Here is a 72089-nt window from a genome sequence, read left to right as displayed (position 1 = left end):
GACAGACCCACGTGGGAAGAGAGCTCTGCCAGGAAAGTCTCAAAAACACACACACAAACACATCCGAGTGGATTCGTAGTAAATAAATATTCGTACATTCAGACACTCGTACATTTTAAACATTCAAAGGTTTTTGTGCACAGTGGTATATCTACAAATTTGTTTTTTTTTTTGCATTTGTGAAATGTATTTTAGAAATATATAATTTTATTTTGCGCTTGTGAATTGCTTTTTGTGAATATATATATTTTTTTTCACGCACGTGGATTTTTTTTTGTGTGTATGTGAACTAGGTTTCAAGCATGTGAAATTGTCTACGCATGTGTGAATCGTGTTTTTTGTGTGAATTATATTTGATACTAATCTGCTTCTATACTGTTCTGTCTCGCGGAGGAGCTCATTTGTGTGCATCTGTGTGAAACACGCATAGGAAAAAAAGAACGACAGAAAGAACGGCTCCCCTTCAGCCGCGACTCGGCTCCCATCGTTCATGTTTATGAGCCGTTCAAAAGAATCGGTTCGTTCGCAAACATCACAACTCTATTTGCCATTTCATCCAAGTTAACATGGGTGGGGAAAGGAGTATTGTCTGTCTCGTTCTTTTATGACGTTGTGTTTCCAAGCAATAACATTGCCAAATGTGTTAAATCAGAAGGGTGTATTAAAGATTACAAAGAAATGGCAGGACATCGTATGACAAAAGGTGGTTACATAAAATAAAAACCATACAGATGGATAACGTTACCTCTAAATTCTCATTTCGTGTCAAACTGAATATGTAGCACAATTTGGTAAAATAGTTCTTATCTTAAATAGTACAATCTTAAATCCTGTCGCGAAGCACGCCAGTGTGTTCACAAACGCGTCACCAACACCGACACTTTCAACACACGCTATTGGATGAAGGCAACAAATACGTCATGCAGGCCAGACCCCGCACGTAGCTGCTTGCTCTATTCGCCAGGAAAATAACCGGAAAAAAGTTACAGATATTATAGTAATGGACAAAGTGTGAGAGTGGCAACAATTTTTAATTGCTTTGTTGAAAAGCGTAGCGGTTACATATAAAAAAAACTGGGTTATCCCTCAACACAGATGGTTTGAAAACACGAAATCTACCCTCGGCCCACCGTCTATTTGGATGCAGTTGCCTAATTGTTACTGGTTAGGTAGCCGGCCGTTGTTCCAATCCTGACTCTGTTCCTGTTCCACTCTCTCCACCCAACACTTTTCTGTCCTGTCCACTTCAGCGCAAAAAAAATAAAAATAAAAATAAAAATAAAATAAAATAAAGCTTGTGTTGTACAAAACCTGAAGATCCATTCACAATGTAGACCTTGTTCAGGAAAAGTTTGTAATAAAATATGCGAAAAATGCAGGGGCAAATGACATAACCTTTGCAGTATTGCCTATGCCTATTTAATTTAAAATAAGATAGTGTTGTGTTCTTTTGTGCATATTGGCCAGTAGGTGGAAATAGAGGTTCATGATATACGTTCAGTTGAATAAAGAAGAAGGAGAGAGTCCGAAGCATCTCCACCTGCTACTGCGTGTGCTGTACCACTCTGCTATTTAATTTGGTTAAATAAAGGATCTTGATGTTCGAATGCCTCCTCATTGCTTCTTACAAAGGATATAACAATTGGCGACGAGGTATTTTTTTTACTTGAGGATGGCAGCTGTTTCTACTTTTCCCACGCCATTTTTACCATGTCCCGGAGAACCAACTATTCCGTTTGACACGTGGCTGCGGATGTTCCAGAACTATTTGCTCGTTGTTGGTGCTTCTGGAGATGCATGGCCGGTCGAACGAAAATGCGCACTGCTTCTACATTGTCTCGGGACTGAAGGCCAGAGGTTGTTCTATACTTTGCTGAATCAAGGTGATTCGATGGAGGATGCAATCGCGACCTTGAAAGCGCACTTTGCTCCTCGACGGAACATAGTGGCTGAGAGTCATGCTTTCAGGAAACGTATTCAGGTACCTGGAGAAACCATACTTCAGTACGTAGCTGCTCTAAGGGAGTTAGCGGCTACTTGTGACTTTGCAGCTACTCTGGATGACATGTTGCGTGATCAGCTGGTGGAGAACGTGTCCAGTCATCGCATTCGTGAGAGATTGCTTTTGGAATCTGAATTGACTCTTGAAAAGGCCATTACAATTGCAACTCAAACAGAAGCTGCGGGTGAACAAGCCAAATTATTATCGAGTAATCGCTCAGTTCCTGTGCAAGTGATAAATGCAAAGTCTCCACCTGCAGCTGCACCTCACCGTCGGAGACCACCTTCAAAGCCAGCGTCTACAGTGCGTTCTTCAAAGCCATCATTTACGGCACCTGTTTCGTCGTCCCGTGAATGTTATCGGTGTGGCTCTAGGAAACACCTCGCGAATGACCGTAGTTGCCCTGCTGCATCGGCACAGTGTAATAACTGTCAAAAAATGGGACATTATTCACGAGTCTGTCGCTCGGGACAAGCTCGCTCAGTGCGTGAAATTGACTTACCTGAGATTCAGATCCTTTATATGCATGACTCGTTAACTGATAAAATTCAGTGCACGGCTGTCATAGCGACCGCAACTACATCTGTGCCTATCGAGCTGACCGTGGATTCTGGATCATCTGTTTCGATTTTGCCGAAAATTGTGTATGATACACACTTCAGGAAAGACGCTTTGCAGCCTCCTTCTGTCAGACTGGTGACATATTCTCGTGCTCCGATTCCTGTACTTGGATGCTTACCTGTGACTGTCTCTAAGGATGACATTACCTGCTCCACATCGTTCTTCGTGGTTGAATCTGGCACAGCTCTGCTTGGAATGGATCTGATCAATGGGCTACATCTTCGTTTCGAAGGCAATTCAATATTGCCAGAGCGCACGTCAGCTCCGGTCTTGCGATTGTCTGCTTCGATATCTTCACCTGTTTTGGGTTGCGCAAAAGGTTTTGTGCACAAGGTAAAAATTTTGTCTGCTGTGACTCCTGTGCGCCAGAAACTCCGCCGCTTACCTTTGTCTGTTAGAGATACAGTCAGTGAAGAAATTAATCGCCTTCTTAAGTTGGGCGTAATTGAGAGAGTGGATGCTTCGCCATGGGTCTCCCTGATAGTAGTAACACAGAAAAAGTCGGGTGCTATTCGTATGTTGCGTGGACCTGCGAGAACCCAACAAGGCTGTAGTTACGGATAGCTACCCTCTACCACACATCGAAGAAATGTTGTCTGTGTTAAGAGGTGCGACTGTATTTTCCACTATCGATTTGGAGAGTGCTTACTTTCAGTTACCGTTACATGAGGAGAGCCGCGATCTGACCGCCTTCATTACTCACAAAGGACTTTTCAGATTTTGTCGGGTCCCGTTTGGCCTTGCTTCAGCACCCTCCGCTTTTCAAAAAATGTTGGCAACAGTTTTACGAGGACTTCCGAATGTGGCCAATTACCTGGATGATATTATTCTTTGGGGACGTACACAAAAAGAACATGATCACACGCTCAAAGCTGTCGTTCAGCGTTTACAGGATGCTGGGCTGAAGTTGAATCATTCAAAGTGCCAGTTCAACAAAACCAGTCTGCGCTTCCTGGGACATACAGTGAACGCGCAAGGAATTCAACCAGATGAGGATCATCTTTCCGCTATTCTTCATGCACCTGCTCCGGAAGATGTGACCCAACTTCGATCGTTCATTGGGCTACTGTCGTGGTACAACAAGTTTATTCCTAATTTTGCCACGGTAGTTGAACCTTTGCGTGCTTGTATCAGAAAGGGCTCAGATTTAGTCTGGTCTGAAGACGCACAGCAGTGCTTTAATGAGGTAAAAGAATTGCTCATCCATAGCCCTGTACTTTCATTATTCGATCCAAATTTGCCTACAGTGGTATCTACAGATGCCTCTAACTACGGGCTGGGCGCTGTTCTTGCTCAAGTTCACGAGGATAAAGCGGAACGCATTGTCGCTTTTGCATCGCGGACCTTGTCAGCGGCTGAACGCAAGTACTCGACCATTGAAAAGGAAGCGCTGGCTTGTGTCTGGGCCATTGAAAAGTGGCGAACGTACTTGTGGGGTCGCAAATTCTTCCTGCGCACGGACCACCAAGCCCTAACTGTGCTTCTTTCATCCAGAGGAACTGATCGCGCCGGGATGCGCATTGCGCGCTGGGCAGCGCGGTTACTGTGCTTCAATTATGACATGATTTACAGGCCTGGGGCTCTGAATAAAACAGCCGACTGTCTTTCTCGCCTGCCATTGCCTGTTCCGGAAGAAGACTGTTTGGAAGCTGAACCTGAGTTTGTAGCGTTTCTGTCTCCTGCAATGTCAGCTTTGTCGCCAGCTGAGTTTGCCTCTGCCTCCGCGTCATGCTCGGAACTGAATGCATTACGCGCACAAATAGCTCGCGGTTGGCCTTCTTCTTCAACTTCTTTGGATATTATTCTACGTCCCTACTTTCAACTACGTAACGAACTGAGTGTGCAGCAAGATTTTGTGTTCAGAGGGTCACGTCTTGTTGTACCTGTTGTGCTACGGCACACATTGGTGAAGTTAGCTCACGAAGGTCATCAGGGAATTGTGCGCACAAAACAGCGGCTTCGCGAACTGTACTGGTGGCCTGGCATTGATGGTTTGGTTAAAGAGCACATCCAAACCTGTCAAATGTGTCTGTCTTCTGACAAAACTGCTAACACCTTCGCTGCGCCACTGCAGCCAGTGCTTTTTCCATCTGTGCCGTGGGAAAAGGTAGCTATTGATGTGGTGGGCCCATTTGAAACCGCTGAGTGGGACTGCCGTTATGCGCTGACATTGATCGACTATCACAGTAAATGGCCTGAAGTCGCTTTCACTGCTTCCATCACTACTCAAAGTGTGATCACCTTCTTGTCATCTGTGTTTAGCAGATATGGAAATCCACGTACGGTCGTGTCTGATAACGGGGCTCAATTCACATCAGTAGAGTTTTCAAAATTTCTGGAAAAGAGAGACATTCAACACATACGTACTTCGTTGTACCACCCTGCTGCGAATGGAGCTGTAGAACGTTTCCATCGTGTGTTGAAAAGCTGTATTCAGTCTGCTGTTCTGGAAGCGAAGCCGTGGAAATCTGCTGTCAGGGAATTTCTCCAAGTGTATCGTGCGACTCCCCATTCTGCTACTGGACTTTCCCCGTTTGAGCTGCTTCATGGCAGAAAGATGCGAACGCGTCTCAATATTCTTCCTCCTCCCACCACAAGTCAGGATGCTCCGGCACTTCTCCAGCGAGTTTCTTTGAAGCAAAAGAAAATGAAAGCATACACTGATTCCAGACGTGCAGCTCGCACCCCGGATTTTAAAGTGGGGGATTGGGTGCGTGTGCGTATTCCGACTCATGTTCCGAAAGCACATCCAAAGTTTAGCAATCCTCGTCAAATTGTGCGTAAATTGGGTGCGTGTACTTATCTGTTATCTGACGGGAAGAACTGGCATGCTTCTCACCTGGCTCGTTCTGTTGCACCTGTTTCGGAGGCAATTGACACAGGGGCTATGGACTTGTCATTTCAGCATATTGCTTCGTCTCCTCCTCCAGAGAACCAAACTCCTGAAGCTCTTCAAAGGGTGTCTTCCCGGTTGAGACGACCTCCTCGTTGGCTGGAAGACTATGTCACTTAGTCACCTTGCATTGCGTGATTATCACGGATGAGTAATTCATTACGTTAGTTTACGATTGATTTAAATGAATGCTACGTCTTTAAAAAAAAAAAAAAAAAAATCTTGTAAAGGTTAATTTTGTTCTTTGATCTGGTTACAAGTAAGTGTTATATAACAAGTGAATGCTTTAGTAACTTGTGGTAGTGTTTTTTTTGTTCGTAAATATAGGGGTAAGTAGGTTGCTTTAAGTGATGGGGGAATATGTTGTGTTCTTTTGTGCATATTGGCCAGTAGGTGGAAATAGAGGTTCATGATATACGTTCAGTTGAATAAAGAAGAAGGAGAGAGTCCGAAGCATCTCCACCTGCTACTGCGTGTGCTGTACCACTCTGCTATTTAATTTGGTGAAATAAAGGATCTTGATGTTCGAATGCCTCCTCATTGCTTCTTACAAAGGATATAACAGATAGGCTATATGTTTTGTCATATTCTGTTCTAAAAAAATCCATTTTGTTCATCAAGGACATGATGATTTATTGCAAAGGTATATTATAATATAAAACAATTGTAACCAGAGAACAAATAGGAAAAATAGAAACAAAGATCAGAAATGTGGTATATAGCCTAGTCTACTATACTTGTCACACTTGTAATTTCTGTTGCCATCACTTAGAAAATGAAGCCATTCCAATAATGGTGTTTTAAGAATGTATTTGTTCAACATTATGAAATAACACCATACATACATTACAAGAACCTTGTTACGAGAACATCAGTCAAGTACAAAAATAAACACCATCAAGACGTTGCAAGAACGTTGTTATGGGAACGTTTTCCCTCAACATTATGAGAACATCAGTCAATTAAAAATAACATCATAAAGACGTAACAAGTACGTTGTTATGGGAATGTTTTCGCTCAACATTATGAGAACATCAGTCAATTAAAAAGACATTACAAGAACGTTGTTATGAAAACTTTTTCCCTCAACGTTACGACAATGTATTTTAACTATGAAAACATTATAAGACTGTTCCAGAAACATTATGTCAGGAACGTTTTTTTCTAACATTTACATAACTTTTACATAATGTTAGTGAAAGTTATGGGAACGTTCCCTGTTAGCTGGGCACTGTATAAACTCTGGCCACCCCTTGGATGATTTCCAGTGGGCACTATTAATTTAAATGCAGAATGTAAATTCACAATAGTTTAAGAAGTGAAAAAAATAAATAAATAAATGCAACACAGGCTGCAGCCACCAGAGTAGCTGCCCTTTTCCATCCCCTATCCAAACAAATAACAGAGTGCACGCATACATTATGTGATGGTCTAGTCTAGTGCGAACATATGCATTCATAGTGCGTTCTTTCACTGGAAATTTAGAATTATCAAATTTTACAAGATATGGGCAGAACATTTTTAGATCTATATAATTTATTTAATTTCATATAGTTATTATCACACAAAGAGTGACTTTTTTCTCCAAAAGTCAGCATATAATTACAAATGTCATTTTGATTTTATACAACAGCTCAATAAACAAGAAGTTAATATCAAGAGACTTACGTTTTAGACAACATATTACCTGTTTTTGCTCTATTTCTACAAACAAAAATCATTCCAAACACAGCACTATTTTGCATGTCTGAGCATGTTGATAGTGTTTAGTTCCTGAATGAATCAACCATTTAAATGATTTGGTTCAATCTCAATGACTCACTTATATAATGACGCAGATGGGAGCGCCACTGCTCCCATCTGCACCGAATGAATTGTGAAGGCAGGCAGGTCAATGAGTTACAGGGCGCTCCGTGTCTCTGTCCAGTTTAGGCTATATAGTTTATATAGAATTATAATCTTCAATAAGCATTAATCCACAAATGACTTAAGCTGTTAACTTTTTTAATGTGGCTGACACTCCCTCTGAGTTAGAAACAACCGGCTGGGTAATTTAGGCAGGTGCCACGCACGTATCAGACCGAAACCGTCTTAATACTGGTTTTAAATTTTAAGTTTCTAACTGAGACAAGAAGAGGGACCTAACACCTTTTGTAACCTTCTGATGTCTAATGTCATCACTGCAGGATGTGTAGGCGAAATCAGTGATGGCTCCATACGTGATGGCTCGATGTCATGTCTTGACTCGTGTATTAAGTTCATTTACAGGTAAATAATCCTAGTTCATATTTTAGGTATGTAATCCATGATGTTAACAGTCTTTATGCATAAATTAATTTATGTAAACCATGAACAATATTAAATATCTGTACTCAATCTAAAATTATGTAAAAAAAAAAAAAAAATTGAAAAATTGATTTTGTAAAAGATTTCGTAAATCTGTGATCTGTGCTGTTGTAAAAAAAGAAAATATTGTCGTATTATTGTTACATTTTATTTTATTGCATCTGTTCATATGTACAGTACGACTGCACAAATTTACTTAACAACCATATGCCATATACAAGTACATATACAAGTACATGATAAAGTGCAGGATGAGTCTTCTATTTTATTTATGTTTTTATTTACTTATTTGTTTGTTTTATTCATTTACCATAAAAAAAGATGTTAAAATGTAAATCTTGCTTTGGTTCATAATGTTGAGAATGCCGAAATAATAATAAATATATACACACCAAACATGCACGGGTTGATCCAAAATGAGCGGGTGCCTGCGGTCACCCGCGGTTGCGAGTCATCCAAAAATATTTTTAATGATATTTGGGTCGCGGTCAGTCAGGTCATTTGAAATAAAGATGCCAATTAAACCTTTGCAATTTATATAGTACTAGACACAATTTTTAAACACATAGGCCTACACATTATTGGCTGAATAACTGGTGCGATAGAGTGACCACCCATCCCACTTTACGTTGTACTCTACAGCATTTTTACCTTTTGTCTCGCCTCACGCAAATTGAGCATCTGTCCTGCTTTTTCATTCGACCCTGCCTAATAAATACACAGATACGTCCATAGGCGTACTGTTAACTCATGTGAAATAGTTCAGACGACAGCAATAAAAGCGTTAGTCGATAGGCTGAGTCGTACGTCAATCAAACTGTTGACCTGCGCACGAATGCCTCTTCAACATTGTCAACAATTTCAAATTGGAGAGCACACGCACTGTTCGGTCAGGTTAGGGGCTGTTCACATATCGTGCCTAAAACGGCTATGATCAGCTGTTTCTTCATCTTGGCTGAACTTTCAACGTTGTTACGGAAAAGGTGAAGAAGCTACATTACCTGCGGTGCGCTTGCGGCATTCGGAAAGTTGAGATGTTTTTAACTTGATGCGGACGAGCCTGGAAAAAACGAGAGTGTCACCGCGTCGCTTCCATTATGAGCACGCATACCGCGCAACTACATTTGAAATAAATAACTTGAGCGCGCAAAAGACGCGATATGTGAACGGACCCTTAAGCAGCCATGGCGACGAAAAAGAGAAGATGCACTTTTAATAGCGAATGGACCGCAACATACTCTTGGTTATCTGCTGATTGGCTTCATCACTCTGTGTCTCCTCTTCACCAGTAAGCTGGTGTGTGGTGGGCATTCTGGTGCACTATGGCTTTTTTTTACTTTCTTCAAATAGTTTATTATTATGATAATTAATAATGTTGTTATTATTACTATTATAATATGTATTATATACTATTGTTATAATTTATCACATTTAATAAAATTATTAACAATTTGTGTTTTATAATCATCATCATCATCATCATCATCATCATTATTATTATTACAACCATGCAAGTCAAATTTAACTGCACTCTCACAATTGTCTGACATTTCTAGCTTGGTAGCAATTGCTGCTAACCCTCTTATGTATCAGTCACGAGGACATCCACTTAACTCTGAATAAATGAGTGACACTAACAGCCCAAGTCGGAATGTCGTCCACGTAGCTCTGAGCAAAATGTTCATTAATGCTCACCATTTAGTAAGTCGAGAAAGGAGGCGGTTGGGCACGTATTGCGACACCGATGATTACTTTGTTTCTGGTGAGGCATTTTAATCCTAATTTCATGCGATGATCAAAGTCACCGTGAAGCCCAGTGTCATCTTTTTAGGAGTATCTCAAATGAACTTTAATGGTCAAGAGTGGCTCAGGTCCCTCAGCACATACGCTCAGAATACACAAGCATCAATATTTATGACAGCCCTAAAACAGTTTGTCACTCTGCAACACGTGATTTCTGCTGAAAAATAATCATCTCTATATCGTCAACCTAGCGCTGATTATATTATGTTTCGCTAATGAAAGAGAGTGTATTTAGGCAACATAAAAGTAGTCTGGGAGCGTTGTAACATGAGTTGAGTTGTAATTAGCAATTTAGAAATTAGCTAGGGGATCCTACATGACCACCATCCTCCTGGTGTGAATGCAAAATAAGTCTTGGTGTAGAAATATGAAAATGATATTAGTAATATGTGTGTATGTCTATATATAGCGCAGTGTATATATTTATTCCTTGTTGTATTGATATTATTAAAATTTAATGGATGATTGAAAATGGCATAACATTTATTTTGAAGTAGTATCTAAATTATATTTATCAGATTAAATGAAACTTCCATTTTAGGATGCGTGGAAAAGGAAACAGGAAGTATCAAGTTGCTATAGCAACACATTTACTGTATAGCGTTGATGCGCTTTCATCCAAGTAAAATTTACAATACCAGAGGCATTTAACAAATTAACAATATCACTTTGCTAATAAAGAACTGTTCTTAACAATTAAAAATCATTAAACACTTGTAATCCTGTTTACCACATCTACCAAGTGAGATAATACAATTCAAAAAATAACTTGAAAATATTTAAAATATTTAAACACCTTACATCTGCCAGCGCCACCCTTTTTTTTTCAAATAAATGATGGTTGTTTATGGTGACAAAAAGATTTGTGGGTTATCTGTAGAAGCGAATGATACACCTCATGCATCCTTCAAATTCCTGTGAAAGAAGGTCGCAATTGAAGGTTGCATTGGGAGTGTCCTACGTGCTTTTCTGAAATGAGACAGCCTGGATGAAGTATGCAGTCTTAGAATGTGATGCAGCCTTTCGAAATGACAGACAGCTTCAATCGCCATTTACAGAGACCATAAGAATGTTTGAAAAAAAAGGAATGATTGAGAAGTGGCATGAGCTGAATCCCACCTGCTGCAAAAAGTCAGTGTCTTATTTTATAAAACTAACAAAAAATGTTTTGTTGTAAATATTTAAATCCAAAAGTATTTTTCTGTGTTAAACATGTTGAAGATTAGCAAATAGGGTGTAGATTCATTAAATGATAAGCTGTGTCCACTAAAATACTATTTCTTCAGGGTGATGAAGCCTCTCTTCCATTGACATCCATTCAACAACAAAAAAAGGGCCTCTGATCTCCTTTCCATGTACTGGCAAAGCGGAAGCATTAACATTAGTCGTTGCACTTTTTTGGCTAAAGGTTACAAGTTTGCCTTCTTGTTCATTGTTCCTGTTCCTGTGTTGGTTCTTTGTTTATCTTCTTAATAAATCTTACTGCAACTGGATCCTTCGCCTTTTGCATCTGCACCTACAACGTTAAAATAGAGCCATACTATTACAGGAAATACTAATCAGGTGCACCATCAAAAATTTATTAAACATGGCCTAATAGAGGCATTTCAGCTCAGTAAATAGAATTCAGATTGTTCTATACCTTGTTTTTTGGTTTGATCTTTCAGAAGTCTTCTGTAACATAATTTCTTGTCATGTTTTTTTATGGTTCCTACATTCCTTGGGACATTTCAAAGAAATTTTGGAGTTTTGGAATTTTGGACTCTTCCCTGACTTTTGCCATTCACCCTGGACTACATTTCCTATTATCCTTTGCCATACTCATCATCTATTTCATCCACTGTCTCTCATTTAGATATCATCATAAGTTCACAGCTGTCTCACATTAGAAGGACTTTAAAGATTCAATATTTTATATGTCATGTACAAGTTATATGATATACACCAAGCAGTGAAATGTAGGTCTGGCATACTCTTTTTAGACTGTGCAAGAAATAAGAAAAATTAAATACAAATAATGAAATATACACAATATATTAAACTACTACACATATGATGTGTAGAGATGCTACACAGAAACTGCTACACAGATGATGTGCATACTGTAGCCTATCTTAAAAAAGTGCAGTTTGCAGAGAGTTGTGGGTTACTGTACACTAACAGAGTGTCTAAAATGTAGTGTGTTTAATGTCCATGTTTAGTAGTCTGATAGTGTGAGGGAAAACACTCCTTTTGCCATCAGACAAAAACAGAAGTGTGTGAATGTAGCAGATTAAACAGTGGATTTCCAGGGTGGGCTGATTCTTTGAGGATCTTAACAGCCCTAGATTTACATATGTTGTGGATGTCTTGCAGAGAGGGGAGATCAGTTCTGGAGATGCGCTCAGCTGAGTGCACTACTCTTTGCAGGGCTTTACGTCAATACACTTTCTATGGCTCCAATATAGAAAGCTTTCAGGATTCCAGGGGGAACTTTGAATTTTGAACCTTAAAGCAGCGGGCTGAAAACACATCCCTGTGGGGCTCTTGTGCTCAGGGTGATGATGTTGGAGGTGGTCTGACCCTTACTGCCTGAGGCCTGCATGATAGAAAATCAAGAACCCAGTCACAGAATGGGGCATTCAGTCCGAGGTTTCTGAGTTTGGAGACCAGATTGTGGGGGACTTTAGTGTTGAAGGCTGAGCTATAATCTATAAACAGCAGCCTCTCATAATTTCCTTTATTGCTGTCAAGGTGGGTGAGAGTGGCGTGCAGGAGATGGGTGACAGCATCCTCAGTAGACGTATTAGGGCAATAGGTAAACTGGAGTGGGTCAATGCTGTTAGGGATAGAGGAGCAGATGGTGTTCTTGATAAGCCTCTCAAAAACCTTCATAATTAGTGATGTGAAAGCCACTGGTCGATAGTCATTTAGGCAAGATGGTTGTTGTTTTTTGGTACAGGAATGATGAATGCTGATCTCAATACACGACCGGAAATTCCATCTGGGCCAGCTGCTTTCCTGATGTTCAAACGCTTCAAAGCTCGATGGACCTCATCCTCTGATACGGTGATTGTGCATGCATCACTGACACAGCTGTTCTTTTCCTCTGTGCATGTCAGCAGACTGATGTTAGCGCCTGAGCAGTTTGCTTCAAAATGTGCATAAAAGGTGTTCAGCTCATTGGCTAGTGATAGTTCTCAGTCCCTGCCACATGTGCCTGGAGTCATTCAGTTGGAAATGAGATTCCACTTGTTCTTTGTACTGTTGTTTGGTGGTTCTCCTGTCATGAGCCCCCCACTATATGCGGCCGTGCGTGCATTCATCGCTGCCCGGATTGATTTATCGGACCATGGCTTCTGGTTCGAGACATTTTTTATGGTTATGGTTTGTGTTATCTCCTCAACCAGCATGCCCACAAAGCGGACCACTTCATCCGCAAATTCAGTGACGTCACTGGAACTAGACCGAAATTGGTTGGGCAGACCAGCGTTTCACCACCAGCCTCTCTGGAGCTGCCTGCACAAGCTTTTGTTTATATTTTGGTATGAGAAAGATGGTGGTATGGTCAGATTTTCCAAAAGCAGGTGTCAAGTTAGCTTTATGGCCATTCATGAATTGAGAATACCAGTGGTCCAGTGTAATCCTCCCTCTAATTGGACAGGAAATGTGCTGGTAAAAGTTTGGCATGAGACGTCTAAGACTTTACCTAAGCTTTATTAAAGTCCCCACTCATAATGATGTCAGCGACTGGGTGATTGTTTAAGCAGACATTAAGCACATCATGGAGCTTAGACAGGGCCATCTCAGTGTCCGCTTGAGGTGGAATGTAAACAGCCATGGCGACAACCGCTCTATAGAAGACAAATAGAATCGGCGGCACATGGTTTCTGCCTGAGCCTGACAAGTACATTTTGATTGACAGCTTTTTAAAAGCCGAACCTGTTTACAGCCCGACATTATTCAAATGTGCGCACACACACAGCTCTTTTGCCAAGAATGTGTCATTTATACATGTTTTAATATAATTTATTCATAACTAACGTAGACTAGACCACTTTATTTAAAGAAATAAAATAAGTCCTCTGTGACATTGTAACATCTCAGCAATCTAAGGCTCATTTAGCCTATAAATAGACCAATGCACCAATAAAAATAGACTTTTGTAAGAAATTAAATTAAGATAAATTTTTAAATTAAGATTTTGCAATAACGAAGTTAAGATAAAGGCTCCGTCGGATTTGGTTCGCCACTAGCAGCCGACATTTAATAAAACAATAATGCCAACATTAGCATAAATACTCTGTCCACATTATGCATTTAAGACTCAATGAATATTTATTTATCATTTGAAAAACCTTTACTCACAGAGATTAGGCTAAGCCTATGTTTTAGTGGAGGAAAATGATTGAATCCACTTTAGATGTCTTCAGCGCGTTCCTGCGCTCACTGATGATGCGTCATTATTCATTCATTATTCTCATTATAAACATGGTCAAAACTTTTCCACACCTCAGACTTTGCTTTAGTGGCTGGTTCAACCAAAACGTAATCTTTCTCACGCTAATTGAAACACATCACATGACCGCTCATTTACTTCACAATAGTGATGGCCGATTCGTGAACGAATCGTTCAATTTAACCGGTTCTTCTTAGTGAACCGGTTGAACCAGTTCACCAAATCGAACTGAATCGTTTGAAACGGTTCACGTCTCCAATAAGCATTAATCCACAAATTACTTAAACTGTTAACTTTTTTAACGTGACTGACACTCCCTCTGAGTCAGAATAAACCAATATCCCGGGGTAATCCATTTACTCAAACAGTACACTGAATGAAATGCTATGAAGACCGAACTGAAGATGAACACCGAGCCGAGCCAGATAATGAACAAACATGCCCACTGCTGGAGCAGTTCTCGTTCTCGAGTCAAGAGCTGGTGCTTCGGTTTTCGGATCACCAGTACACTCAACCGAGAATCGTTTCTGTCGGACGCGTCCGAATTGAGAACCGATGAGCTGACTCTCGTTCTCGAGTCAAGAACCGGTTGCTTCGGTTTTCGGATCACCAGTACACTAAACCGAGAATATTTTCTGTCGGACTCCTCTGAATTGAGAACCGATGAACTGATGATACTGCGCATGCGTGTAATTTTGTAAGTATTTTGTTAAACATAGGAAAGTGTGATAAAATAACTATATTTTATTATTTATTTATTTATTTATTTATTATTTATTATATATTTTTTAGATGAATGTTTCCAATCTGTATATTGTATATAATGTATTGGCCAAATGGGTTTTCAGGGAAGTTGGACAATAATTAAGACTCTAAGACTCTTATGTTTAATAGGAATAAGGGATGATTTATGAGATATCTGTACTGTATTTATAGTTAATGATGACACATTCACAAATTGAGTTTGTAGTAAACAGAAAATGAACACGAGTAGAGCAGCTGATGAAACTGAACTGCAGCACGTGCTGGTTAGAGCAATTCTCGTTCTCGAGTCAAGAACCGGTTGCATCGGTTCTCGGATGATCAGTACACTCAACCGAGAATCGTTTCTGTCGGACGCGTCCGAATTCTGATTCTGTACTAATGTTATGAGCGCGGGTATTTCGAGGGCTTGGATGAAGGGGAATCTGGCGAAACTTAAGTTCATTTAATAACAAATGTAGCTGCACTGGTCTAATGAAATGAGCCACGCTTCATACAGATGTCCTTCTTTTGCTGTTTATTTGTCTCTATGTCTCTGTCTCTTTTCAGCAGACACCGTGAAAACTACAAGAAATAAAGCATATAATGTTCAAAATATGCATTTAGTCTGGTTCTTTTCAAGTCTCTCATGTAAATGTCCGCTGATACGCAAATGAATACATGCGACAATCCGAATCTGATTACATCACGATTTACACATAACATCGTTTACATAAACTGATATAAAACAACATTATAAAAATACAACAACAGATTTAAAGATTAATTACCGTGTGTGCCCTCTTAGACCATGCAGATAAAGGTTACTCTTTTCCAGGCTCTGTATACCATTAACATTACTCTGCATCCATGTTTCTTCAACCCATAATGCAGCGGTCCCGCATTCAACTCAACCTGGTCATATGACCTGTTACGCTTCGATATTAACTCTTTCTTAAAGAACCCATGACATTAAACATTCTAAGGGAGCACATTCTCTACTTTTAAACAAAAAATGAACTCAAATTGATTAGACTGTTTAAACAAACATAAATAATACACATATCTTTGAAAAACATGTCTTTTGACAGTTACAACAAATACATCGCAATGCACCTCGCAATGCAAGTGGCTTGTGAGCTCGTTCACAACTCTGCAGTGTAGTGATGTTCCGTTCGCGAACGAATCGTTCGATTTAACCGGTTCGTCTTGAACCAGTTCAAACAAATCGGATCACCAGTAGTGATGGGAAGTTCAGTTCTTTTCCGCAAACCGGTTCTTTCGGACAGTTCAATTCGATAAACCAGTTGAAAAAAAAAAAATAGTTAACCGGTTATTTTGTGTTCGATGTAATGACGTCATTGGCGATGATTGCCCTTCATTTAAGCCTGCGGTTTACCCGCGCTCATAGAATCAGTTCAGAATCAATCACCAAAAGAACCAGTTCGGTTCAGACAGTCAGTCTGCTTCAGGCTGCATCACGCATGCGCAGTTTCATCAGCTCCTTGGTTCTCAAATCGGACGCGTCCGACAGAAACAGTTCTCGGTTCAGTGCACTGGTGATCCGAAAACCGATGCAACTGGTTCTTGACTCGAGAAAGAGTCAATCTTTCATTCGTTATCTGGCTCTGCTCGATGTTCATCTTCAGGTCTCTCTTCAAGTCAGTGTACTGTTTGAGAAAATGAATTACTTTGGGATATTGGTTTATTTTAACTCAGAGGGAGTGTCAGCCAAGTAAAAAAAGTCATTTGTGGATTAATGCTTATTGGAGACAAGAACCATTTCAAACAGTTAGGTGAACTGGTTCCAGAAGAACCAGTTAAATTGAATGATTCGTTCGTGAACTGGACATTACTTCACTGCAGTGTTGTGAATGCACTCACAACAGACCCAGAAAAGAGGATAATGATGAATAAAGTCTTAGTTTTTGTTATTTTTGGACCAAAATCTATTTTCGATGCTTCAACAAATTCTAACTGACCCTCCAATGTCACATGGACTACTTTATGGTTTTATTACCTTTCTAGACATGGAAAATATATCATACATCCGTTTTAAATGGAGGGACAGAAAACTCTCGGACTAAATCTAAAATATCTTAAACTGTATTCCGAAGATTAACGGAGGTCTTACGGGTTTGGAACGACATTTCATTTTTGAAACAGCCAGTTGCGAGTGTGGGAACGAATGTCCCCAGCAGTACTGAAAAGTCTTTCACTGGGCACAGAGGTTGATGGCACAAAGAAGTAGATCTTTGCCATTTTTGCCAGCAGTGGAAATCACTGCTGGTTTGTTTTCCACCACTGAAGAAGATCCTCTCTAAGAGGAATCAAACGCTCACCAAAAAAAAAAAAAATATCTCCACGTTAGCACTCGATGTGACTGACTCTGTATTGCTACGGTGCAGATCGTCCCATCCACTCCAGATTCCTGAACAGTGTTGTTTTGTGCAAACTGTCAGGCCGTGTTCCTTAGGCAGCTCAGTTGAAGTAATAGGCCTAGCAGATGTGTCTTGATCATGTCACTCCCCCAAAATGTTGCCTTGTATCTGGGCTATTCTGCTCGCTTCCCTCAATTCTATCCAGCAGAGATTTCAGCAAGCGTGTTTTCATCTGCTGGATTCCATGATCGTCTGTTTCATTGTGGACATGATGCTTCAACATCATCACAATTGGCAGGACAGCGTATATGCATGCATTTTCGCCACTTATTTCTCTAGTCAAATAATTATAACTCCTGGAAGAGTCTGAGCACCTTGAGAACATCCTCCATCAGAGTCCAACTCTGTGCATGAATATGCTGAATACCATCTGTTTTGGACACGTTGATGTTTATGGCACATTTTTGTTCTGTTAAACGATTGAACATCCTATATGTCTAATTCCATTTTGTTGACACGTCTTGGATTAAATGGTGATTTGGTCGCCCCAACTTCTGCTGTAGAGCAGAGAGTCTTGAACAGTTTTCCTGGACAGTGCGATCAGGTCAGAGACAATTTGTTGTGGATGCACAACTGGAGCGTGTGTGCAAAACAGCCAACACTTGGAACCCCTGCCTTGGACATGGCTTTCCGCATGTTTGCAGCATTGTCCCTCAAGACCAGGTGACACTTTGTTAACAGGTATGTCCCACGCTTTGATAATTTCTTGCAGTGCATCAGCAATGTTTAATGCGGTGTGCCTTCCATCGAATGCTAAACATTGAAGAATAGCACGTGTGCGCTTAAAATCAGCATCAATCCAATGTGAGGTAACACTGATGTAGGACTGTGTAGTGTACTCAAAAGTCCATACGTTTCATGTAAATGCTAAAGTATATGCTTTGGCAATGTGTTCGATTATGTGGGAAATGATGGACTCGTGCATTTCATGGATGATTTTGTCAGCAAAAAAGCGTCTGAAGGGGATTTTGTAACGTGGCTCAAGCAGATGGAGTAGCTAGTTGAATCCAGTGTCTTCCACTATGCTATAAGGCTGCAAGTCAATGGCTATAATTTTCCCAATTGCTGCATGAATGGCTTTAGCTCATGTGTGATATGAGGGCCACTGTTTGTTCGGTGTAGGCTAGCAAAGCTAGTAATGGTTATCACATGTTTTTTGGCTGTGTCTGTCTTTCCTCTGCCGTACCTGAAGTTGCCGCATTTTGACTGCTGTCTGTAGATAAATTGTTCCACCAGCTTCCATTCACTCACTCACTCACAAACACACACACACACACACATATATATGTATAATAAGGAATAACAATATACAAATTGACAATTGTAAGTATAGGTACATTACAGTAGACAGTTTTGTACTTACAGGTATACTATGTGCAAATTTGAAGTATAAACTAAGTATGTGTGTTAGATAAATAAGTGTATGAGTGGATACATAGTGTCGTGTGTTCCACAATTGTTGTCAAGTGTTCATGAGATGGATTGCCTGAGGAAAGAAACTGTTCCTATGAATGTCCGTTCTGGTGCTCATATCTCTGTAGTGTCGACCAGAAGTCAACAGTTCAAAGAGAGAGTGTGCTGGATGTGAGGGGTGCAGAGTGATTTTGCCAGCCCTTTTGCTCACTCTGGATAACTACAGTTCTTGGAGCGAAGGGAGGGTTGTACCAGTGATTCGCTCAGCAGTCCGGACTATACTCCATTGTCTTCTGAGGACAGATTTGTTAGCAGAGCTTAACTAGACAGTTATTGATGTCCAGAGGATGGATTCAGTGATGGTAGAGTATAACTGTTTCTGCAGCTCCTGTGGCAGTTTAAACAACTTATAAACAACTTGAAGTCATAGTCATGTCAGTATATGTAGGTTATCCCAGTTTTTAACTGTTGTATTAGCTTGGTACATTTAACAGTATCAGAAATAATGAAAATTGCAGTCAACTTCATACAAATGATTACATTTGTTCTTCAAAACTGAAAACTGATTGTGGTATGCTGAAAACAGTGTATAATATTATAATTTTAGTAAGTTTAAATTGTATTTACTGTAAAATTACACAAATGAATGGAAACAAACAAAACCGTTATAACATAATCACTTTATTTACAAATTAGTCTGTTAAAACAATTTAGGTTTAGCCTTTCTAATGCAATAAATTATCCATTATTCATAAGGGTATTTGTAAGCTTTTCATTCAAGTCTGTATACAAGTTTTTATGCCGTCTTATTGTTTTTATATTGCTGATGATAGCAAAGCAAGATAAATATTATTCTTTGGGGCTGTGTAATTGTAAATGATTAATCAGATAGGACAGACATATGACAGAAACAGATTGACCTCATTAGCAACGATAACAGGTCCTGGGTGAATATTTTCATGTAGATAGTGACAGGAAGTCATCTGCCATACATCTAAGTAGATTACTCCATGAACATCTCTAAACATCTCTCGCATCACTGTGTTCAGCTGCATGGTTAACCAATCACTTTGAAAAATATTCTGTAAGAACACAAATCAGAATAAAAAAACAGAACGTTTCTAGTAAATGAAGCTTCCATAAAATAAAATATAAAAGTGTATAAAGACATAGTTTGGTTGAGGTAGAATAAACATATTTAGCCTACAAATGTAAAGATCAGTAGCAAATGATACTTTCAGACCTGGAATAAGCAATGCTGGTTTGGACAAACTACATAAAGTCTGTTGTTTATACTGTATGTATTGCTACTTTGAAAATGACATCCCACTGATCAACCACATTAAAACCACTGACAGGTAAAGTGAATAACATTGACTATATTCAGGGTGTGATTTGTGAAAAAAAAAAAAAAAAAAAAAACAGGGGGGTGTTTTGAAACATTTTAATTCATAAAAATAAATCATGAGAACATGAACTAGATTACGTCATGCGCTAATTAGAATATTTATGACGTTAGTGCGTCGTATTGTATTGCCTCCCTATGCTCACATACTGCATTTTAATTCAGCCATTTAATGTAATTCTCAATAAAACTGCTTTTATTACTATATTTTAATGTTTCTGTTGTCAGACAACGGAATGAATATAAAAATGACTGAAACACAGTCCATAAGACTAACCAGCTCTCAAACATTAATCTGCACTAATGAAATTAAATACATATATGATATAGTCAGTTGTTGTGCTGTGACTGATGTCGCCTATACTTGTTTGTAAAACAGAGTTAGAAGCAACAGAATATTCTTTTTTTTTAACTGAAAGTGCTGCTCCTGTCTGCACTCGCTGAACACAGCAGATGCAGAGAGAGAGGCTCGCGCTGGGAAAGAGAGTAGTGGTGGGCGATACTGCAAAATTTGGTATCAATCCGATACCAAATACATATAGGGTCAGTATTGCTGATACCGATATCAATATGATACTTTTTACTTAAAAAAAAAAAAAAAAAAAAAAAAAAAAAACATTTGTGTAGGGGAGAGCAGTAGGTCTATGTATGTCATTATTTCTGAGGTGAATGAATGATCAATTATTTAGGCAATAGTTTTATTAATGTATTGAAGTCCACAAAATTATTAGTTATTAGGCACTGTAGAATGAATTCTTTACACCAGGGGTGCCCAACCCTGTTCCTGGTGATCGACTATCCTGCAAAGTTTGGCTCCAACCCTAATCAAACACACCTGCCTTTTAATTTTTAAGTGAGCCCGAAGACCTTGATTAGTTGCTTCAGGTGTGTTTGATTAGGATTGGAGCTAAACTTTGCAGGACAGTCGATCGCCAGGAGCAGGGTTGAGCACACCTGCTTTACAGACTTTTAAAAATAAATAAATAAAGAATAATAAACATCTCTCAATTTTTTCTGGTTTTAAAAGCAAATGAAATAAAGTTCACACAATTATTACTGAAGAACAAACAAAGAACAAATATACCTTTGCGGACTTCAATGTGCTATTAGCTTCACTCACTCTGTTCGCTGATCTTCGCCGCGTTGTGTCAGTGAGTCACATGATGAGACAACAACGAATCACGGCAGAGAAGCAGGAGGGGAGGCGTAGCAAAGTGGGCCAGGATGGGAAGCACTGCAACGTTTGCTCAGGATTGTAGAGTTAGAAGACATGAGCAAAGTATATTGAACGTAGATTAGAGATATTTAAATTCAAATATCGATTCAATTACTATTTTATCGATCCGATAACACTACCAGTGTTGCCATCGATACCATCGATATTTAGATCGATCCGCCCACCCCTAAAAGAGAGACATCGCGCTCGTGCAGCAGCACCAGAGAGTCTCAGAGACTGAATAATGATTGTCCAAAAAGTTGCTAGTCGCGGAGATATCCTCACCGGGGATAAAAATAATTAAACAGAGGCAGGGATACATTGACCAGAAAAGATCTGAGTGACTCTGAAAGGATCAGATACTGATAGACAACCGAGTCAGAGTATCTCAAAAAGTTCTTGTGGGGAGTTTGTGGTATGCATATGTCACTACCTAACATAAGTGTTTCAAGGAAGGACAAACAGTGAACTGACATCAGGGTCATGGGCACCCAAGACTCATTTCACCTTCAGCCTCTATCTGCTGAAGGTGAACCAAAAACTACTGAGAGCAGCTCTCAGTGATACAGTATGTGTAGGGTCCCCACTATAATAGCAGTGACATTCACAAATGTTTACAGAAAAAGCGGGAACCCAGTGTGCCTTTCTCTATTTCAGTTTTATAACGTGATAGAAAGTCTTAGGCCTTTTCAAGCCGAAGGGCAAACTCATCTAATCTGCGGCCTATTATGCATCAAACTAAGATCGATGTAAAGACACAAAGCACTGCCATCAAGTTAGCATTTTTTAAACATTCGCTCACTAAAAAAAATAAAATAATTTCTAATCAAGGACTTTATAACAACTAACAATCTGGATTTTATGTTTCTAAACAGAACATGGGTGGAAGACAGCTGCACTGCAACTATGGCGTTATTTTTGTGCCCTGAATCCTGAGCGAGTAATTGTACGTTTTGAGCACAGAGAACTATATTTTGCAAGCACATTACATTATATTTTGAACAGAAATTAACAATTGCAAAAAAAAAATCGTTTGAGCAAAGAAAAAACAGTGCAATAAATGTATTTGTATTTGCTATTATCCATATTAACGTGCAGTAATAACCCTTCTCACGCAGTTTACTCAGGTGCTCTCTCACAAACTTATTCTCTGCGCTCCTATCAAGTCCCTTTCTCTCTCTCTCTCTCAGCCTCTTAATTCTGTGCGCGCTCAACTCTTGACACACGACTCGCTCAATTTCCAACAGCATGCCACAATATCAACCAATCGGAAAATTAAAGGTCAATTGTGATTGACTGTTGGTCTCCAATCAAATCGCTAGTAGAATCAAAGCCCTATAATTTCCTATTTAGAATTCAATAACGAGAAATGGAAAAATGGCTTGTTTATTCGTTTTTCTGTTTAGGTTAACAAATGGAAAATGAGTTTTTGGCATTATATCTCATTTTGTCTTTTGTGGTTTACAAAATCGGTTTATGGCTTCAATATTTAATACGCACTTGTGGGCGGCGCTGAAACACTGCTTTCATCTGATTGGTCAAATCGATCATGCTTCAGCACATCTTTTCATTCTTTCAGCAGAATAAGAGTCTGAAATGTCTGAAACCACCACTCACTGTTAATTAGAATAATATTTGAAACAGATGTGGCTGGGCACATATTTCGTGCTGCTGTGACTTGCAAGTGACCCCTTTAAATTATTTCTAGGTTATAGTATTGTATGAAAATTGTCCCACTGTAAATACAGTGCAAATTGTTCTGTTTTGGCAAATCAAAATCAATAACTTGCACTATCCGCTACTTGCAACACTTGCAATCAACACAAATAGTGCGTGTTGCCAATGGAGACAAGACGCTGTGGTGGTGATTAAATTATTAAAACTAATTTATTACTATAATGTACAGGGTCCTGCAAGAAAAAGACAAGACTGGCAAATCCGTGGCCAGAACATCAGAATATGAACGCTTGCGCAAAGTCTCTCATTAAGTGTTTTCCTCCCATAGAAAAACATAAACACTTAACATGGCTTAATGTATTAAGATGCTATTAAAATATCAAATTAAATACAGTTCATTATGTTAATATATATATATATATATATATATATATATATATATATATATATATATATATATATATATATATATATATATTGTATTTGTCCTACATACCGCAAAATGTGGTATAATGGACTAAGATGATAAAAGCCAAACTCTATATGCTTCTCTACATTATTAAAATACCTAACTCATATGTAAAGGAAAGCAGGTGAGCCCAGAATAAACGCAACATGCAAAGTTTAGTTTTAAAGGGGGGGTAAAATGCTATTTCATGCATACTGAGTTTTTTACACTGTTAAAGAGTTGGATTCCCATGCTAAACATGGACAAAGTTTCAAAAATTAAGTTGTACGTTTGAAGGAGTATTTCTGTTCCAAAAATACTCCTTCTGGTTTGTCACAAGTTTCAGAAAGTTTTTTCCGAGTATGGCTCTGTGTGACGTTAGATGGAGCAGAATTTCCTTATATGGGTCCTGAGGGCACTTCTCCCGGAAGAGCGCACGCTCCCGTATAGCACAGCACTGAGAGCACAACAGACTTCACTGATCAGAGCGAGAGCGTCGCGAAATGTCACAAAAGGAGTGTGTTTTTGGTTGCCAGGGCAAGACAACCCTGCACAGATTACCTAAAGAGAAACAACATTAAGGGACCAGTGGATGGAGTTTATTTTTACAGAGCATCAACGGAGTTGTGCAAGTGTTTGTGTTTGTTCCCCTGCATTTCGAAGATGCTTGTTTTACATACAAGGCACAGTTTGACGCCGGATTTGCACATCGTTTATTTCTTAAGGATAATGCAGTCCCAACGAAAAAGGGTCACGATCGTGTGTTGGAACCGCATGCGGTGTGTAAAACGGCTTCAAATATCTCTGTGTTGTTAACTTAGCTGTCGGCGTGTAAGCACATCAAGTAAACAACATGTGATGTTGTCATCAAACTGCACGAGTAAAACTGCTTCAAATATCTCTGTGTTGTTAACTTAGCTGTCGGCGTGTAAACACATCAAGTAAACAACTGCACTTTCCACATGTACAGCTTAAAAAAAAAAAAAAAAAAAAAAAGACGACAAAGTGGAACTTAGTCATTTTCCAAAACCGCTAAGCAAATTAGTTGCTGCTGCTCTTGTTAAATTTCAGCCTCTGGATCTGATTCTGGATCATAAATATACGCTGAATCTGACTGTTAGCCATGGTTTGTTTTGGTTGGTTTTGTCCTAACGTAATGTCACAGCTTCTTCTTCTTCTTTATTGTTTATTGGCGGTTGGCAAACCAGCTTTGCACTTCTCCCGGAAGAGCGCACGCTCCCGTATAGCACAGCACTGAGAGCACAACAGACTTCACTGATCAGAGCGAGAGCGTCGCGAAATGTCACAAAAGGAGTGTGTTTTTGGTTGCCAGGGCAAGACAACCCTGCACAGATTACCTAAAGAGAAACAACATTAAGGGACCAGTGGATGGAGTTTATTTTTACAGAGCATCAACGGAGTTGTGCAAGTGTTTGTGTTTGTTCCCCTGCATTTCGAAGATGCTTGTTTTACATACAAGGCACAGTTTGACGCCGGATTTGCACATCGTTTATTTCTTAAGGATAATGCAGTCCCAACGAAAAAGGGTCACGATCGTGTGTTGGAACCGCATGCGGTGTGTAAAACGGCTTCAAATATCTCTGTGTTGTTAACTTAGCTGTCGGCGTGTAAGCACATCAAGTAAACAACATGTGATGTTGTCATCAAACTGCACGAGTAAAACTGCTTCAAATATCTCTGTGTTGTTAACTTAGCTGTCGGCGTGTAAACACATCAAGTAAACAACTGCACTTTCCACATGTACAGCTTAAAAAAAAAAAAAAAAAAAAAAAGACGACAAAGTGGAACTTAGTCATTTTCCAAAACCGCTAAGCAAATTAGTTGCTGCTGCTCTTGTTAAATTTCAGCCTCTGGATCTGATTCTGGATCATAAATATACGCTGAATCTGACTGTTAGCCATGGTTTGTTTTGGTTGGTTTTGTCCTAACGTAATGTCACAGCTTCTTCTTCTTCTTTATTGTTTATTGGCGGTTGGCAAACCAGCTTTTGGTGCATTTCCGCCACCTACTGGGATGGAGTGTGAATACCTAGGGTAATGTCACAGCTTCCAAACGCTATCAAAGCAAAAGCCTACTCGCGCTCGTGATTCTTTAGCTCCGCCCACACATCACGCCTACAGACGCTCGTGTTTTTCTGGGAAAAATCGGTACAGACTATCTTTCTCTTATGAATAAAATAAAACTAAAGACTTTTTGGAGTTATGAAGGATGCAGTACTACTCTATAGGTACTCAAGATTAACAGGATATTGAGTGAAAATGAGCATTTCACCCCCCCTTTAAGAATTTTTCCATATTGAATAAACTGTCTACGACTCGTTTATACCACTGTCTTTGTCCATTAAAGTACATTATGTGTTTTATTTATAATGATTTTCGTAAGGTTGATGCACAGGAAACTGGGGTTTTCTGTGCAGAATGACAGCTGATGAGCTAATATGATTTAAGTCTGGCTCATCAGCTTCTCTGTATATTGTTGCTGTGTTTTGTCTGTCTGTCGGATCATTGTGGTGCTCATGTCCTTTAGTTTTTTTCATGCTGTGTCTTCTGTCTCCTGTTTTCCTGTTTCGTTGTCTGTGTTGGATTAATTCTCTTGACTGTTTTCTTGGACTCTACTATTCCTCACCCATTGTAGTCCCTGTTCTGCCAAGTTTTATGTGTCTGCACCCATGACATCCTTACTCTCTTGCATTGTGTTTTGATTTTTCCTCAATAAACTGTTTAACTGTACTTTCGAATGAATCTCAAGTTGTTTTGCCTGACAGTTATATGGCACATGTAGGACTCGTAAGATACAGAACATATCCCTTTAACATAAAGTAGAATCCTCCCCCATTGTTGAATGTTTTAAAGTAGGGTCCTCTGCTTCCCAGTAACTTTACCTATCTCCCAGAACCCATTCGCGTAATATTTCGACTTTATAAGCCGTGACTTCTGGCACCAGAGAGCTACTCCAGTGAGCCTAACTTTTGCAATACTTTCCTTAACAAATGTTCCATGCATTTTGCATTGCAGCCCCGGACCTTCGTGACAGAAGAGTCCAAGGTTTCGTTTGCTCTTACCCTACTCTCTGGCGGGGCTGCCTTATGGGGGACGGCGTTTTGTGGGAGAATCAACATCCGTGTTGTGCCTCATTCCACACCCTCTCGGAAGAAATGAAACCAGTATTCGATCGAGCCGCGGCTGGCAGGGAGGCCGCTCACCAGCTCTCGGACCTCCAGCAAGGGAAAACATCGGTGGCGGATTATTCCATTCAGTTCCGCACCCTGGTGGCCGCGTGCCAGTGGAACGAGGCGGCGCAGTGGGATCGATTCCTGCATGGGCTGGCCGACCATGTTCAGAAGGAGATCTACCTCCTCAAGCTGCCTGCAACGCTTAATGGCCTTATCGACCTGGCCCTCCTTGTGGACACTCGGATTAATCGCCTGGGTAGACAAGCCAGTCCTATAAGCCATTACGTCTCTCTGGAAAGGGGCCGCACGGGTTGAGAGAACATGGTTGGTCCCGTCTACGATCACGAACCCATGCAGGTGGGTAGAGCTCGGCTTTCACGGAGGGAGAGAGACCGGCGGAGGTCCCAAGGACTATGTTTATATTGCGGTGGCTCGGAGCATTCCATCCATTCATGCCTGGTAAAAGAGCCAGCCCGGTAGTAAGTTTGAGGCTACTATCGGGTGGGATCTCCGCCGTGAAGTCCTCAACCACATCTTCGAATCTCCTTCCGGTGAAACTACGCTGGGAGAACCACACTCACGACTGTCACGCCCTTCTGGACTCTGGGGCCGAAGGTAATTTCATTGACTCTCTCCTTGCACATCACTTGAACATTCCTGTCCTTCCTGTGTCTCATCCCATCCATGTCACCGCACTCAATGGCCAGTAACTGCCACACGTCACTCACTACACTAATCCCATAACTCTGCTCACCTCAGGCAACAACAGTGAAACCATATCCTTTTACCTCATGGACCCCCCTGTCGCTCCCATTGTTTTAGGTCACCCCTGGTTAATCAAACATAATCCACGAGTGGATTGGGGTTCCAACACAGTCACCTTGTGGAGTGAAAGTTGTCATGAGTCTTGTCTGGTTTCTGCTTGTCCTGTTGTGCCTGTTTCTGTCTTTCAGAAGGAGACCATGGTGTTATCAAACGTGCCCGTAGAATACTTGGACCTGAAGGGGGTGTTCATTAAGTCCCATGCTGCTTATCTTCCTCCACATCGACCCTTTGACTGTCCTATAGATTTAGTTCCAGGTAAGTCTCCGCCTAAAAGCAAGCTTTACTCTCTATTCTGGAGAGAATACATATATATATATATATTTTTTGTGGGTAAGAAGGATGGTTCTCTGCGACCTTGTATTGACTACCGAGAGCTGAACAACATCATGATAAAGAACACCTCACCATTACCGTTGATGTCTTCAGCTTTCGAGAGGTTACAGGGAGCATCCATATTCATAAATTTGGATTTACGTAAAACTTATTATTTGGTCCGCATCAGAAAGGGGGATGAATGGATAACCGCCTTTAACACCCCTAGAGAGAAATTTGAATATTTGGTGATGCCGTTCGGGCTCACCAACTCGCCAGGGGTTTTCCAAGCACTTGTTAATGACGTGTTGAGAGACATCGTAGATCAGTTTATATATGTTTACCAGGATGACATACTGATTTTTTCTTCATATCTCCAGGAACATGTGCAACATGTCAGACGAGTGCTCCAGAGATTACTTGAGAATGGGCTTTTTGTCAAGGTGGAGAAATGCGTATTCCATGCACAGTCTGTTCCCTTCCTAGGGTATATCGTCTCGTCCGAGGGAATACGTATGGATTCTGACAAAGTTAAGGCTGTGATAGATTGGCCATCTCCAGATTCCCGTAAGGCCCCTTCAGCGGTTTCTGGGATTCGCCAATTTTTATCGACGTTTCATTCGTAATTTCAGCAACTAGTCTCACCTCTGAAGGCCTTGACCTCCCCCAGTACTCCGTTCATTTGGTCGGATGCAGCCGAGACTGCATTTACCAACCTCAAGAGCCGCTTAATTTCGGCTCCCATCCTTGTAGCCCCTGATCCAACATGGCCGTTCGTGGTGGAGGTCGACGCATCAGAGGTGGGGGTAGGAGCAGTTCTTTCCCAACGTGCTTCCTAGGACGATAAGATGCATCCCTGCACGATTTTCTCACATCATTTATCTCCTGCTGAACACAATTATGACATTGGTAACAGAGAATTGTTGGCTGTCAAATAAGATTTATAGGAGTGGCATCACAGTTTGGAAGGGTCAGGGGTACCTTTCATTGTTTGGATCAATCACAAGAATCTAGAGTACATTAGAACTGCCAAAAGACTCAATTCCAGGCAGGCTCGGTGGACACTTTTTTCCGGTCATTTTGATTTTACTCTGTCGTACCGCCCGGGTTCCAAAAATGTCAAACCCGATTCTTTGTCACGTCTCTTTGATCCTTCCGCCCGCCCGGTGACTTCAGAGTGTATTTTACCTGAGAAAATAGTCATCTCAGCATTCGTATGGGAAGGTCAAGACGGCCTTAGAAGGGGTAACGCCTCCACCCGATTGCCCACCGAATCGTTTATTTGTGCCGGAGGAGTAATGAGGTTATTCAGTGGGGTCACTGCTCTAACGTTGCTTGTCATCCAGGGATAAGCCGAACCAAGGGTTTAGTTAAACAAAGATTCTGGTGGACACTTATGGCTTGCAGCGTCCACAATTTTGTTTTGGCTTGCTCAGTTTGCGCCAGTTTGACCCTGGTCACATATCACGCTAGCCGGTAGACGTAGTTTCTGACAGGGGATCCCAATTCATATTCAAATTTTGGAAGGAATTTTGTAAATTGCTAGGAGCGATGGTTAGTCTGTCTATGGGCAGTTTGAGCGAGCCAACCAAGATTTAGAGAAAACGTTGCGATGTTTAGTCTCCAAAAATCCTTCTTCCTGGAGACAACAACTCTCTATGGTGGAATACGCTCACAATTGTGTCAGCCACGGGCCTCTCTCCATTTCAGTGCAGCTTAGGTTACCAGCCACCAGCTTTTCCTAGTCTGGAGTCTGAAGTCGCGGTCCCCTCCGCTCACGCATTTGTCCAGAAGTGCCACCGCACCTGGACCAGAGCCTGCGAGACTCTGCTCCAGATAAGGGAGTGCACTAAGGCCAAGGCCGATCGCCACCGGTCAAAGTCTACCGTTTACGTCGTGGGTCAAAAAGTGTGGCTTTCTACTAACAATATTCCTATCCGTTCCATTTCTAACAAATTAGCTCCCAAATTCATTGGCCTGTGTACTTTCACCAAGATCTTTAGTCCGGTGACAATCCGCCTGATTCTACCTCCAGCGTACAGGATAATACATCCTGCCTTCCATGTGTCCAAAATTAAACCTGTGATTTATTCACATATTAATCCGCCTACCCCCGGTTCCCCCGCCGCAGTGTCTCATAGATGGGGAACCGACTTATTCAGTGAATCGTATTCTGGACTCGAGACGGAGGGGACGAGGATTCAAGTACTTGGTGGACTGGGAAGGTTACGGTCCGTAGGAGAGGAGTTGGGTACATACTGTATCACTCCCTTATTGATGATTACAATCAGCAGGTAGGCCCTTCAGGGAACTCCAGGAGGCGTTCTTGGGGGGGTGGTACTTTCCGTGATCTCTGGGTTTTGCACTTTGTGGGTGAAGTCTGTGTGTTACGCGTCAGCATTGATTAGTTTGTGGGCGTCTCCGTTAATTGTCATCAGCAACAGCTATCACTCATACTTCACACATCGCCACCATCCTGGACTGTGTATTCCTCCCTTCATCATATTTGTGTCTCAGTATTGTCATGTTTCATTGTCTCCGTTAAATTGTGTTTACCTTGAACTTGTTTCATGCCACTCCTTCACCCAGTCATTACAGTAACGAGTATAGCCATGGTTCTCTAAGAAGGTGAACGAAACACTGCGTCTCATTGCCATGCTTCAGGCCAGCCTGCAAACATCTACTTCAGACAAAAAAAGTTGATGATGTTTACTATATATGCCCTCTATTACTCACGAATGCAACAGAAGTGATGTCATGGACTGTCATCGGCCAATAAGATTATTGCACTTAAGTCATGTGCTCTGGACACCAGTCACACTGATAGTGTTCCCAAAAGCATCAGCAACAAAGTCTTGTTCCCTTTCTCAGCAGACCTTGGTTGCAGACGTAACCAAATATATTTGGTAGCATGAGCAGGACCTACACTAGGCAGATAGTTTTAGGATCTGGTTTCACAGACAGGGCTTAAGCCAGGACCAAGCCTTAGTTAAAAGTTAGTTAAAAACTTCAAATTTGTGCATCTTGAGACAGAACAATGGACATTACATATTTTAAGACATGTCAGAGCAAGATATTTTCAGACGAGACAGCTCAAACACACATTTTAGTCGGGGACTAGCTTTAAGCCATGTCTGTGAAACTGGGTTTTAATACTAATAGTTGATCAGTGTGGATCTCAGTACACATCACATGATATACCTCTCCTATCACAAAAGAACCAATAACTATTTTACTTATATCAGAATGGTCAAGGAAATAATTGGTAATCATTATTCATGATTTATACTTCATTGTTTTGCTTCAGAAGACCTGTAAAATAGCACTTGAGTCATATGGACTACTTTGAATATGATTTTATGGCCCTTTTATGATCCCTTTCCATGATCACTAGCAACAGTGTTCCTAGACTTTTAGTATACACTTAAAGACAGAAGACCAAATTTGCCATATTTTCTTGTTAACCATAAATATTATCATAAGGAAACAAGGTAGAAAATGATTTGGAAACAAAGTAGGATGGGAAGTGACCAAGTATACCTTTCGTCCTGCAGTGTTTCCAGACTTGATGATGACAGTAGTCTGTGGTGCACGGCTCAGCAACGCAACAACAGACTGACGGATTTTGGCCACTTCATGGATGTAAAATGTTATTGGGTGGAAAACCCGATGGGCAAAGATAGTGAAGACAACAACTGCATGAGGATCACCAGCTATTTCATTAATATCATTGGCAATATGATGCAGGTCAGTAATGAGCATTTTATAAAATCGCAAAGGAACACCATGTGGCTTCCAGTGAACAATTATATTATTTTTCATCTCCACTGCCATCAGGGGTCCACCTGTACGAGGAGTGTGGAGATCCATTCTTGTTAAGCCTAATAAAGACAAGAAAAACTTACATTAGACTTATAACAGCCACAAGAAGTACAGAGCCTATATAGAAAATCACCATCCCCTTTAAGAGAAGCGTTGTCATAAAGCCTGAAATCAAAAACCCATTCCAAAAGAGCAACGCAATGGCTTTAGATGGCCACTGAAGAACATTCAACTTGCTAAGTCATATTCAAATAGAAATCTATGGATGGACTTAAAGAGAGCAGTTCACTGCAGTTCAACATGAATTTAACTGAACTTGAGCATTTTTTGACAACTGTTGCTTTTTCTTTCATTACTTTGATGTTGTAAGCCAGTACATTTTTTATTTTGCAATGAGTTTTGATTTCAGAAAGACTTCAGAACACTTCAGAACACACACACAAACACACAAAGAAACGAAAAAAATTACAAATGTATCAAAGGTCTTTGAGCATATAAAAGTTTGTTGTGATCAGAGAAAGTTTGGAACAAAATGAGGTTGAATAAGTGATGACAGAATTTACTTTTTTGGTGAACAGTATCTTTTTGAGTGACACTGAAATACATACATGTCTTAATTAAATTACATTAGATGCAAAATATCAAACCAAGTAGCTTCTGCAAACAAATGCTGCATAAGCTTTTCTCAGAATAAATTTTTATAAGCCATTTTTGTAATAGCATTTTGCAAATTTAAAAGCTAAAGAAAGTCTTTTTGATGTTTTGCTTGAACAGAGTGCCACATAGTTTGATATTTTCATCTAATACCAAGACATACTAATACATGATTAATTTTCCACATACTTTGTGGCGCCTCTGTATGTCAATACCTTGTTTATTGTTATTTTTAGACATTCATGCAAAGAAGTCTCATAAAATAATAAAGACAACAAAGTCATATCATTGGATAACTTGCCTGGCACATTTCTTTCTAAATACTCAAACCACTGCCTTGTGGTGGAGTCTCCCAACAAGTAGATAATTTTGTTTTTAAGACAATTTCCCATTTGGGGGGAATTGAACTGTTGAGTGTTGCATATAAAAGACTTCCAAACATCTTTCAAATAGAACCCAGCTGGAACCGGTGTTTTCAAGCCAGATCTGCATCTCTCCATTGTGCCTAAAGCAAAGAAACATTTACCTGAAAAGACTGTCAATGCAAATTCTTCATTCAATTGTAACATTACATTATAGATGTCAGTCCTTTTTCCTTTTTGGAAAAAATAAAAATAAAATGTCATTAAATAAAATACTAATAAAGAGAAAGCAGAAGACTGTGTATTAAAATTAGAATTTGGTTAGATGTTTGGTTTATAGTGTAAGTTTATGGCTTGAATATTTAATTTACTGAAACACTGCCAATGTGTGCATGATAATATTTAACATTAAGATGAATAAGCAAAATATGCCAGAAAAGTTTTAATATCACACACTTGAGCAAATAAAATACTCAAGCAGAGATGCGTTTATTGAATTATAATAATAAAAAAAGAATACATGTTAATACATTTTCCATATGTTAACAAACCATTGCCTGCAGTGTTGGGAAGGACATTTAAGTTGATTTTGTCTCCAGAAATAGCAACATTTGTTAATTTCCTGTGAAGAAATTGTAATAATTTTTTTTTTTTCTAGAAATTTTTCTAGTTTAATTTTTTTTTTCTGAATTACATATGAACACTTTCAAACTTACTTTGTAAAAAGTTGATTCTCAAATGCATTTAAAGGGCTTTTAAAACCTCCCATTGAGTGATGAACCAGTTTGTCACAGGAAAGTTTCTTCGGTCTCTCACACTGCCACACCGTCCCCATTTTTATATCCTCATACTCACAGCAGCAGTTGCCTTTACTCCAACTTCCATCTCCACCCCACTTAAGATTGCATTCTACTACTTCACTGATCCTGGTGTTTTCGGGGCCTGGACCTTCAAAGTGGCCATTATAGTGGCTGCGTGGGAATGAAGACTCTCTGTATTTTTTAAGAATCTGTACAACCTCGCTGGAGTGCTCAAGACGTACAAAAACTTGTGCCTGACCTTCCCAGGGCACGAGAAGAACAACAGAGTACGTTCCATTACGATGATCCAGAACCTCCCCATACACACTCGCCTTTAAGAAGAATGGAATAGGTCAAGTGTACTGCAGTACTGCAGAAAACTAATGTACAGTATGCTGGTAAAGTAAGCTAACAAACATAAACATATGCCATATTAACAAAACTGTATCATAAAAATAAGCACACCTTTAGGTTTGAATGGAAAAGCTTTGCTTTGAAAAAATCTCCTCCGTATCTTTTCATGTTGTTGTTGTGGTCTCTGGCTGTGATAATAATGGAGATGTTATCTCCCACTTTGTAACTGTTTTTGAGTCCCACAATAGAGAATGTTGAGTGGACTGGGCTTGTGCTCAGATTCAGCTGATTGATTTCTTTATCTGGACCAGGCCAGTCAAGAGCCTTCTGCAGTCTTTCCCATTCCTCATCACTGATTCCCATATCAAGTGTGGATACTGCATAATAATTATTGCTATTATTATTTCGGGAAGCTGGTTTAAGCCTGGGGGTCAGAAATGGAGACATCTGATTCCCAATATCCAATGTCCATAGAACCTGAGAGAGGAGCAGAATATCAATCACTCCAAATTCCTTTTTTTTTCTTCAGTACCGTATGTAAATGTTTAAAGTTCTATATACATTGTAACAAGATTCCACATATTTCTAATTAAAAACTTCAGCTCATTTGCTGTCTTCTTTTTTATTGTATTTTTTTATTGTTTGTACAAGTCATTTCAAATGAAATTAATTTAAACCAGCAAAAAAATAAAATAAATAAATAAATAAATAGAGTGTTTCATTTAACTTATAAAAAAGTTTAAATTGCTCATCTGATGTAACGTAAAAACGGAATTTGCCATGACTTTCTGATCATATTGCTCTCATACAAAGGAATGTATTGGTGTAAAAGATAAAGACAATAGCTTACCAAAACAAATTATTTTGTATGTTCTAAACACACTTGGCAATGAAGCTCTTTCTGCTTCTGAATAGCATACATTGCTCTTTTTTTATAGGCTATGCCTACGTCACTTGCTTGTAATTTATTTTTAGTGTTAGCAACCGAATATAAACTTGCTTAACTGAAAAAACAACAACAACAACAACATTCTACACCAGTAGTGTAGCCAGAAAAGAGACTCTGGGTGTGCATATAAAAATCAAGGTGTGCCACATTTATTGTCAGATTACTGTGCAAAATTATTAACCCTTTCGGTGTCTTCTTATTCAACAGGTTTTTTAAGTAGCCAGGAGTGCAGGAGGAGTCACATCTGTTGATGTGGGCCTGGGGAGGGAGAAACATTCTCATCAGGTGTAATGTTAGGCCTTGTGTCCGGCTTTCCATCAAGCCGAGGTTTTTTGCCAAAAAAAATTAAGAAGGGAGCTCTGCGACATATTGCTAGCTAGCACTGTGCAATCAAAAATGATCTGTTTATTTGCGCGACAAAGATCTCTGGAGAGCTGCTGGGGTGACAGTCAGCTGCTGTTTGCTGATTGGTTGGCAGTCCGTATGTCGGCAGATATTTTTTTTACGAAAATTAATTAAAATGTAAATTAAATTTTAACATTTTGAGCATTATATAACACCATATGTTGGATTCTTATTTCTGTGCAACTGAGAGCATAGACATATAAATACCTAGACTCCTCATTGGCCGTTTGGCCGCACGTCAACGTTGCCACCATATTGTAGCGGGCAACTCTCCATAACTCTCACATCAGGACAGAAGAAAATATACCAGACTCATCTGCAGCTTGGGAATCTACAAACCGTCGCACGATAATAAAAAACATACTTGGGGTATTATCTTTCATAGGTAAGACTCAACTGTTTTTTCTCGATGTTTTTTGGTCATTTTTAACATTATATTGACAGCTTAATTAACCGCCAGTGTCAGACTATTAATAATAGCTAGCGATATTGCTCAAGTAGTTAGCAGTGAAAGCTGAGACTTTATAAGAATTCAAAGTTTAAGTGAATTATTTTTTCAGTTAATATTAAATGGTGTTATGAGCACAATATATACAGTGAGCACTTTGACTGTCAAGATTAGTGATGATCTCTCTTAAATTTCACTACCGTTACTTATTTACAAAGATTAAGTGGTAATACTTTAGAATAATGGTCCTTTAGAATAATGGCGTGACTATAAACAAGCACCGGGAGAGCACGTCATTATCTTCTTCGTCTTCAGTGACTATCACGGTTGGGAACGTTACTCACTACTTGTTCCAAAAAAGTAACTGAGTTAGTAACTGAATTACTCTATAATAAAAGTAACTCGTTATTTGCGTTACTTAAAAAAAAAAAAAAGCTGCTGTCAATTTTTTTTTTTTTGGAGCAGTTTAAAGTCAGTTAAAATGAGTAGAACAGGTGTTCGTACATAACTTTCAATATTTATTGCACTTCCAAGTATTATCTTTGTAAGAAAAGTGTTTTTGGCCACTAGCTTTGTAGATGCGTGTGTCACATATTACATGTACACATTACATGCACGTTCTTGCCTTTGACCACAATGAATTTGAATTAGTGCTTATATCTCCACCTTGAAAATGCCAACTTTTCATTGGATTGCTCCCGATTCGCCATCTCTGCTGCTGCGAATCTCTCGTGCGTACGTGTGTGTGTGTTTGATGCCACTGGCGTAAAAATACTGGCTCTGATTGGCTACCATGAAACATATGACTCTGCCTTCGCCAATCATAATCGCTTATATCGTTATTAACTCACCTGCTCACTCGCTGTGTGAGGCAGGGGTGAGTTGGGATTACATAGTTTATTAAATCAATGCAAAGTAACGCACCACATTTAACTTCCAGTAATGTTAACGGCGTTATAACGACGCGAAAAGTAATTAGTTAGATTACCCCGTTACTGAAAAAATAACGTCGTTACCTAACGCCGTTTAAAAGAACGGCGTTAGGTAACGACGTTATTTTTTCAGTAACGGGGTAATCTAACTAATTACTTTTCGCGTCGTTATAACGCCGTTAACATTACTGGAAGTTAAATGTTAAATTCCAAACACTGGTGACTATTTTGTTTGAAGTGTGCATCTGAAAGAACCGGTAAGAGTGATCTTTGCGTCATTTGTTTGGGTGAACAGCTTGCACGCAATGTCTTTGAGGAGGCAATCTGCGTGCATTGTGAGCATTTTTTCAATAGAAAAAGCTCTGCTCTCGTTCGTCTCTCTTCTGAAAGATAAAAAAAGATAAAAGGCAGCCATCTGCTTCCCGCGGTTCAGGACCTGTCGTTGCTGAGGCACTGAGGAGAATGAGCTCGTGAGAATACAGGTGGATCTGTCTGAATGGTTTAAAGAGGAATTTTCCCTTTCGCGCTTGTAATGGTGGCGGACAAGAGAGAGCCTCGGGAGGATGATGTTATATCTTTAACATTTTCTGATACTGAGGTTAGTCCTCTGCTGGGTTTTTACCTAGGTAAAGCAGGAGATATTTGAGGATGTTGAAGAAGCTGAGGCTGAGCCTTCTCAGTTCTCCTGCCCTGCATATGTAGAGCTGTTGGAGGTTATCTAGCTTTTTGATCATAGCCCTCCAGCTCAAGTGAGCCTTCCATTTCTGCATGATCTCCATACAGAGAAATGAAAGATAATGTTTTCTTCTTACATCCATCGGTTTCTGCATGAAAGTAATCTGCCGACATCGAGGTGATGCGTGAAAGCGGCTATGAGGGGATGCCCCCTGTAGGAAGAGCTAAAAAAAAAAATATATATTTCTGCAGGGGAAACATCCTCTCTTAATCCCCCTCCTTGCCATCTAAGCCCCTTCAGAAAATAATCTCACTTAAATGACAGGGCATAAGCAGTAGCAGGTCAGGCTGTGGCTTTATTACACACGATGCTGGTGCTTCAAGCATATCAGACTGATCTGCTAAGAGACCTGGATAGAGGCAGGGGCCTTTTTTCTGATCAGGTAGCTAAGCTGCGCCGCACTACGGATCTCTCTCCGTGCTACCAAGCAGGCCGCCACCGCCATGGGCAGTGCTATGGCAGCCATGGTGGCAGCAGAGAGACATCTGTGGATGAACCTGGCAGACATGGGGAGGAAAGAAAAGGCTTTCTTCTCGATGCTCAGGTTTCGACATCTGAACTTTTCTGTATTTGAGAAGTTCAGGGAGACGAAGGTGCGCTCTGCTGTTTTCAGATCCTTTGTTCCACGAAGGTCCAGGTCTGAGGGTCCAGGTCCAGGTCCTCGATCTGAGGATCAAAGACGGGCACAGAAGGCTAGTGTTGCAACTCGCGCACCTCCCCCACCTGCGGGCAGGGGTTAGAGGAATCGTGGGTCACGGGGAGGTAATCAGAACCTAAGGGGTGCGATCTAGATGAGGCAGCATTCTCGTCTGAATCAGAGTGATACCGAGGTATCTACTCATTCCTTTTGGGGATTTTTAACCCTCTGGAGTCTAAGAGGTTATCAGGAGAAAATGCCTCATAACGCGTATACGCATTAATCAACTTTAGAGGGCTAATTTCTGCTTTTATCCTCCCCTTCCTAATTCCCCTGTAACCACCAGCGATCCACCTGATCGAGGTTAGGTGGAAACCTCTCGCATAACAGTCTCCTATGCTGGACCTATAATGTTTTTTTATGATTCTATGTTCATAGCAACCACCCTACTGATGGTCCAGACTAAAAGGAGGCACCCCTTGAGTGGGGCTCCAGCGCAGGAGGGTGGGTGAGTAAATGTAACCCTGTCTGTATATACTTATGTGTATTAAATTGCTGGTAGTTACGTGTCTACTAATAAACTCTGTGAGTTTCCTTTGCAGTGCTCAGTTACAGTGTTTGCTAAACACTCGACAGCACTAGCCATCCGGCTTCATGCCCCAGTATTAGGCGGCTCAGATCACAGGTTTCTGAGGGAGCCTCCTTGATCATCAGGCCTGGCACAGCACTGCAGGGAATTTCATGGATGCTTAGTGGTGCTGTCGCATCTAGCGGCAAATGGTGGCGTGGGTATACTTGTTCTCCAAAGCGAACCCTAGAGGACGCAGTTCGAAGTTCCCTCGAAAGGGAACTGTCTCAGGTTACGAATGTAACCATAGTTCCCTGAATAGGGAATGAGACACTGCATCCTCTAGCTCCCTGCCATGCTTCGGACGCAAGCTTCAAAAGAAGAAGTGAATGATGTACTCTCCCAGTGCTTGTTTATAGTCACGCCGGTAGTGACGTCGGAGGCTGTCGCCGGCCAACAAGTTGGTGTTTTTTGAATGTATGCTTCAGACAAGGGTCACGACGAGGTGTTCCCAAAGCGGCCCGTAGAGGACGCAGTGTCTCGTTCCCTACTCTAATGGTTACATTCATAACCTGAGACAGTTCTTGCTTAGATCATGTTAACTAAAGTAGTTAATTAACATCATCTAATATACCATTATTCTAAAATGTTACTGAATAAGTTTATCATCACTTGATCATAAGGATTTCATAGCTTTTCATAAAACTGTGAACTGATTCTATGTATTTTTTTCTTCCGTTTTAGCTTGTTGCAAACAGGAGAAAGAAAGCCTTAAGGAAATCTGAGGAAAGCTGTTCTCTGTATTTCCAAGAGACAAGACTACCTCCACAGACTAATGTTGTGTTTGTACTAAACCCAGAGCAGCCCTGAATGAATGGCTAGATTGAATATTGACCCTACTCATATTCTAACCTCCCTCTCTCGCTCTCTGTAAAGATAATTTTTATAACAATATAATTTAATATAATGAGCTTATTAAATGTTTCTGTAGTTTTGTCAAATATTTGGAGGTGGATGTGCACACTGGTGGTGTTTGAGGAGATTCATCCTTCAATGTAAAGTGCTTTTAGTGCCCAGAAAAGCGCTATATAAATTTAAGGAATTATTAGTTATTAATAATTAATAATTAAATATAACCAGTTTCCTCAGTCGATCACAATACTATAGACTGCATTTAAAGAAATTCGCACAGGCTGTTTAATGCTGATCATGTACTGCGTGTGTCTTTACACAAAATATGAAAATAGCCTAAATGAAAACACAGGAACTCAGTGAGTCCAGCTGCAATATCATGATGAAATCATTGTGATGTTGTAATAATGATTATTAATTTTGATTAATATAACGTTTTTCTGTGATAAACATAACTATACTATGAGATTTTGTTGTACAAGGTAAACCTCACACACTCACACCCAAACATTCAAATGTATTAACAAAAATAAACCACTGTTTCAAAATGTGTGTTTTCTGCATGAGTGTGTGTAATGTGCATTATAGAATGAAATGCCAAGCAACGTCAAATTTATTTACATTATTTGACTTGAGGGAAGCGATAGAGAATGAGTCTTTATTAGTAAGGTTTTGTCTTCATGACTAAACCACTCTATTCCCAGAGAAAGAAAAAACTGAAAACTGAAAGAAAATGTGTTTCTTGAGCTGAGATTGATTCAGAGGACAATTGATATTACATATTCTTCCTGCTTTTATTAATCTATTGTTGTTATTTATTATGGTATTATTCATATTATACATATAATTAGTGTTATTATAAATCTATTATCACGTATGTTATTGTACCGTTGTACTCTCCTTTCATATTATCCACTTTACTTCAAGTTGTACTACATATACTTTTAAATATAACATATCACTTTTACTACATTTTTACTGTGCACTGTATAAGCGCATTACTGTATATATTTTTTTTTATTTTCACTGGATCCATGAAGCCTCATCAGTTTCATGTGTTATCATTTGTTGTGGAGTTTATCTGTAGGTTATAGAGTGCTATCAAAATGAAAAGCAGAATATTGTTTAACTTTTTGATTCGCATTTACTTGTTTTTTTAATTTTCTCAAAGATGGTAAATTATTAGTGTTTAAAGATGTATTATTTCAATTTTTGCCCAGTATTTTAAAGGGAATGAGCTGTGTTCTGACCTGAGACAAAAAAAATTAAAAACAAAAACACAGAGAAAACAATAAAACAACTACATTTAATTTAATGTACTTTCAAATTTCATTACATGCATATGTCACAGTTATACTAAATTAACATTAGAATTGTAAACCAAAAAAATTAACAAAATCAACAAGTGACCAGGGGCGTAGATTACGCGGGGGACATGCCCCCCTCCAACTTTTAGTATCACGGAAATTCGTCCCCCGCACTTTTTCAGGCAAGTGTGTTCATATAGAGGTTTTCAAGAGCTGAAGTGAATAAATATAGATTGAAACTCAAAGAGACAGGAAAGTCTGAGCATGACCTGATGTTTTTTTCGGACCTAGAAGGCGAAATAAACTCTCCTGCAGTGGGTTTCATTCAGCTGAGACTCTTGTGCCACGCATCCAGTGTGTCGCTGGCCTGAGGAGTCTAGGTATTTAGATGTCTATGGCTGGCACACCCTGGCTGGCACACCTGTGGCTACGCCAATGTCTAAATCGTTTGAGTGCTCTTAAAAAACAAAAATGATCTCACCCTCATTCAGTGGAAAACCTATTATCATGTCATCGGGCAGAGCTGTCACGAAACAATGAAAATGTTTAACATCCTTTTGTATCCTTTCAGTCTTTGTTGCAAGGCGTCATCTTTAAACCCATCCGCGTATATGTTGTTTTTCGATTATGAGATCACCCGCTCTATATACACTTTCCACAAAGGAATAAAGATTTACATCATATATTGAGCTATTGAATAGGAATTTGAAGAAGAAATTATTTTAATTGCAATTCAAAGACATTCAACAGCCTTATTTAGCCCATTGAATCCTTGACATTAAGAGAATGTTCGTTTTTCCTAGCTGATCAACTCTATTTCTATTTTCTAACGAACTGAACTGAATACTGTTAAAACAAGTCCATCACAACGCATTTAGACAAATTAAAATCCAATAACTGATTTTATTATTGACAACGACACTTGCAGCAATTCAGCCTTAATTTAAAATGCTTCATTTTGTAAGCATACATTCTGATTTATGAACTGCACTGGAATTTATAATCCATTCTCATTTCAGCCAAACTAAATGCCCTGTAGTTATGACAGGGGGAAATAAATTAATATTTTATAATCTGCGTATAAGTGTATATCAGTTTTCTTAAGAACTTACCAGACAGGTTGATGTACAAAGACACACCAGTAGTAATACATATGGTCTTAACCTGTTGACTGATAATACACAAAAATGAACAATTTACATATCTTTCAAAACATGAAGCCATTTTTTTGTTATTCCACCCCTTAACTTAATTTTTTTTTTTTTTTTTTTTTGTACAAGCAAACCCTGGACTTGTACATAGTTATTTGTGGTCACAATTGTGGACCTTGTTCAACCTTGGAAAATAAATAAATAATCATAAAAAAAAAAACATGAAGCCATTTTGACCAATATGACAAATGCAAAAATATGCGTGCTTACCTGGGCTTTTTGATTTCTTCATGGATGCTATAACCATGTTTAAGTCCGCTGTTCTCCTAAAACAATTTTAATATGGCTTGCAAAATACTTACTTGTCATCCCTATCATAATGTCCTGTTAAACGGGTTACACTGCTTTGACAATGAGGAGTGATGTGTTTCATCTCTGCCCACGGCAATGCTATTTTGGTATCCAGTTTGCCTTTGTTGGAATATGAAATATGGTAAAAATTAACCAGATTGTAATTGTTATTTGGGTTGGCCAAGGCTAATTCAGGGGGTCCATAACATGATGCAAAATCAGTGTAACTCTAGCCTGACATAAAAAATCATGAATAAATCCTATGATTACAGATTGATTCACATCACTCCTCATTAGTTAGTCTATTAAAATAATACTAGGCCTATTGGTTAGTCATATTTCTTTTATTTCTGTCATCTCATTAGCCAGTGGTTTGGAAAAAATATATCTTACATTAACTATTAACCAGGGCCACATTAACCATTGGACTAGTCGGGGCTGGTGCCCCGTGGCTCGGACAAAGGAGAAGGAGCATATTTAGAAGAGTAGGAAATCATACGCAAGAACTTCTTCTGAATTTTAGCAATTTTTGCTGGTGGGAAAAGTAGCACCCCAGACAATATTGCAATAATTCATAAAGGGAAATAAAAAGCTGTAGTAAAGCGTTGGATGAGCAGATGAGTGAACTGAAGGTAAAACAATTCTTAGAATATTTAACATTTTAGAGGATCTTGTACAGACTAGATCCACATGTTTTGACCAAGTTAAACCTTGGTCAATCAGGACACCGAGAAACTTTGTTGACTAATATGGATGTGTTTTGGTAATGTCATTTTAATTCTGAGTTCAGCAGGTTAATATAAAATCAAACCAGTAGCAGGGTAACAGAGTCCGACCTACTTCAACAAAAGTATTAAATATTTAATAATATGACTTAAATATTCAATTTTCATGATGAACCAAAACTAAGATCCACTAGTTTTAATTGTTTTAATTGCTTATTTTTCATACTAATGCAGGTCCTAGCCTGTTTGTAAGCCTTCTTTTTTCAGTGATATTCATTTGAACTTTTAGTCTTTGGCAATATCTCAGCTGTAGATCTTTCTACAGTCTTTCTACAAATCTTCCAATTCACTCTCTCTTCTTCCCATGACTGCTGATTGACAATACAGCCTAAACTATGTAATAACACAATATTTATTTTAGCAAACACAAAGAAAGCTAGCAACATGTTAAAACTTGTTTGCTTGGGTTTTGATTTAAATCTTTAACGGTGTTTCATCACGTACTACACCTTTAACTCAATATGACATATTTTTGTATTTTCTATTTTTTTAATTATCAGAAAATAATATATTATAAAACAAAGACACCTTTAGCTTTGAATTGAAAAGCTTTCTTATATATAAAGTTTTGTATTTAAATTTGTATATATGTATGCATATATAAAATGTCCCATAACGGAGAGGTTTTCTCCCACTTTGGAACTCTTTTTGAGTCCCACAATAGAAAATGTTGAGCCAAAATAAAATACGAAAAAAAAAAAAAAAATCAGCAAAAAACGTCAGAATTATATCACAACTGAGTATATAACGTGCAACTGCAAAAGTCAAAAAAAAAAAAAAAGTATGAATTGTGAGATTAAATGCCTTTTTTTTGAGCTGCAGACCAGGTATATATGTTTATGATTTGCTTTTTGGCTATCAATGAAAGTAGTATAAAAAAAAAGTCAAGTTCCAGTGTCAGTGTAGTTACTGTGCTTGGCCTCTGTAGGGCAGAGTTGTGCAAAATGTAAAAAAAAAGTGCTGCTGAATATTTTTGGAACTTGAGACTGTAATAAGTCAAACATTTCAGATGCGATCGACTTTATTTTATTTGGCCATTAAAAATTATTCTGTTAGTGTGGGTTTGTAGGTTTGAGTAAGTCATATTAACACTAAAAAACGCACACACACTGTATTACATTTAAAAGTGAGTTAATAAAACCTATTAGTCGATTTTGGTTTATATTCTAATCATATTCAAAATAATCTCCCGATATCTATAATTTACCCGAAGAATCAGCTGTGGGTGGAATGTACATGGTCACATCCGATGCTTTCCTACTTTTTAGGAGACTCTGGAAGTATCATGTGGAGTTTTTCCAGAATGCCAGTCCTGCTGCTGTGTGTGTACATTGCGAATGACTTTAAAATTATTATTATTATTATTTTTTTTTTTTAAGAAATAAGTGTTAAATTCTATTGAATTATTTCAAAGATAAAGTGTTAGTACAAAACTCCACATTGTTAACCCTTTTATAACACCGCTATAGTCATTCAGTACTTTAATTACATGTAATTACATATTTTCTTTATTATATTTTAGTTAAAGTTTCATTTCAGTTTAATCACCGAAAAATAATAATAATAATAATAATAATAATAAAAAAAAAATAAGACGACACTTTTCATGCTTGGTTTATAATTTCTGTCATGGCCACTAAAATTATATTCACATTTTACTTTCGTTAAATTACACAGTCCTTCTTTTCTTTAGGTTAAAAATATAATATATATATAATATATATTATATATAACACCACTAAGAATCCTGTTCAAATTCTTTTAGGATGATTGGGTAAAGAATGTGCAAACGAATGCCTGTATTTTAATTAAATCGGTGATTTATAATGGCCATGTTTTTTTTTTGTTTTTTTTGGGGTTTTTTGCGACACTATTGTGCAGTTTTCCCGTAGCCTATTATTTCACAGCCGCCCTTGCTGTGTTCAGTCATCTCGCCTGTTTTGTTGTTCACTGACATAATGTGGGGGGAGTTTGAAAGAGAAAGCACCGGTGCAATTCCACTGGCTGTGGAAAAGGGGAGGTCTTTATTACCCACAGACCGAGACTGAATCAGTCCAGTACAGTTGAAGCCGGAGACTGACGCGATCGAGACAACAAGACGCCGGCGGATGCTTACAGAGTAACGAATGCATCCTGACCGCATTCACAGCGTTTAGAATGTATTAATGATGTCTATTCCGTTACTGTAGCGGTTCTCCATCTATTACAGGCAGTCGCTGCTAAAAGGATTCATCTGACGGTCGCTATTGATGGACGTGCAAACGGATATGATATTGTACGTCAACGTTCGCCTTATTTTTCCGAGGACCGTGGGGAGATTCTGCGCACTGCAGTAAGGCTACATTCAGCATTGCACGCGATTGGATTGTGGATGTGATGGATATTGAATGTTTGTCTGCAAACCAGGAGCTCGGATTTGGGTTTGCATCGAAAACAAAGTTTGCTTGCATGAAAAACCCCAACTGAGTTGATAACGTGTCTGCTGCTCCTCATCTTGTGTGACTGAGTGGTTTCGAAACCACTGTATCCTTCAACAGATGAGAAGCGATCAACTTCAGTTGCCTGCACTGGGGGAAAAGAATGGTGTTTATGGCCGAAATCACAAGGCATATCGGAATCATCCCACGAAAATAATCACCCAGCCTGGAATCGTGATGAAAGTGTTGCGGAGAAAAAGAATCGTACTGTTTATAGCGTATTTTCTGCTGTTAGTTCTCACCATGCTGAACTTGGCTAACTACAGGTGGACTAAAGAACCTCAACAGTGTAATCTCCAGATGAGAAGCACTCCGTATCAGGGCAGGTCAGACATTCGGTTCCTTTACGGACCTTCTCTTGCTAAGAAGAGACAACTTGTTTATGTTTTGACCACATGGAGGTCCGGCTCATCCTTTTTCGGAGAGCTGTTTAATCAACACCCAGAGGTTTTCTTTCTGTATGAACCGATGTGGCACATCTGGCAAAAGCTGTACCCGGGTGATGCTGTGTCCTTACAGGGAGCAGCGAGGGACATGCTAAGCTCGCTGTACCGCTGTGATCTTTCAGTTTTTCAGCTGTACAACAGCCCAGGGGGCAAAAACTTCACCTCCCTTGGACTTTTTGGGGCCACGCTTAATAAAGTCATCTGCTCGTATCCTCTTTGCTCTGCTTATAGGAGAGAAGTGGTTGGGATGGTGGATGACAAAGTGTGCAAAAAATGTCCTCCACAAAGCCTCGGGCTCTTAGAGGAAGAATGCCTTAAGTACAACGCTATAGTCATAAAAGGGGTCCGGGTTCTGGATGTCAACGTTTTGGCACCCCTTATGGAGGATCCGTCTCTGGACCTCAAGGTGATTCACCTTGTGCGAGATCCCAGAGCCGTGGCCAACTCCAGGATCAAATCGAGGCACGGGTTGATCCGTGAGAACTTGCAGGTGGTCAGAAGCAGGGATCCCAAACTCCGTCGGGTACCCTTTGTGGATCCTGGCCACAAAATGAGCAAAAAGGACGGCGCAGATTACCATTCAGTTGGAGCTATGGAGGTAATATGTGATCGGACATACAGGAGCCTGAGGACTGCCTTAAATCCTCCCAGCTGGCTGAAAGGGAAATACATGGCAGTGCGCTATGAGGATCTGGTGGAAAACCCAGTCAAAACGCTCCGGAATGTTTATCAATTTGCTAATCTCAGTGCAAACCTTGACATCGAGTCTTTTGCTCTTAACATGACGAATGGCACAAGCTCTTCCTCAAAGCCATTTATTGTGTCTGCCAGGAATGCCACACAGGCGGCTAGTGCATGGAGAACAGTGTTGAGTATTCAACAGATAAAACAAGTAGAGGAGTACTGCCATCATGCAATGGCCATCCTGGGTTATGAACGTGTGAGAACAGCTGGAGAAGCAAAAGACTTGAGTAAATCTTTATTGACTGCTTCCAAACTGTGACGGAGTTCCAGAGATAGCTTTTCAATGTCCACCTGAAACGGAGCACCAGCTCAGTAACTGTGGATGTGTTTATTCATATCAAAGTGCTTTCGAAGGATTTCACAATCTCTTTATGGAGCGTCATAGCTTTTTGTGGTCATTCAATAGCACAGGTGCTTTTCTAAATGGACCTGTAGATGTTTGATACAGCTGCATCTGCATTTGTAAACCACAACTGAAAAATGTATATTGTACAAACCAAATGCTACATTGTAATTTTTTTCTTCCCAAAATTGATACTTAAGGTTGTTTGGAATGTCTGTTTTTGGGTTTCAATTTATTTGTTGTGTTTAAAATTGAGAAATGAAACCGGAAAATGAGCAACAAAATACTGATCAAAGTTGTTATGCAGAGTGCAGGTAATGCTGTTTCTTTAAAATCAATTTGAAGACAATCATTACATTTCGCAGTCTTCACACTTTATGAATGCCAGTGTTATGTGTTATGTAAGGCATACTTCTCATTTTATCAAATAAAAAAAATAAAGTAATGCATTGCAAAAATTTTAAAGGCTTTAATTTTACTGCTTAGTTAGTGCCTGCTGAATTTGTCAAGAAGGCGTTTGAGTCCACTCTAAGTCTCCTTACATCATATAAATATAGAAACATTATAGCTGCAATTATAGCATTTAAAAAAGATCAAGAATAATAAAAAAAAGTCAATTAAAAACCATGTGTTTCAGCATAGCAAAGAAGTTGGTTCTTTTAGCTCAAGTGCATTCTGCGAGACCTCTGCTTACATCCTCCGTGTCTTAAATATAATATTGATCTGCTTTCGCTATTCAGAGATGTGAATGGGAGTGAGAGAACACCGAAGGTATCAAACATGGATTCACCAGTGATTGATACATTGTTAAACCATGACACTAGTTTAATACTGAGTAAATTTACTTGTTAAAAACTACTGTACAAATGGCTGACCTAGGAACTGTAGTTACTGAGAGACAGTGTTGGGAGTAACGCATCGCAAAAGTAATGCATTACAGTAACATATTACTTTTTGCTGTAACAGTAGTGTAAGGCATTACTAGTCAATTTTCAGTAATATTTTACTCGGTACATGTTCAGTAATGCTTGCGTTACAACACACTTTAAGCCCAAAATGTAATTGTTCAAAGAAAAAAACAAACAAACAAACAAAATAAAAACGGCAAGACCGCAAGACATAAAAAATGATGCAAATAAGTTATATTTCCGGTTCATGGTCAGTCAATAGCTGGGTGTGGTGTCCACGTTTGATATACTGTATTTGTTTAGGGGTCCCTCTTGCTGGTGGAACTTTGTATTGTGTGACGTAGTCCAGTGAAGGCGTGTTTATGGCGGGTTTTACAGGAGTGCCGCGAGAATACTGGTATGACGCGGCATGATTTCGGCCTCTGTGCTCGAGGTCAGAGGCTGTTAGCTCTGCCCGGCTCACTGTTAGCCTCGACTTGCACTGGCCAGTGGAAAAGCAGCTAATGGGTGAAGATGGCAGGGGACTGTACATTCGCGAGATGGACATGTGCATCTTGTCATTTTACAATTGCATTAGAGTTTACATTTAGTCCTGTTGTGTGTAAAAATGAATAGCCCCAAGCAATTCACAGATATTGCCAGATAATCATTTTACCTCTACCATACTTTTAACAGACTTGGATCGTTTGTGATTCTGGCTGTCATCCTTTCTTGCATTGTCTTGAGCCTTCACTTTGCCAATTATAAACTATAAAGCTATTGTTAGTTGTATAATGTTAGTCATTATGCTACATCAAAATGCCCTCAACTGGATGTAAAATGCTCTGCAGTACATCTTGAAATTTCTGAATAAGTTCTACTTCTGTAGTTATTTTGGTGAAAGTAACTCAAGTAATACAGGAGTCATGTTATGCATTACAATTCTGAGGCCGTAATATTGTAAGGTAAGGAATTACTTTTAAATGACAGCAACAAATAATATATAATGTATTTACAGCTTGGAAGTAACTTGTGCAACACTGTTGAGAGAACATCAGCCCTAATTGTTTGATTTCAATGGTCGCAGTCTGCAAAACTGCTTTCGATGGATACAAATCCAAAGCAGCAAGTAAACAGTTAACCAGAATGAGACAATTGTCTTTCCACTTTGACTGGGAATTATGTGAAGTGTCATATTTTATGCAAATTTTAATCATTTCATGCTAAATTTTTATGTAATGGCAAAATTTTCAGCCTACTGTAGCTTACAAACAAAACAAAACAAAAAACACAACATTAATCCAGTTAATAAAGCAGGTTATGTGACATACCGGGTATGTTCAAGGATAAGTGAGCAGATAATCTCAGGCAATTTACAGTGCACGACCTATCATGTGTTCTCCTGGGAAACAAACCCACAACCTTTTGCATTGCTAACACAATGCTCTAGCACTGAGCCACTGGAACACAGCTTTCTGTTCCAGAATCTGTGGTTACTTTCATGGCATGCAAGTAACCATAGTAACTTGCTCTCTGAAGATAACCTGCTCAGTCATGTTCCAGGGTTAGTTCACCTCAGCGCTATCATACGTGTGATCTACTGACGAGCCATCAGTGGGCACAGAGGAACAATGTCACTGGAATAACTTTGAAAACATTTTTTATTCATTTTTTCTAGCTGATGTACGATAAACACATTGACAGATAATCAGAATCCTTCCTGCTAGAGCATTTAAAGCAGCAGATGACACACTGTAAGTGCTCCATACACTTATAATGAACAGAAAGTTGTGTTATATCAGGGTTGTCTAACCTCTGCAGGGGTCCTTTACAATAAGGAGACTCAACCAGTTCTGAGCTGACTTATACATGAAATGGGAAACTCTTTTTTAAATTTCAGAACGGCTGAACTGTGTTATAGTTGATTGACTCAGAGTTTAGTGAATACACCATGACTATAAGAAGTCATGATCAGTGGAGCTCCGAAATTATGATTTACCATGGCAACAGCACCTGACAAAAATGAGTAACTTTAATTCTTAATAACTGTTAAATCAGAGGAGAAAACTGTAAATGATTGAACAAATATGCATTTTGACTATCCCATAGCAAAAAAAAAAAAAATTGCTTTAAAAAATGCTTTAATTCTTTAATCATAAAAGGTTCATAGGTGTAGATTAAATTACTTTATAAACACTTTTCATATTATTAAATATTCTCTAATCCAACCTGTTACGTTTCTTAATTAGAGTAATAAACTTAACTACTGACTGGTACTAAGTCAACAGCAAGAAGACGGAGGTTCGCAAAAAGGGGAGAGAACCTGCACCAGCACCACTGACAGATGAAGAGGAGATTGTCAAGTAGCCTATTGGAATCATTTTAAAATCCAATAGTAAAAAGGATAACCGTTGCTTTTGTATTTGTAAGAAATAAAGATGACCAAAGAAATTGTGAATAATTTGTGTTTGTTGAACAGCTGTGGTTATGGCCTCTCATAGCTAATGTACTACCCCTCCATCTGGCATCCGTCCATTCCATACAGTAATCTGATTTATTTTCAGAAGGTGCGATGGTGGGAATATGCTTGGCATTAATGCATCCAACCTCACTGGAAATCCTGTAGGAAATTCTGCTTATTGGGTTACTTCCAGAGATGTTTTAATGTTCAGATTAGCCTCATTTAAACCGATTTCTACACCACTGACCTACAGTCCTGTGAAACTGCTCTTTGATGGATATGTGCCCAGGAAAGATTTGTTAACTGACTATGAGTATAAGTTACCTAGCTTTCAGAAACGGCTTCACTTACCCTGCTTTCCTGGGTGTGACAAACCTCCCATTATAAAATGGAAAACCCAGAGTTTCCACCATTTCAGTGTTTGCATACTCAAGAGTTTTTTACTTAACCTAATTTCTCTAGAGGGTGGGTGTCCTGCAGAGTTTAGCTTAAACCCCTAATTAAACACACATGAACGAACTTATCAAGTTCTTACCTGGCATGCTAGAGACTTCCAGGCAGGTTTATTGAGACAAGTTGAGCTAAACTCTACAGAACACCGGCCCTTGATGACCAAGGTTGGTTATTGTTTGGTTATTGTTCTTGGTGTGAACGAGCCTTTATTTGCGTTCCCGAAAGTTGCAAGTAGTTAGCATGCCAGAATAGTAATTAATCCACAATAAATTTAAAGTAATTAAACTACAATAATCAGCTAAATCTGTAGTTATCCTTGGCCAAAATTCAACTGAAAAGCATAATGAACAAAATTTCACCAAACAAGAAAAACGAGCATATCTCTGGACAGTGTGATAGTTGTCTGGATACTAAGCATAAACCAGGGCTATTGTCTCTCTTTTACCATAGACACTACTTTTTTTTAGGGGCATTTGAGACTTTTTTTTTACAGCTTTAATATTTTTTTTTTTTCAAAATGAATCGATGTCAATTACAATCCTGTAAAACGTGCCTATGGAGTTCTGTTAAAAAACAAACAGGAACTAAACTTGGTTGTGGTGGCTACAAACACATGCTGCGTCATATGAAGATGTGTTGTACTCAGAAGCACGCTTGTGCACAGTTTATTCCCCATGCACATCGTAATGGTCGGGTACCACAGCATCTCTCTGTTTGCCTCCGACAATGTCTTGTGCAGTTGCCATGACAACAGCTCAAGGAGGTGCAGCTATTGTTTGTGTATGAACTCAAACTATGGGAGCAGGTGGTGAAGACAACCTTATGAGAAAGAGAGACAAAGACAGAGATGTTGTATGTACACACTTTTGTGTAATTAGCAGGTACATGGCCCAGCTACATTTTTGATGACATCATCATGTGTGGGAATTGATTATATGTTGCCTGATGAAGGTCATAGGACCAGAATGTTGTAAATAATTTTTTTTTAAATACAATTCATAGCATGCAAGATATATATAATATAATATATATATATATATATATATATATATATATATATATATATATATATGTATATATATATATATATATGTATATATATATATATATATATATATATATATATATATATATATATATATATATATATATATATATATATATATATATGTATTACTGTTTGGTTAGACACATTTCTCTAATCTAATTTATACTGTCAAAACAATTAAGACTGCAATCAGATTGTTATTTTGCCACAAACATATTGTTTTACAATAGCTTTATTTTGGAGTACTTTAGAGTCTGGGGAATTAAGTGTATATCATATAAGAACTCCAGCTCCTTAAATTTGCGTTTAAATTGAATACAATTTTGATGGCATTTCAGTTGTTAATGACATCCACTGTTTGTGGAAAAACTCCACATGCCGAGTGTTTAGAAAAAAACATTTAGCCATTCGACTACAATTCTACTTTCTTATAATTAAATTCACTTTGCAATTCTCCATCCTGTTTTCCATTCCAATTCAAATCTCAATAATTCGAGATATGTTTGAAGATATGACAGTTATACGTAGGTACATTTAAAGAAAAATTGTTTCAAGAACAAATAATTTGATACTTTTTAATTAATTAATACTGCCTATTGCCTTCGTGATTGTTATGGTACTCAGGATGGTTAGAATCCAGTCGCAGGAGTTTTATTGAAAGTAACAGGCAAATTATAACAGAAAGCAAAACGGGGGCAAGATGAGTATCCAAAATGTACTACAGCACAAGTATTCCCAGGATAAGATGCAGGTAAGCGTTCGCAGATTTCCAAACTGATAGGTAGTATTTTCGAGAAACAGGTAAACGTTCTCAGACTAATACAATTTCAGAAAAATATTGTATTTGTGCTTATGCACACGTTTGCTAATTTGCTAATTTTGGAAGAGTACAAACCCAGATCTTCTGCATCCACAGTGTAACCCCTCCAAATGTAAATGAGCTTCAACTTCAGACTGCAGAGGTCAAATAGACCATATCCAATGATCCATGTACTCAAAGGAAGCCCTTTCCACCAATGGACACAAAATCTGTGGGTGGGGGCTCGCTTTAAAAGAGCCTCATGTAAGGGCTGATTATTCTCCCAGGTGAGTTGAAGGTAAGGTTGTTAGTTACACTATTTACATCAGAATAATGTTCAGAGTGCTTTTGAAACCTCTAGCCTTGCTGCTCAGTTTGTATGCTACCCGCACAACCATATCCACTTAGACAAGGACAAACAACACCTGCAAAATAAAAGGATGGACACCGAAAAGCCAAAACAATATTGGGATCAGCCCTTGAACAATAACAACATCATGGAAAGCACTTGCATTATTGCATTATATGAATTACCTATTTTTCAGTGTAAACATTTAGCAATAAAATATTAATGTAAACCATATATATGGAAATAGTTAAGATATACTGTTTAAAACCCATATGCCAAGTAGACAATTTATTTATTTAAAGGAATAGTTCACACAAAAATGAAGATTTGCTGAAAATATTCTCACCCTCAGATCACCCAGTTTGTTTATTTTTTGTAACAGATTTGGACAAATTTTGCCTTTCATCATTGTTAAAACAAGTTAATGAATCTAAGACGCCCCTTGTCCTTCAGTGTGCCAGTTCTCAGTCCACCTCACCAAACAAAGCACAACTGAGGGAAGAAAGGAACACATACACATATGCAATGATCAACTTTTCTTCAAAGATTTATTGCTTTAAGCATCAGTCTATGTATGTTTTATGAAAAACAAAATAGAGGAGTTAACACCACAGTATGATTCATCCAGTGGAATCAATTTGAACAATCCAAAGGTATATGCTGTTTTCTTCCATATTCTCCTGATTCACAGCTATGGGGCTTTGTCCTCTTTAAAGAACATTATATTTTACTCAGTTTCCCTCCTCCTTACATGTCACAGTTTTAAGTCTTGGAAAGAGCACATTCAGGGGTTTTCAGAGATAACAAATGTTTGGAGGTTTTACCATAACCACTCCCTCTCCTTGGTCTTTACAAATGTCATTTTTACATTCTAAGAAACACTATGTTAAAAACAACCCATTTTGGGTTATTTTTAACCTGAGGGGTTAGGCCATGTCCACATGTACAAAGGTATTTTTATATACAGAGTTTTTCCTTCTTCCATTTTTAAAAAGAAACTCTGTCCACATGAAAACACAAACACATGCTATGATGCACTGTCAAGAGCATGCCAAGCCAACAGGTGGCGATATAATATCAACTGTAAAGCCATATTGGCCAATCAGAAGCCTGAAAACAATTCCAGTAGGGTGGAGATAATATCGCTGGCTCAAGGCAAAAACGCCAATAATATGGTCGGTTACGCTATTTTACACAATAACACTGTAACCAGAGTTTAAAAAAATCTTCACCCTGGCAGGTGTTTTAAAGAATTTTCAATTTCAGTGACCTGGCGCTGCGTTTGCATGTGGACGAACGGCCAAACCGTGTAGAAAAAGCTGTGGTTTTAAAAATAACCGCGTTCATGTGGACAGGGCCTTAGTCTCAGTTTATTTAAAAAGCACAAATAAGAACAACCATAGTTGACCAATGTGCTATACAATGTTCTAAAAAGTCTTATAAAAACATGTATATATAAAAAAACAAGCAAGTAAAGTTGGGTATCATCTGCATAGCAATGCTTTAAATGCTGTACAAAAATAGAGCCTAAAGGAAGCATATATAGAGAAAACAATAAAGGGGACAAAATAGAGCCTTGGGGGACCCCACCCAAAAGGCATATCATATATGCTTCTATGAGATGCTTCTATGTTTAAAATATATAAATACACTGAAATTTAAAATACACTGAAGTGCTAGGCAAATATAAGACAGAACACTTGGGTTAATTTTACCCAGCAAATTGCACAGCATAATGGGTTGATTTAAACATTTATGAATAAAATTGTTTATTTTAATTAAAGCATCAGGCTTTTCCATGATATAAAAAGACTGATGAAACATTTGTTTAGGTAAATCACACCTCATGCCTGTATGTTGCTCTGCGTGAAATTTAACAATATACAGGATAGTTATGATTTTATAGAAAAAAATAAAATGTACACCAAAGAAATGCATCAATTTGATGGTGCTTAGAACTGCTCTCTCCTGAAGAGGATACAAAATCCCCCCGATAAGTAACTCAACTGCTGGGTTATGTTTGACCCAGGATCTGCATAACACAAAAACTACCCAAATATTGGTTTGTTGTGTCTAACCCAGGTGCTGGGCAATGAAAAAAATTATCCAAAACCTCAACCAATGATATGTTAATGATAAAGCGCTAATATTAGTTAAAAATAAGGTAATATATTATTCTAATATGGTTATTATATTTATTTTAATGGCATAAAACTAGTCTTCAAAATTGAGATCCATACACCATCTGAAAGCTGAATAAATAGGCTTTCCATTGATGTATTGTTTGTTAGGATAGGAAAATATTGGCAGAGATGCAACTATTTAAAAATCTGGAATCTGAGGGTGTAAAAAAAAGTTCTTAATGATGCATATTACAGCAGGAAATTTACAAAATATCTTCATGATACATAATCTATCCTAATGATTTTGGCATAAAAGAAAAATCTATTATTTTGTATCATACAATGTATTTTTGGCTATTGCTACAGATAGCCAAAATATTTGTAGCAATAGCCAAAAATACATTGTATGGGTCAGTGACTCAAGACTGTTTTTTTGGTCAATGGTCACATATAACAGTTATCTGTATAAATTATAAAATACTATGACAAGGTAATGTTTAATTTATTATATTATATGTATTTATTTATTACATTTTACATTATCATCTCACACATGGATCGCCATTTTCTATAATGTCTAAATTCTAAATCAAAATACATATCTGATTTGACTTAATATATAATCTTTTGGGGGTGATTTCTCACTCAAAAATTGTATTGTTTGGCAGACATAATATAATATAATATAATATAATATAATATAATATAATATAATATAATATAATATAATATAAAGCATAGGACAAGCATTTGGAAAATATATATTTAGATAAAATAGATATATCAATATGTGTGCATATATAGCTAAGTAGTTTAATAGATTATTTCATAGTCTGGGCACAGTCCTTCACAAACTGGATGACTGATGATAGAAAGATATATATATATACGTTCATGGCTATTTCGCTAATTGTAGCTCTGTGTGATTGTGACAGTCCTAAAACAGATGAACTCTGTTGAACAGAATCAAGCAACTGAAGCATTTCATTAGGAAATGGGTCATCAAACAGTCAAACGGTCTTCAAGAGAGCTAAGCTCTGTGAAAAAGCCTCGTTTTAATTTGGTCCTCTGCCGTACTACTGACAAATAGACACTTGTTCATCTTTTTAGGGTTTTTAAGGAGGGATGCATGACGTGTTGGCAATTTTCTTAAAGCACAAACGGGTTTAGATATACCTATTACAGATATCAAAACCGATCAGGCCAGGGATGGGGAAATAATTTCGAAAGGACCAATTATTACTTACAGATCTTTCACTCTTAAGTAAAAATGGTTCTAAATAGTACCAGATAGTGTTTTTCAGTTTGTAACAATAGCAGAAATATTTTAGTGCTAAATAGAACCTTTTTTATTTTTTTTTAAATAAGGTTCCATAATGGAAGAGGATTAGGGCCAAGCAATAGTAACAAAAATAAATAAATAAATACCATCCCGGGATTAAAGTCATTATGATGTGAGGTACATTTTTTACATTTTAAATAAAATTAATAAAATGTTGAGAATAAGCTCATTAAATTACTAAAGTCGTTGTGTTTCAAGAAAAAGTGAAGCAGTGAAGAGAGCAGTTAAAAAAAAAAAGTCTATATAAAATGTTGAGAATGAGCTCATTAAATTACTGGAAATTTGTTTTTGTGTTTTGAGAAAAAAAAATGCTGCATTTAGAGAAAAAAAGTCTAAATAAAATGTTAAGAATAAACTCATTAAATTATGAGAAAAAAAGTCTAAATAAAATGCTGAGAATAAGCACACTCATGTAATTTTATATTATATATTATATACATTTTATATCTTTGGAAGGTATTAGTGAGCATCTGTAGTGGCACACAACGTAGAGAGCATGATGCGTGGACTACAGTTCAAATTCACCTTTTGCAGATCTTGATGCTCTTCCGGTGTCCTCTCTCTTTCTTCACTGTCATCACTCCTCCTTTTATTCTTCCGGAGCTCCTCTGTGGGACCTGAGACCGGCTAGTGGCACAGGTGTCTCACTTTAACATTTACTCCACCAGCCTTGCTCTATTGACTTGCCTTCTGGTTCCTGTGAAAAGATGTTCCACCACCTTTGAGACAATGGGTTTGGAAGTCCAGTCAGGGCTCTGTCCTTGCAGCTCTGTTTGCCCTGTTTTTGTTTTATTTTTTCATGTTTGTTTTGTGTTTAAGCACATGGCCAACATAAACAGAGACAATGCCATGTGCTCAAACTAGTTTGTTTGCTATTTTCTCTTAGATATGTAGGTTTTGTTTTTCATTAGCACAATTTTATTTTTTGCACTGTCTTGTTCTTATTTGATATTTGAGTGTTTTGTTCTTGTTGGGTCTTGTTGTGTTGTCTACCACCACTTATCTCTGCACCTGGGTCCAGCTATTTCCAGTGAATCATGACAAGTCTTTTTTCATGCTCATTGTCAGTAAGTTTAACATCAGGATCCCACATTCAGCTGACCAGGCAAATGGAAAGGACGATTCAAGAGATTGATTTCTTCCTTAGGACATACTGCCACATACATCATATCTGGATCTGATTTCTTCCCTGGGCCAAGTACACACAAAACTCTCCCAGGCAACCCACCACTGGACTGACCCCACTCCAGTGCATACTCAGCTTTCATTCACCCCTGTTTCCATGGTCCTATGAGTGGTCTGAGGTTCCAGCTGTGGACCACTATTTCTGAGATAGCAAGAGGGTCTGGGACTTAGCTCACATCCACCTTGCATGACAAGATCCAGGCCGATATAAGGAGAGCAGATTCACTCTTGCTTCATCAATGGACATTTAGCTCTGGCTGCATTGTTGCAAGTTACATATGTCCATTCACTATCCAGCAACATATTAATGCAGTCACATACCAGTTATATCTTCCTTCACATTACTGCATTGCACCTACCATCTTTCCTGGTCAGCATGAAGGGATCCAAATGCAGTATGAGTGAATCAAAGATTTATTGAAAACACAAATCTCATAGCACAGGGGTGGACAACCTTGAGACAGCTCCAACCAGCAGGAAGAGAACTATGACGAAAGAGGTAGACAGTTGAGAGGACATACCCAAAGAACAGCAGAGCGTGCAATCATAGGTTCTCAGCACCAGGCTTGGTTTGCAGACTGCCTAGGGCAGGGGTGTCAAACTCAATCCCTGGAGGGTCGGAGCTCTGCAGAGTGTGGATTCAACCCTAATTAAACACACCTCACACAACTTATCAAGTTCTTCATGCTTATTTGAAAACTATCTGGTAGGTTTTGGAACAGGGTTGGAACAAATCTCTGCAGTGCTCCAGCCCTCGAGGAATTGAGTTTGACACCCCTTGGCCTAGGGGAACCAACAGGCAGGGAGTCTCAATCTGATAGAACACGACTGGAGGTGACACATAGCACAAGCACACAAAAGCATACAACAAGACACCACGCAAGACCACAAAACATTTGTATATATACAGTGGGGATCGAAAGTTTGGGCACCCCTTGCAGAATCTGTGAAAATATGAGTAATTTTCAAAAAATAAGAGAGATCATACTAAATGCATGTTATTTTGTATTTAGTACTGTCCTGAGTAGGATATTGTACATAAAAGATATTAACATTTAGTCCACAAGACAAAAAAATTGCTGAAATTATTAAAATAACCCCACTCAAAAGTTTGGGAACCCTTGTTTCCTAATACTGTGTTCTGTTACCTGATGATCCAGGACTGTCTTTCTGTTTTGTGATGGTTGTGCATGAGTCCCTTGTTTGTTCTGAACAGTTAAACTGAGCAGCGTTCTTCAGAAAAATCTTTAAGGTCCTGCATAATCTTCAGTTTTCCAGCATCTTTGCATATTTGAACCCTTTCCAGCAGTGACTGTATGATTTTGAGATACATCTTTTCACACTGAGGACATTTGAGGGACTCAAACAATTATTTAAAAAGATTCAAACATTCACTGATGCTCCAGAAGGAAACAAGATGCATTAAGAGCTGGGGGGTGAAAACTTTTGGAATTTGAAAATCAAGGTAAATTGTACTTAATTTGTGTACCGGGAAACATACAAGTATCTTCTGTTGCTTACGAAGGGGAGAACTAAATGGAAAAAAAATATATATTTCAACAAAATAAGAAAAATTTGGCCATCTTCATCGTGTTCCAAAGTTTTCACCCCCCAGCTCTTAATGCATCTTGTTTCCTTCTGGAGCATCAGTGAATGTTTGAATCTTTTTAAATAGTTGTGTTTGAGTCCCTCAAATGTCCTCAGTCTGAAAAGATGTATCTCAAAATCATAAAGTCACTGCTTGAAAGGGTTCAAATATGCAAAGATGCTGGAAAACTGAAGAATCTGCAGGACCTTAAAGATTTTTCTGAAGAACGCTGCTCAGTTTAACTGTTCAGAACAAACAAGGGACTCATGCACAACCATCACAAAACAGAAAGACAGTCAAGGATCATCAGGTAACAGAACACAGTATTAAGAACCAAGGGTTCCCAAACTTTTGAGTGGGGTTATTTTAATAATTTCAACATTTATTTTGTCTTGTGGACTAAATGTTAATATCTTTTATGTACAATATCCCACTCAGGACAGTACTAAATAAAATATAACATGCATTTAGTATGATCTCTCTTATTTTTTGAAAATTACTCGCATTTTCACAGAACCTGCAAAGGGTGCCCAAACTTTCGATCCCCACTGTATATATATATATATATATATATATATATATATATATATATATATATATAGAGAGAGAGAGAGAGAGAGAGAGAGAGAGAGAGAGAGAGAGATTTATGTCTACTGAAATTGTAACAAGTCTGGATGGTCCAATCTCATGTGGTCAGATGCATTGCAGTATTGAAACAGTATTGAAATACAACTTAACCACTGATTTCTAGTTGTGTCCTCTTTTGGAAGGCCAACCAAGTAGTTTTCAGCTTTCACAACGAAACAAACAACGACTCCACGAATTGACAGAGGCAGCAACAGAGAGAATAGAAGTTACACCTTCTTTCTTTAAGTGAACATTTGGGCGGCGTTATGCATATCTCCCACAAAGTGACATAGAGATGTAGGGCGTGTTAGAATGAGTCGTTTTAGGGGGGTGTGGACAAGTCAAAAATTTTATATAGAATATCTCTTTGGGTTTGAGACTTTAGTCTGTGCAACATTACAGATCTTCTTTATGCACCAAGAGCTTGTACCACTCCAAAGAGAAACATTTAAATCGCATCATATGACCTCTTTAACCTTTTTTGTTATTGTAGTGTACCCATTCAGTACCTCCGTGTAGGCAGGGGAATAATATGCCAAGTTTGCGGAATAAATGAGTAACAACCTGTAAAATTACAAATCATTTATACAGTAAGTATCTTGAAACTAATAGGTATTCTAATATAACGTGGTATGTATGGCCTAAAGAACGATCTTATGTTTGGGAATGATTTATTATCAGATAATATCAATAAACATGGTGGACTGTTTTAATTCAAATATTGTTTGAAATTGACTATAAGCCTACTGCTGGGTTAAATGAACACAAAATGGATTTTAAAATTAAAATCACACACAATATGACAACAATAACAACACAGGCAAAAAATAAACTAATTAAATTTTAAGGCGGCACAGTATTTTGCTAGTTTCAGCCCTGACGCAGTTCTAATTTTCCCATCCTACACCGCGTTGTTTAAATAGTAAATGCATTTGTGTCCCTTTGTGCGCCCATGGGCGTACTGGTCTAGAATTTTTTTTTTTTTTTTTCTTGTTATTTAAAGAGCACGTTAGCAATAGTTATATACTTAGTAATCACATATTCTAGCCTACATCATGGACCCAAATAATAATTTTCACCATATACTCTCATCTGAACAAGTAAGTAACAAGTCTAACATGCTTTGTCCTGACAAACTGAAAAAAAAAAAAAACATTACAATAAATTGCGCTACCAGTGCTGATTTTATCTAACGATCGATTAGCTCGTATCACATCAAACCCTACAAATTATGATTATTGTTATAATTTATTCTTAAATTATTCATGTTAACAACATCAGCAATGCGTGACTATGAGTATAGTGTGTATTAGAATGTAGATTTTATTTTCTGTACAGTCTAATCAGTCTCTAATTGTCACATAATTTGAATTTCATATTAATAAATAATTTTAACCCAAAAAGCAAACTATGCTCCCATCGAACTGGTTGTCTTTAAAATACACATCTTGAGCAAACCCAAGGCTATCTGTAATCAGAAGCACATTTAAAACTGGAATATCTTTTAATTTAGTTCACTTGTGTTATATAATCTTTCTTGATTACAATCAATGACATTTAATTATTCCAGCTGCTGTGGAAATAGGCTATAATTAAACATTTCGCCACCTGCAGGATCCTCACATGTGATAGCCTAGTAGCCGGGACAACTTCTTCATGTTTACAGATGTGATGTACTGACGCAATGCTCAAATTTACCGCAAGAACGTACCTGAACCACTCAAATTAGAAAACATTATTATAAATTAACTGTTAATCGGGCGAAAGTAAGGTGACAGTTTTGAACACTGGCTGGTTATGTACTTGCTCAGAAATTGATTTTGGATAATTTTTAACCAAAAAAAGTTAAGTACTGCAGCTTTAACGGAGAACACACTACACTTTATATTTATATACACACACACTTTATTTATCTAACACACATACTTAGTATACACTTAAATTTTGCACACAATATATATGTACATACATAACTTAATTTTGTAATATACCTGCCTACAATTGTCACTTGTATATTGTCATTCACTATCTACTTATTTGTATTTTTTATTCTTTTATTATGTGTTTTATGTTCTGTCGCTGTCATTCTGTTGTACTGCGGAGCTTCTGTCACGAAAACAAATTCCTCGTATGTGTAAACATACCTGGCAATAAAGCTCATTCTGATTCTGATTCTGATTCTGATTCTGATTTAAGATAGGGCCCTACAATGTATTACACCATTTCAGAAATAAAGCAAAGCAATTCCATACTTATATAGCTTATGCACTTAAACCACATTCTTTTGAAAAGCTTGTTTAAGAACAGTAGACAAACCATTGTTTAAGAAAAGTTGGCCAAACCATCATGCCAAAAAACACAGAGTAACAAATACTGAAAGTCAAGATTATACTTTATTACAGCAAACTGACAGGATTATTACCACTTTATTCCCCAAATTTAGCATAACCCTTATACCTACATGGAGGAACTGAATAAGAACACAATAATTACAAAAGATATCCTCTGTAAATTCTGTTTATGCAGTACGTTGCGGGTTGTAATCTAAAGCATTACCAATTACATCCCTCTGACCTGGTCTTCTGATATGCTCTGTAATGTAGAGGTGTGGAACAACTGTCTCTGAATGTAAGGAAACAAAGTACCATGGGAGAACTAAGTATGGGTCAATCTGTAAGAAAGAAAGAGACATTTGTTCATCCTTTCGCTCGAATCCACTTTCATCACCCCATCCTGTCATCTTTATTCATTTCTCACATCCTCTTCTTTCTGGTTTAAAAATTCAACTCCTATGCAGGTGATAAAATTTTAAGAGTGCTTTTGAATAATTGAAGAGCAGAATAATAATTGCATGGGATAGCAAGCTGCAGCTGTAGAAGAAGGGTCCGTTCTGGTCCTAAAGGCTCAGTCAGACTCATTTTGTGATGCCTTTCAAGATCTGAGCCTTAAGCTGCTCTCACCGTTTAAGGAAAACTGGACATTTTGTCCATATGTTTTCACCTTCTCATAAAATCTGATAAATTATTACTGCCTCAGATCCTCTTTTTTAACACATTAAATTTGCATTCATTAATTTAACAGATTCAGTTGCGTTACCAAGATTGTATGGCTCCCAGGGCAAAAATCAACCCAGTTTTATTAGAATAACATGCTTTGGGCAACACTTTTGCAAAATGATTGCTTCTTGTATATTTTACTGCACTTTCAAAGTGAAATATCCAGTAAGTTGTCCTAAAAGCATGCTCAGATTTATAGGAAACATATAATTATGAAGCTGACATCTTGTTATGATGGTTGTTGTATGTATTATGGCAGTTCACAAACTAAATGTTGGTGTTTTACAGACAATATTGTTTACTTCAGTTAGAAACTGATTGAATTGTCAATATATATATATATATATATATATATATATATATATATATATATATATATATATATATATATATATATATATATACACACACACACTCAGCTACAGGATTATTAGGAACACCTGTTTTTATGGGTGTGGTCCTGGTCAAGACAATCTCCTGAACTGTAAACTGAATGTCAGAATGGGAAAGAAATGTGATTTTAGCAATTTTGAGCATGGCATGTTTGTTGGTGCCAGACGGGCCGGTCTGAGTATTTCACAGTCTACTCAGTTACTGGGAATTTCACGCACAACCATTTCTATGGTTTACAAAGAATGGCGTGAAAAGGGAAAAACATCCAGTATGCGGCTGTCCTGTGGGCGAAAATGCCTTGTTGATGCTAGAGGTCAGAGGAGAATGGGCCGACGGATTCAAGCTGATAGAAGAGCAACTTTACCTCTCGTTACATTGAGGTATGCAGCACAGCATTTGTGAAGCCACAACACACACAACCTTGAGGTGGATGGGCTATAACAGTAGAAAACTCCACCGGGTACCACTCATCTCCACTACAAATAGGAAAAAGAGGCTACAATTTGCACAAACTCACCAAAATTGGACAGTTGAAGACTGGAAAAATGTTGCCGGTCTGATGAGTCTCGATTTCTGTTGAGATATTCAGATGGTAGAGTCAGAATTTGGCGTAAACAGAATGAGAACATGGATCCATCATGCCTTGTTACCACTGTGCAGGCTGCTGGTGGTGGTCTAATGGTGTGGGGGATGTTTTCTTGGCACACTTTAGGCCCCTTAGTGCCAATTGGGCATCGTTTAAATGCCACGGCCTACCTGAGCAGTGTTTCTAACCATGTCCATCCCTTTATGACCACCATGTACCCATCCTCTGATGGCTACTTCCAGCAGGATAATGCACCATGTCACAAACCTAGAATCATTTCAAATTGGTTTCTTGAACATGTCAATGAGTTCACTGTACTAAAATGGCCCCCAAAGTCACCAGATCTCAACCCAATAGAGCATCTTTGGGATGTGGTGGAACGGGAGCTTCGTGCCCTGGATGTGCATCCCACAAATCTCCATCAACTGCAAGATGCTATCCTATCGATATAGGCCAACATTTCTAAAGAATGCTTGCAGCACCTTGTTGAATAAATGCCATGTAGAATTAAAGCACTTCTGAAGTACAAGGGGGTCAAACACAGTATGAGTGTTCCTAATAATCCTTTAGGGGAGTATATATATTTTTGGAGTCTAGCAAAAATGGAGCCAGAGGTAAATTTTTCCAATGAGGCTGGGTTGTCAAAAACAGCAAAACGGATCTGCATCGGTGAGTTTAGTTTATGTACACAAGAGCTAATGCCTTAAACATGATGTGGGTAGCACTCTGGTACAGCCATTGAAGCAAGACCAAAAGAGGTGTGACGTAGGCCCTCTCATCTTGGTTGAAGACCAGGCACAGAGCCACATTTTGGATCATCTTCAGAGGTTTATTCACGCATGCAAGAAAAACAGCCAATGGATCACTGCAGCAGTCAGATGACAAGGATCTGTGAGGCATACAGAAAAGGTTTTGTGAAGTGCTTTTAAAGAGACGGTTCAACCAAGAACATTTTCTTTTTCCAGATTAAAATTCCAAATCCATAAGACTTTTATACATCTTCAAAACACAAATGAAAATATTTTTAATAAATCTAAAGCCACTTCTGTCCCTACATTCACACATATTTCATGCTTAAAAAGTAAATAATTGTGACGAACAGATTTAATTTAGGTTTTTATTTATATAAATATTGATCATCATTACAGTGAACCAGTGGCATTTGTTCTTGTGTGTCACACAAGCATGTTTGAACTTCTGCAAGAACCAATTAGGTTTGAGTATGATTGAACTTCCGTTTACCATATTTGATGTGCTCTATATATCAGTGTTAATTTTGACACAAAATTTTAATTTAGTTTTAGTCTTAGTCTTTTGACTATAATTCTTTTTAGTTTTAGTCAAGTTTTAGTCATCTGATTTGTTTTAATTTTAGTCTACTAAAATTGCTTGGTATTTTAGTCGACTAAAATTGCAAATTCAACTTTATTTCAACCTAACTGTGTCTTTATTTCGATTCAAAAGCTTTTATGCAGCAACAAACACTGTCATGATAATGTAAACAATAACTAGCTGCCAATTGACCATCAATAAAAGAAAAATAACGTTAGGTCCAGGACCTTAAAGCTTACAGCTGAGCTGAACAATAAGTGCATACATTTAAAGTAAATATTTAATAAGTTGGCAGCTAGGTGGATAAAAAAAAGTAACAAGATTTTATAAGGTATTCATTTGTCTAGCAATATTGTATGTTTTAAATACTACAATATTGCTAGATTTGTATGTATAATGATAGGATGTGAACATTCATGTTTCACATGACTAATATAGAAATATTTGTGATATTGTCAACAAGTAGAACATTATAAAATATACTAAACATTAGTATTAATCAAATGTATTTATCATGATATTACGTATTAGTATTGTGCTCTCATCTAACTTGAAGAAGGGGCTATTTTACAGTACTTTTCAGTTCGTAATATTTAAGGCTACAACATCTACTCACTGCAGTCTTCCAATTTTGCTTAGCTCAATAAACAAAAGAACATCGTTGTGAAATTACATTTGAGAAAATGTCCGGGTGGCTCGTCAGTAAATGTCTTTTCAAATTGGTGGTGTTCTTGCCACGAATGAGCTCTCCGCGTGCTTTACAGTTGTTTTGTTTTGTTCGTCATCAAACGTGAAGTGAGCTGTGGACATTTTGTTGCTCTTTTAGACATCACCTCTTCGAATGACGTCTTCCCGGGAGCTCATTTAAAAACTGAAAACCTTCGCTTCACGTCTCAATAAGTCAGGCTTGGTCGGATTGGTTCTCTTCTCTCATGCAGTCTCACCTGTCATGTTTTGCCGGTTCTTTTGTTCATTCCTTGCATCTCTCCCGTCTGCTGATTTGATTTTCGTCACAGTCTATTTTCGTCTCGTCCTTTATTCGTTGACGATAATGTCAATCAATTTAGTCATAGTTTTAGTCTCCATCAGTGCCTTCTATTTTAGTTTTCGTTTCGTTTTCGTCCGCAAAAATATATTCGTGACGAAAATAATGACGAAAATATTTAGTCAACGAAATTAACACTGCTATATATGAATTCATACAGATAATTATGATAAGTTAATGATGATGATAGGTTTTTGAAATATTGCACTACATAACATTTTAAAATCTAAACTTATAAAAAGGTCTGATTATCTGGTACTTTAAAAGAGTAATTGGCCTTAACATAGAGTCATATAAGTCTTCAGGGGTCCTATCGATGGTACAATTTCATGATTTATGCTTGCTGGTTGTAACAAATGATGTATATTGAGCAGACGAGTTTTTCAAATGTAAATATTTATTATTATTTTGTTTTATTTTTATTTTTTAAAGATATGATTTATGTTTATGATATTATAACAGCCTGACATTTCTGGCTTAATGCCTCCCAAACTAATTTTAGACATTACAGACAATGTGTATTTAAGTCATTGAACAGTTAATTAAATTTGTTATTATAGATCCAGACAAAAAATTTAATTAATGTAATTGACCTAGTCATCAAAAACTACAAGGTGAACATGAATGATGCTGTTCACTGTTAAGCCCAGCTGTTCTGACTCACTAAACACACAACACAGCAAAATCTTCAGTGTCGAAATCCTAGTGTTGGGTACTTTCAGAGTAAAGTGTTAAAGTTGTGGTGTTGAATTTTAAAGGATTAACATTAGCTAGTGTAAACAGACCCCTCTGGCCGGTGTAAATATGCATAGTTACCTTTATTAACACTGTTGAGTGTTAATAGTTACATCCGGGACATTTGCTTGTGTGCGCGCACATGACCCATCTCAAATATTTTTCACAGACGCCATTTTCTTTGCTCGCGATGCAGGGCATATGAGGTTGGAAATTGGCAAAATAAAGTGTATAATCTTGCTCATAAAATGTGTTTTGTAATATCATATAGTTTTAAAATGATATATATTTGCTTTGTTGTGTGTTCCACAGTTATTATCAGTTATTATTGTCCTGAGAGATAGTGGTGCCCAGGAACCTGAATGACTCCACTGCAGTTCAGCTATTCTATACATGCAAAAAACAGATGTCCTACATCAGGCTTGCCATGTTCAGCCACCTGACCCTTTCCCTATGACTCTCACGGTCCACTTCACACCACTATTCCTTTCTCATATCTCGTTCTTTCATTATGTCTCTCACTCTCTCAATTTTAGAACACAAACCGTTTTCATTTGCCATGCATCACCTATCAGCAAGGCATGTTTGGAACTACTTGAAAGATATTTCCAGCCTTTAGAAACAAAGGCATTGAAGGAATTGCCCACATTTGTCTCAAAAGGGTTATGTACAATTCATGCAACTAATAAACCAATAAACACTACTGAGTAACTGAATGCAAGCATTATCGAATGCTTAGACAAAGTTTAATTTACTTGCTAATTACTTAGTACTTAATTAAATTGTCTGCATGAACTAATTTACTAAAAACGAATCAGATTTTCCAAAGCTATTAGAGAATTTGAAGACAGTGTGTTTGAAAATACAGCTATAAAACAGCTTGCACAACATATAGTGGCATTAAAACAACAGCAATGCAGCATTTTACTGCTCACCACCACTGCACACTGGAAGAAGGAACATGTAACTTATTTTATTATATTTTAGTGATGCTAAAAACACCCTCGCCTTGACCCCCCCATGAAAAATAAATAAAAATAAATTAATAATAATAATAATATGAAGAAGAAAAATCATAAAGATTCAGAAAAAATGTGAATTGCAATTTACTTGTTTATACTATACTATGCTATACTATACTATACTATACTATACTATACTATACTATACTATACATACACACATAATTTATAACATCCCTTTGAACAGTAAACCCAAAGCCAGTGCTGAATTTCTAAACAGTTTCATTTTTGTTGCTCAGGAGGAAGATTGTTGAAATTAACATACCAAGAATAGGCCTGCTATAAATAGTTCTGCTCATTTAGATGGATTTGGGTAGTGGAATAGGGGTTATAGAAGGCCAAAGATGAGAATGATGGGTAACAGAGGACTCATTCCTCTTCCTCTGTACACACTCTCCTGTGGCAACCTACACACTCTGCAAACACCGCCTGTAATGCTAAGAGTTCTGGTATTTTTATGCGTACAGGAAATGTATCCTGGCACCTCAATTCCTTACAATCCACTTTACAGTCAATAAGTGATCCATCCTTTTAACTATGAGAATGTGCGGATACCAACGTCATCAAGTCAAGTCAAGTCACCTTTATTTGTATAGCGCTTTAAACAAAATGCATTGCGTCAAAGCAATTGAACAACATTCATTAGGAAAACAGTGTGTCAGTAATGCAAAATGATAGTTAAAGGCAGTTCATCATTGAATTCGGTTATGTCATCTCTGTTCAGTTAAATAGTGTCTGTGCATTTATTTGCAATCAAGTCAAAGATATCGCTGTAGATGAAGTGACCCCATCTAAGCAAGCCAGAGGCGACAGCGGCAAGGAACTGAAACTCCATCGGTGACAGAATGGAGAAAAAAACCTTGGGAGAAACCAGGCTCAGTTGGGGGGCCAGTTCTCCTCTGACCAGACGGAACCAGTAGTTCAATTCCAGGCTGCAGCTAAGTCAGATTGTGCAGAAGAATCATCTGTTTCCTGTGGTCTTGTCCTGGTGATGATCTGATCTGGATACAGACTGGATCTGGTGGCTACGGTGACCTCGGAATAAGAAAGAAACAGACTAATATTAGCGTAGATGCCATTCTTCTAATGATGTAGCAAGTACATAGGGTGTTATGGGAAGTGTTTCCGGTTCCGGTTTACCTAATTAATGCAGCCTAAAAATCCTTTAACGGATTTGGATTTTAAGCATATTAGTATGTTATGTGTAAGCCAGGTTAAAGAGATGGGTCTTTAATCTGGATTTAAACTGCAAGAGTGTGTCTGCCTCTAGAACAATGTTAGGTAGGTTATTCCAGAGTTTAGGCGACAAATACGAAAAGGATCTTCCGCCCGCAGTTGATTTTGATATTCTAGGTGTTATCAAATTGCCTGAGTTTTGAGAACGTAGCGGACGTAGAGGATTAGAATGTAAAATGAGCTCATTCAAATACTGAGGTGCTAAACCATTCAGGGCTTTATAAGTAATAAGCAATATTTTAAAATCTATAAGATGTTTGATAGGGAGCCAGTGCAGTGTGGACAGGACCGGGCTAATATGGTCATATTTCCTGGTTCTAGTAAGAACTCTTGCTGCTGCATTTTGAACTAGCTGTAGTTTGTTTACTAAGCGTGCAGAACAACCACCCAATAAAGCATTACAATAATCTAACCTTGAGGTCATAAATGCATGGATTAGCACTTCTGCATTTGACATTGAGAGCATAGGCCGTAATTTAGATTGAAAAAAGATTAGACAAAAACATTTTTTTTTTTTTAAATGCAGTTTTACAAATGCTAGCAACGTGGCTTTCTAAGGAAAGATTGCGATCAAATAGCACACCTAGGTTCCTAACTGATGACTAGGAATTGACAGAGCAGCCATCAAGTCTTAGACAGTGTTCTAGGTCATTACAAGCAGAGTTTTAGGTCCTATAATTAACACCTCTGTTTTTTCAGAATTTAGCAGTAAGAAAGTACTTGTCATCCAGTTTTTTATATCGTCTATGCATTCCATTAGTTTTTCAAATTGGTGTGTTTCACCAGGCCACAAAGAAATGTAGAGCTGAGTATCATCAGCATAACAGTAAAAGCTAACACCATGTTTCGTGATGATATCTCCCAAGGGTAACATATAAAGCGTGAAGAGTAGCGGCCCTAGCTCTGAGCCTTGAGGTACTCCATACTGCACTTGTGATCGATATGATACATCTTCATTCACTGCTACGAACTGATGGCGGTCATATAAGCAGGCCCGTCGCAACAAGGCAGGCAAACCAAGCAATTGCTTGGGGCCCCAAGACAACGACTGGTTAAGAATAAAATGCAACGACACTGTGTGAGCGCCCTTTTGATCATCAATTCAGTAACATGTAATGACACTGTTATCGGGATCCCCCTCAAGGGGGCCCCTCTCAGTTGTTGCTGACAGCAGCAGGCCAACCAAGTCAAGTGATCTCTGCTTTTTTTTTTTTTCGAACGGAAGGAATATGGTTACTGTAATATGTTTTTTTTTTAACGGGATAAGGAAAACGCAGATCAGAAATCACAGACTGCAAGGAGTCAGCAGTGTTTTGATTTGAGGGCTCAGGCAAACATAAAGAGAACGTCGTGGCGTGTTTTGATTGCAAGATTTGCGGAATCCAGTCATAAAAACGGAATTTACAGTTTAACGCAGAATGACACGTAATTTGCCAAATTTTGAATGAATGAATTACAAATAGGTGACGCACTGAAGCGCGCGTGACGCTCGCGGTGATTTCAGTCTCGCGTCTGATGTCTCACTAAATAAGGATGTGAACATATGAACAACATCTACAGAACTGCTCTTAACAAAAACTTTTTTGCTTAATTTTCAATAATTAAAAGATAAATTAATGTTTGGTGTTTAATGTGCATCTCAGAAAATGCTTTATTTAAAAACCCAACTGAATGGCACTTAAATGCACTTAATTAATCTGTCAACTTTATTGTCATTGTTCAAAGTACAAGTACAGACAGAGAAACAATTATTAATAATTAAATGTTTTTTTTTAATGTATGCATTGCATTCTATGCATTTAAAAAAAAAAAAATCTAAAAAAGGAAACTTAGTTGTTCATTTAACGCAGCCCTGAGCTGGTAATAGTGACCTCTTTCAATATGCTAACAGTGAAATGGTAAAATGTACTTCACAGGTAATTTCAGATTTTTGTTTCAATTTCTTCCCAGCTACACCATCAACTTCATCCTCAACATCAACAGATGCATCACGTCTCAGTGCTGATTTTTCCTCTATAAAGCACAAGGTACCAAAAGCTCTATAATTATAGCTGATATCCTGCACAGCCCAGGATTTCGGGGGGCCTCTATGTCCATTTTGCTTGGGGCCCCCAAATTCCTTCAAACGGCCCTGCATATAAGTACGATTTAAACCATGCTAATGCACTTCCATTGATGCCAACGAAGTGTTCGAGTCTATGCAAAAGAATGTCGTGGTCAATTGTGTCAAACGCAGCACTAAGATCCAATAAAACTAATAGAGAGATATACCCACAATCAGATGACAAAAGCAGATCATTTGGAGAGCAGTCTCAGTACTATGATACGGTCTAAAACCTGACAGTAAATGATCAAATATAAAAATTTTCTCTAAGAAGTAATGTAATTGTGAGGATACCACCTTTTCTAGTATCTTGGACAGAAAAGGGAGATTCGAGATTGGTCTATAATTAACTAGTTCTTTGGGGTCAAGTTGTGGTTTTCAGCATTCAACATCTCTGAATCAACTGGTCGATGTTCTGATGGACCACATCCATTGGAGACGATTCAAAAGTTGTATAAATGTTTTCTAAAAAAGTTAAGAAATGATGGTAAAACACAAAGAAATATTGACAGTTTCCCAGGTGATCACATAATTTTGTCCAACACCTGTATGTCCTGATCAACCACTCAAAACACTTCATGATGATTGAAGTCGGTTGAACGTTAATCATTAATTCACATTTTTCACACTATAAAACAACTCCTCCCCTGTTGTGTAGATGTCAGTGAATAATACATTTAATTGGTATAATGGCTGAATCAGTCACATCAAGCCATGCCTCAGTGAATAAAGTACGTTACAGTTCCTGATGTCCATTTGAA

General features: G+C 38.3%; 2 protein-coding genes across 2 annotated transcripts; one reads left to right on the top strand and one right to left on the bottom strand.

The window, feature by feature from the left end:
- Window positions 1–19407: 19407 nt before the first annotated feature.
- Window positions 19408–31710, bottom strand: LOC113065925 (NXPE family member 3-like). Its single transcript, XM_026237460.1, has 2 exons — window positions 31315–31710; window positions 19408–19780 (listed from the first exon to the last, which is right to left on the bottom strand). Exons 1-2 carry the CDS (start codon window positions 31642–31644, stop codon window positions 19583–19585), a joined length of 528 nt encoding a protein of 175 aa, XP_026093245.1. The 5' UTR covers window positions 31645–31710; the 3' UTR covers window positions 19408–19582.
- Window positions 31711–44907: 13197 nt separating this feature from the next.
- Window positions 44908–47509, top strand: LOC113065978 (carbohydrate sulfotransferase 2-like). Its single transcript, XM_026237510.1, has one exon. The coding sequence runs from the start codon at window positions 45485–45487 to the stop codon at window positions 46871–46873; it is 1389 nt and encodes a 462-aa protein (XP_026093295.1). The 5' UTR covers window positions 44908–45484; the 3' UTR covers window positions 46874–47509.
- Window positions 47510–72089: the final 24580 nt, after the last annotated feature.

The sequence above is a fragment of the Carassius auratus genome, chromosome 49, assembly GCF_003368295.1.
Source record: "Carassius auratus strain Wakin chromosome 49, ASM336829v1, whole genome shotgun sequence".
NCBI lineage: Eukaryota > Metazoa > Chordata > Actinopteri > Cypriniformes > Cyprinidae > Carassius > Carassius auratus.
The sequence above is the reverse complement of the archived record's forward strand: the minus strand, read 5'-3'. Positions and strand labels throughout refer to the sequence as shown.

What these genes read in the sequence shown, in the direction of transcription:
- LOC113065925 (XM_026237460.1), bottom strand. Translation starts at nt 31,644, where the DNA reads ATGGATCTCCACACTCCTCGTACAGGTGGACCCCTGATGGCAGTGGAG. An exon ending in GAAACACTGCAGGACGAAAG is followed by an intron (nt 19,781 to 31,314) that starts GTATACTTGGTC and finishes GTGTTCTTACAG; the next exon opens with AATATTTTTCAAAGTGATTG.
- LOC113065978 (XM_026237510.1), top strand. Translation starts at nt 45,485, where the DNA reads ATGAGAAGCGATCAACTTCAGTTGCCTGCACTGGGGGAAAAGAATGGT.